The following is a 72,089-nucleotide window of genomic DNA, read 5'->3' as shown; positions in this document are numbered from 1 at the left end:
GGTAACCACACCATGAAAAGGCTGGCAGAGGCGAGGTGCTGGGTGCCCTGTGGGGGGGGGAGGCCTGCACTCACCATCCACTCAGCAGGGGCAGTGCAGGCCCCCCCAGCCATCCCCATCACAATGCTCACTGCCTGCTTTGCAGACAGTGAGCATTACGACTGGTGCTGGTGCACCCTAGGCACTGCAGCATTGCCACCAGCTCTATTATGAGCCGGAGACAATGCTGTGGCCCGTTTCCTGCTGGGCCAGAAGGAAACTCGTAATGGCCCCGGCAGGGAGGCTGCCACACTGGTGGCAACCTACCCGTCTGAACCTCAGCAGATGGGCTTTTCAGTCCACCAAAGTCATAATGAGGGCCTTAATCTTAAATCCTTAGAGCCAAAGACTTTAAAACATTTCTGTTACAAACTTCACCCCTTAGAACTGTATTTTATAAAAGGCATCCCCGCACTGCATGTGAACCCTGTACCCACCGGATTTCAGATGCATTTGAGGTAACCTTTGTATAGCATCCGTCACACGCAAGAAGGTGTTTTGTCCATTCCATAGAAAATCTATACAGGTATGCATAGAGCATTTCTGTAAATGTAGTAAATATGTCGTTCTTCATGGCTTGTAGACTACAATGGACTAAATACCAAAAGACTGATCTCAGGAGAAGTCAGAAGATGCCCAAGTTGTGCACAACTGCTACTAGATTGTCGAATTCTCTGCATCCAGGCATTCCTCTGCATCCTTGGAATCAACCAATCAAACATCAGGGATGCTTTCGTTGATGTAAATTGTAATGACACCGGTGTGTGTTGATCGAAAAATGAACAATATAGCAAATGTTTGATGAATGTCTGATGAACTGAACCATCCTTCGGATGGACGAAGGGAGATTCACTCCAATTCATTGTTAACTGAAAACATGTGATCTTGGGCAAATATTTATGTGAGAATTTTAGTATAAATGAAAGTAGAGATAGAGCCTAATGATGCTGCCAGCATCGTGGTTATCTAAACTTTAAATACTTAGAAGTTGAAGGTCATGCACACTTGGGGTTTTGTAGACGTCACAGCTACATTGCCCAACAGGGCACCGTGCTGGGGGGTGCACTTGTTAGTTCTGGTGAGGATTACAGATTTCCTACAGTAGGAAGCTTTGTCCCATAGGAAATGTGATTTTCAAACCTCTAGTAACGTTAAAACCATTTGACGAAAGTATATGAAACTTTTCAAAAGTTTGATTTAGCCCAATCAACTCATTTACACATGCATGTCAGTTTTGTGACATAGTACACACTTGATTTTCATTGTTACAATCAGTCGGCAAGGGTACTTAAAATAGTTTGCTACAGAGAGAGAGCAGCTTAATATTTAATCTTCAGATGCTTATCCCACAACAGAAAGACAAGTGGCAATGAGGTTGATTCACTGGTCTTCCTGAAGCCACAAAGAGAGGGTGTTGGTTGAGTTTTGTAATCAAACCTCCAGCGGAATCACTTGTGGCGCCAACAACCTCTGGATACAAACAGGCAGGATGGACACATGTGGCTAGCATGTCTTTAGACCACAGTGCCCCTGCTCAGAAGCATTTAAGGAGCCTTAACAGGGTGGCAAAGGCATGGACTAGGCAATGATTTGATTTTAGATGTTAAATAACAATTAGGGATGACCTCATGCCCCTTCTGGTCAAAATACTGTGCTTAGAGCACTTCAAAAACTTTTTTACACATCAGATGTGTGTTGTACAGTGTAGCACACATGCAATCAAAACATTTCTCCTACTTTGTGCCTGACTCAAGGTGGCTTTATTTTTGTGGCACAAGGCCCTGTTTGCCTTTCTTAGTAAATAGTGGTTGCATAAAAAACATTGATGGTAAGCACCTATGTACCACCAGGGAATGTCCCCCTGAGACAAAGTAGTGCAAACCTCTATCTAGTTGTGTTACTTTAAGGCTACTTTCGAGTGCAAATAAAGTTTTGCACCAGAAACTAAGACCCAGATTTAAGAAGCTCTAGCGCCACATTAGTGTCATTTTTTTTTACGCTAATGTGGCGTTATGCTTCAAAAATCGCAGCACCATATTTACAAAGTGGCGCAATGCATGTATTGCACCACTTGTCGCGCTGCTGCGCGCGGCACGAGCCGTGCATCCGGCTCGGGCCACGGAACGCGGTTTAAAGACGCGCTGCGTCCCCAGCCTGCTCTGCACCTAACGAGGCCCCAAATTGGGCATGAGGCCTCGTTCTTTTTTTGCCCACCGCACTCCCAGGCAGGTCTGACCTCCCTCACTCACCTGTTCTTCTTTTTCTTCTTTTTCCTGTTTTCTTATTGTGCCTTCCTTTATGTTTTCTCCTTTTCCCATATTACCCCTCTCTTCCCAGCATTCCTTGTTTCCCTACTCTCTATGGCTCCTAGTCCATTCTGTTCTATGTGTTTTTCCCTATCTAATATGGTGTCCTTGTACTTCCTGTTGGTCACTTCCTGTTTGTTGGTATTTAAGGGCTGTGATTCATTCTCTCCTTGAGCTGCAACACTTTCTGTTTGGATGGTGTCTTCGCTCCTGCTTTCTTGTATCCTGTGCTGGTTCTCGTCTGTTCCAGTGTTTTTTCCTGTATTTTGCTCCTGTTATTACCTATTCATTTTGTTCCTGTTGCAGGAACCTATCTTTTTGGAGGTTTTTCCCCCTTTCAGGAGTTTTTTCCCTCTGGCACTACTTCTGAGGGACACGGCCTGCTCTTGGCGTTCCCATTGCCTGCAGCACCGTGGCTACCAGAAAGAGTCGCCCCTACCTGGGCCAAGGCCGAACATTCAGGAACAAGATCCTCGCCACTCGTTCTGCGGACTCCAGATTAAAGCAGCACGTAAGTCGTGACACCACTTTGTAATCCCTTATGCCACATCACCTTGCACCAGGCATAATGTATGCAAGGTGGGGTGTTCCCCCATTAGGTGGGCCAAAAAAAATGGTGCAAAGAAATCTAAAAGATTTCTTTGCGCCATTTTTTCTGGCATTTTTAAAGCCTGCTCAAAGCAGGCGTTAAAGGGGAGCACACCATTGGTTACAATTGGTCCCTATGTACTGTTCAGGGTTAGCGGCAAACTTTTGTCTCTAACCCTGAACACTGCATCAATAGAGTCCAAAATGTTGACGCTATTGCCCCCTTCCCTGCGCCATGGTGTGTTATATTTTAAATACGGCGCACACGTTGTGGCTTCAAACTTGGAGTGGTAATCGGGGAAGGGACATTTCAACTGTGGAAAAGTTTTTGCTTTTGAAGAAAAAACAAGTGAAAATGTACTATCAGTAAGCAATTACTCACTGATACAAAATTACAATTATGCATGGGTAACTTCTTACAGCTGTGGGTACTCCTGGGAAGGTGCAACTGTTTCCGCTTCCCATTTGTACTCCTGAAATTCTTTGAGAATCTCAAAATGTTGTTACTCTATTTTCTCCGTATTTGGATCCCATTATGTCCTATGGGACTTGTAATACGGTGGACGGGATATCTCTCACGTTTGTGTCAGAGTAACACGTTGGCTAAACACTAATTCAGGCCCTAAGTGATTTGCCTGGATTCACAGTATGTTTTTTTTTTTTTTAAATATATTTTATTAACCTTTTGTTGCTTTACATTTATACGTTTGCTCGAGTTAACAACTTGCATTTGTTGTATGTGAGCATTAAACAGTCTGCATTTGTGACACACATTATACAATTTTAGTTACTTATTACTTTGGTATTGTTAACATTTTCTATGCATTCGTTGGTACTTGGTGTTGATATACCCAACCCTATGACGAGCCGTACTATACACTTCGCAATTTTATACTATCAATTTAACTCATATATGTGATCAGTCAACTTAAACCCGTTCTACTCTGTACTTTAAATAGGAGAATGAGAGCGAAGCAAACTGAGAAAAAGAAAAAAGAGAGAAAAAGAAAAATACAAAAATGGATAGAGAAAAAAAAAAGAAGAGGGGGGGAAATAAGCAAGATAGGAGAACAACTTTACGGCGTTATGTGGGTGGGATTTGTAGCTAACGGTGTTTGAGGAGTTAAAGCATGTAAGCATGTAGGGGGAGGCCAGGCGCACCATCGCGAGAGGGGGGACAACAGGCCGTTCGCTTCATCCCCGTATCCAATGGTGATATAGTATTTGGTGGCTCGTTGGTTTCTGTTTCGCGTTCCTCAGTGTGGGCTCTACGAGTGTTCAGTTACCCCATGGAATTCCCTGGGGGTCCCAACCCATAGGTCAATCCACCAAGATGTGCTAAGTATCTCCCACCATTCCCATTGGGGCTGCTGCTCTCTTGCATAGTCCATCCCAGTTCGCCACTAAGTCTTCCCAGGCCGGGGCAATAGAAACCTAACGGATGCCCTTGGCCTCCTCCGCCTTCAGGACCTGTAGTTCAGCCCTGGACCATTTCATAACATCCTTTTTCCAATCAGCCAGTGAGGGGTGGTCTGAGGATTTCCAGCCCTTTGAGATCAATCTTTTGTAAAGGGCCAGGGTTAGGTCCAGGAAACGCCCTCTTACTTTCCCGTTTAATGCTGCCGGCCTGAGACCCAGTAAGCACAGTTCTGGGGTAGGGAGTAACTCCGTACCGAATAGCTGGGACAGAATAGACAATATCTCCTTCCAACCAACCTGAAGCACTGGGCACCCCCACACCATATGGTCAAAGTCTGCCTCACCCCCCCGACATCTTGGACACGCCCTGGGGGGCCCCCCGTATATACGGAATAGTCGGTGCGGTGTTAGGTACGTTCTGTGCAGGTAATTATATTGGATGTATTTTAACCGCGCATTCCGTGTGATCGTCTGGGGGTATGCCAACGTTTTGTTCCACTCAGGGTCAGACAAGTACCGCCCAATCGTGCCTTCCCATCGCTCCCTCAATGACTGCAAGGGATCTAATATGGATTATAACTGGGTTCGGTATATTTTGGTTATCAAGTGGGGCTCCTCCCCCGACGTCAGTAGGAGGTGCAATACTCCGTGAGGAGTGGGTTCAGCGTTTATCGTGCACCAGTGGTCCTTCAGTGCGTGCACTAACTTCCCGAAGAGCAGGAACTGACCCCGGGGAACACCCACACCCGTTAGATCAGCAAAGCCCCTCAGTACCCCCCCCTCGAATAGTCCACCCACTGTCTCAATCCCTGCACCCGTCCAAGGACCGAGTCCCAGGCTTTTCGGTCCTTTCCCCCCAGACTCCATAATCAGTGCCGAGAGCGGTAAGGCCGGGGAGTATGGTGGGCCCACTCCTATTCTCTTCGCGCATCTCTTCCAGCATGCCATTGCGACTTTTAACATCATGTTGTTTCCAGGCAGGACTATTTTCTTGCCTGTCATGAGTGTCGCAATCCGTGACGTGTCCATTACCCCCTGGGTTGTCCACAGGTCCAGGTGTCCCTTGCCCACCAGCCAGCCGGCTACCCACTGTAGTTGGGATGCCAAGTAATAAGCCTCAAAGTCGGGGGCACCCAGTCCTCCCATGCGGGTCGGCCTACAAGTGGTCGTGAGTGCAGTGTGTCTACGTCCATTGTCCCAAATTAGCTCTCTGAGCAGTACGTTCAAGCCCCGGAACCATACCGGAGGGATCAACAATGGTAAATTGACAAAGTAGTAGAGGAGTCTTGGAAGCATGATCATTTTAGATAGTGCCACTCTGGCCATTATTGATAACTTCAGGGAGTGCCAAAACCCTACCGAGGACCTCAAGGATCGAGTCGCTTTGCCAAGGTTACCCTCCCTGAGATCTTCCAATTCGTGGAATATTTGAATACCCAAGTACCTGAAGGACCGAGGGGCCCAGTTCACGTCTGTCGGGCATGTTGGTGGGCGCTCGCAACCCGCAGTCAAAGGGAACACGTATGTTTTGCCACAGTTTAGGTGCAGTCCCGAAACCACCCCGAAGTCCTCCAGTGCCCCAAGTGCCCAAGGGATACCACTGGGACCGTCCCTAAGATAAATTAATATATCGTCAGCGTAAAGGGAGACAATGTGTTCAGTTGGCCCCCACTCGACCCCCCTACCCACACCCCCCTCCCTCAGCCGAGTCGCCAGGGGCTCGATAGCCAGGTCAAACAGTAGTGGGGAAAGGGGGCACCCCGTCTAGTGCCACGGAACACCGGGTACGCCCTGGAGATTGTTCTACCCGTCCTCACCCTTGCTAGCGGGGACGAGTACAACAGGTCCACCCATCTAACCCAGTTTTCTCCCAGACCCATTTTTAACATCACCGACCTCAGGTAGTCCCACCGAATTGAGTCAAATGCCTTCTCGAAATCCACCGCCAACAGGGTCCCCGCCAGCGGCCTCAGTTCTTCGGGCATGTGTAATACAGAGAAGAGTCGCCTAAGGTTTAAAGAGGTGCTGCGACCGGGAATGAAGCCATTTTGGTCAGCATGTATCAGTGTGGACATGTGGGGAAGCAGTCGGCCGGCTAAGATCCTGCTGAGGATCTTGAAGTCACTATTTAGCATGGATAGCGGGCGGAAGTCGGACACTGAAGCCTCCCTGTTGGCTGTCTTGGGGAGTGGGACTACCAGCGCCTCACGTAGTGTACATGGTAGCTCCCCCTTTTGTATTGCCTCCGCATACATCTCCGCCAAGCAGGGAGTCAGTAAGGATTTATATTTCTTGTAAAAATCCATAGGAAGGCCGTCTGTACCAGGGGTCTTCCCAGGGGCCAGTTGCGTTATGGCATCATTTATCTCTTCCATGGTCACTGGCCCTCCTAGCCTATCCCTATCCTCGAGATCCAGCACCGGTAGGGGGATCCGTAACAGGTAGTTGTCAAATGTCGCCGTCTCCAAGTCGTTAGGTCTTCTATACAGGTGTGCGTAATAATCCCTGAATGCGTCATTGATGGGGCCTGGGCATAGCCTACGGTTTCCCCTTCTATCCAGCACGCTTGTGATGGGTTCACTATCTCCGTTTGGGCGCACCAACCATGCCAACAGTTTACCCGACCTCCCCTCCTCAGATTGTATGGATGCTAGATATTTTTGCATGTCATGGCATCTTAGTCTTTCTTCAGCCTGTGAGTGTTCTCTGCGTGCTTGATTATATTTTTCATCCTCTTGCGCTGCAGGGCCCTGTCTTAGCTCCCCCTCGTGTATGACCTCCTCCAGGGCGGTTAGCTCCCTCTCTAGTGTGCGCCTCACTCCCGCCGACTGCCCGAGACAGAAACCCCTCGTCACCACTTTGAGTGTCTCCCACTCCACTGCCCTGGAGGGGGTGGATCCCTTGTTTGTTTCAATGTGTTCTGTTAGGTGGTTGCGCAGTGCCTCTCTATATGCCTGATCTTCGAGTGTCGCAGGGGCCAGTCTCCATGACGGGATGGGCGGCCTGTCCCGTGATACCCTCATCGTTAGTAGTAGAGGGTTATGATCCGATATTGTGCGAGCAAGGTATTCAGACTGGGTCATATCGCGAGCCAGTCCCGAGGTGCAGACCACCCTATCAATTCTAGTGTGCACTCGGTGGAGGCCCGAGTAAAATGAATAGTCCCTGGCGGTTGGGTGCTGCACCCGCCAGACGTCCACTAACCCCCAAGTACTCAACCACTCAGTTAGATTTTGTGCTGTTTTAATTGATGTTGCCCCTTGGAGCGGTGGGGTAGACCTATCCATGTTTATATCTAGTACTGCGTTGAAGTCCCCTCCTGTTAGTACTTCCCCTGTGCTCTGGCGGGTGAGGTGACTTGATAAGCCGATCATGAATGGGATCTGATCTTGGTTGGGGGCATAAATGCAACTCAGAACTAACGGGATCCCCTGTAGTTTCCCCTCCAGTATCACAAACCTTCCCTCTTTGTCAATGCTGGAAGACTCAACCGTCAGTGGGACCCCCGCTCTAATCCAAATCAGTGCGCCTCTTGCATAAGCTGAATACTCCGTGGCAAACACCCGCCCCCTCCACCTCCGTCTTAGTTTCTCTCCCACGCCCATTGCCAAGTGGGTCTCCTGCAACATTGCTATCTGCACCCCCCTTCTCTTGAGGAATGATATAACTCTATGTCTTTTAGCCGGAGTGCCCATCCCCCTGACATTCCAGGTTATAAGGTTGTAGTCTGCCATCCAGTGCTTGGGACCTGCTCGTGGCAGGTCTGGCGCGCCCTTGATCTCAATAGCCTCCCCCACATGCCCACCCCTCTACTGTAGTCAGATTTCTCCACCCATTTAGCCGATTTAACTTGTAAATGTAAACCCCAACTCCCAAACCCCAGGGCGCCTCCGGAACTGTAGGTTGCCCAATAAACTGTGCTATAATGCAACTTTTCCAAACACATAACTGCAGTACTCGCCAGCCAAGTCGGACAGGCAAGAGTCGAGTCAGGGGGGGGAGCCAGGTCCAGAGGGGCCACTCGCTCAAGCAGTGTGCTATGTCTCTGGGCGCCGATTCACGTCGGGGCTATACGAGCTCGTCGGCTGTCTGTGGGGTCACACTCGGTGCTGGCGATAGGCCCTCCGAGTCCTCGGCAGAGGACACTATTGTATCATCGGACTCTTCTTCGGTCCCTCCTCGGGGGGGGGGGCACCTCACCACCCACCCGAGCCGCCGCCTCTAGGGCCGCCCTCCTGTCCGTTTCTCTCTGCGTTTGCGTTGGTGCCAACCGAGGGCGGTCACTTGATCTCTTCCCCTTCGGGGCTCGGCTGGCTCTTCTCGCTCCAGGGCTTTCACTTGCAGGTCGCACTTTTTGGGATCCACGCCTCTCAAGCCATTCCCATGCTTCCTCCGGCGATTGGAAGAATGTGGTCTTGCCCTCCACCATCACTCTTAGCCTGGCCGGGTATAATAGCGAATACTGGATCCCTTCGTCTCGCAGGGCTCTTTTGACCATTAGGAATGAGTTTCGCCTGTTCTGGACCTCCAGCGTGAAATCCGGGAACAGTGTAACTTCCCCGTTCCCTACTTTGAACGGGCCCGTCTCTCTGGCTTTCTGTAGGAGGATGTCCCTGTCTCTGTAGTGCAGAAGTTTAGCGATTATAGCACGGGGGTCTGCCAGGAGCTAGAGGTCTCGATGGTACACGATAGGCACATTCCAGGGTGTAGAAGGGGGTCAGGCATCCCGGCGCAACCACCTCGCTCAACCATTTCTCCAGAAAGCCCACCAAGTTTGACCCTTCGGTCCCCTCAGGGAGGCCTACCACTCGCACATTGCTCCTCCTGTTTCTTCCCTCCGCGTCTTCGGCACGTTGTTCAAGTCTCGCCACTCTGTCGGTCAATGAAGTTACCTCCGCCGCTATGTCTTTCTGCCTTGGTACGATGTCCGCTAATATGGTTTCCGCTTCTTTGACCCTGTCAACCAACTTGTGATGGTCAGCTCTCAGGAGCCCCACCTCAATCGCAACCTGGTTGATGTCACGTTGCAATGTTGATTTGGTATCCTCTATGGCCCCCAGTATCTTGTCTAGGGTGTCCTGAACTTTAATTTGGGATTGGTTTAGTGAGTCCGCTTCGCTCACCCCAGGAGGCAACTCGTGGTCCATGGTTCTATTCTTGTGACGGCCCTTGGGGGGCATCGGTCCGGCAAGCAGGCGCGCCTCGGGGGCCCCGGCAGACGGCTCGCGCGCGTTCGTGTGAACCACAACTAGGATTGTCCCTTCTTTTCGGACTTTGGAGCTCTAACTTCTACTCTCTGACCTTTTTGGCCGAACTCCAAGAGCTCCGCTGGTTGTGTCTAAATTGCGGCTCCCAGGATGGGGGGCACTCATGCAGTAGGTCGCTGCTAATTACTCCCTATTTCAGTCCCGGTGCCTTTGTTCGGATTTCCAGTCAGGCCCTGCCCCGGCAGCCAGATCCAGGCGCCCGCCACAGCCAAGGCCCAGTCATCCAACCAATGGGGCACTCACCCACTTTCCAGTCCTCTTTCCGTGCTCAAGGGTGTCCACCTGATCGTGTTCGTAATCTTCTCTCCGGAGTCAGTTGTGCCCCAAGACGTCCGGTGGCTCCGCGGTCCCCTCACGCCAGACAGTTGACCCGGGGCCGTCCGTTATGCGCACCTCTCTCAAGGCGCAACACATGGGGATCCGTGTTCAACTACTGAACCTCCACAGATGACACACTCCGTAAGGCAGCCCATCCCGTTGCCTTTTCCGTGCCCAGGTACTCCAATTGGGCCAAGTACAATGCCCTCAGGTCGGCTCTGGCAAAGGTGGGGCCGTTACGCCCGCTCCGTCGCTTCCATTGAGGGCTTACACCAGGGAGGGCCCCCAGTTCTCTCCAACTGCATCAGGGGCCCCAGGGTCCACGATCTGGACTCGCGCCGCAGTTGCGAGCGCAGCCGCACCTGGTCCGCCCGCCTTGTTCCTGCTGCTGTCGGCCGCTCACCACCGGGCCGCGGCTTTCAGCGAGGGGAGGGGCCGCTAGCCTCCCCTCGCAACGGTAAATTCAGCCTCCGACGCGAGCGCCGATGGACTCTGGCCGCCCGTCTCGCTCCCGCCGCGGCCGACCGCACAACGTCAGGCCGTGGCTTCCAGCAGGGGAGGGGCCGCACGCCTCTCCCCGTAACGGAGCAAACTGCACCGCCCGCCTCTCGCCCCAGGACTGCGTTGGGGGCCCAATCGCGCCTCCCGGCGGTCCGCCGCAGGGAGCCCACACTCCGTGAGCAGGCGGCCCGGACCAGCGCGCTGAGAAGGATTAATCCGGCAGGCCCCTCCGGAGCTAGATAATCAGGCGTCCGCCATGTTCCGGACCCTGGCCACGCCCCTCTGGATTCACAGTATGTTGAGCCGACGCCAAGACTTGAACCTGGTTCCCCAACTCCAAAGTTGGCAGACCCTGTGTTACGCCACATCCTCGCCCTAATGTTGGAGTACAAAGCAGGAGATAGGGTACACCAGGAAGGAACAGGCACAAACAAGATAAGGGAACAGGAGCAAGACGGGGAAAACAAGGCAGCTGTAATGCTACAAGGTTACAGAAACAGTAACTGGACAAACACACTGGGTTACCATCAGAGCTGTACACAGATGAGACAAAGAGCTTGGGAAATTTAACATCTCTTTGGTGAATGCTCTTAAGCATAGCCACTCTGCAAACCCCACCGAAAGGGGGCAGGGAGCAACAAAAGTAATTCTTCTATGGACCATCGGGCACCAATAAGGATAGTACTTGCATATATAAGTCAAGCTCCCATGTGTCCAGCTGGAATCACAGTGGAAATTCCTGCAGAAAACAGCAATTTTTCCCTTTCATACTTAAGGCACTTAAGGTTACATGTAACACATCAGAAAAGAAAGGACAGAGATTGTCTCCTGGAATCTGGGATCCAACCCCTGTACAAAAAAAAAATCTTTGCAAGAATAGAAAAAGCGAGCAGCAGTGAGAAAAAAAATCTCCAGGGAAACAAGCACACAAAAGGCAGAAGACATTGGAATGCATTCATGAGATGAACAAGACTAAAGAACAAAACTAGAGACCGAATGGAGCAAGGGAAGCACACGGAACTAAGGACTGAAGCAAATATACAAGAGAAACTGGAGAATAAAGTGGAGAATGAACTAGGCAGGACGTGTGTACAGCAGAAGAATAGAATCTGTAACAAGCAAGAGACAGGAACTGTAAATTAAACTAGAGACTGAAAGAAGGAAAAAAGAAGCAACTCATAGATAAAACAAGAAGCAAAAACAAGGAGACTGGACAGCTTCATGTGCAAAGGGCAGGGTCACAAGAAATAAGCAAAGTAAAACAGGACAAAAAACAAGATAGAGAACAGGAAGCAAGGAAAAAAGTGACGCGAACTGAAGGAATAAATAAAAAGGAAGATAGAGGGGGAGCAGCTCTGGGGCTGCATACCAGAAAACAGAGACAAGCAACGAGCAAAGTAATGCTTGGACAAACGTGTAGGATGGTGCACTGGAACTGGACACTGAGGCCCTCATAATGAGTGTGGTGGTCTCAAGACCGCGACACTCACGATGGCGGTCGGACCACCGCAGGGTGGTCCGACTGCCCTATTAGGACCGTGGTGGAACCGCCACGGTCTGACCGTGACACCACAAGGCTGTCGCCTGCCTGCAGCCTGGCGGTCCTGGCGCTGCCCTGGGGGATTACGGGTCCCTATACTGCCAGACTTTCCATGGCGGTTACACCGCCATGGAAAGGCTGGCGGAATGGGGGTGCCCGGGGGGCCCCTGGTGGCCCCTGCACTGCCCTTGCACTTGGCATGGGCAGTGCAGGGATCCCTATGCACAGCCTTGTGGCGCATTCCACTGCTGGAATTATGGGCAGTGGAATGCGCGATGGGTGGCGCTGCAACCGCCGCAGCGCTACATTGGCATTGGCTGCATTAGGAGCCGGTGTCAATGTTAAGGCCCTGTTCAGTACACTGTTTTCGCCCGTGGCCCTGCAGTGAACTCTTATTAGGACTGGCGGTGTTCAGGCCGCACACGCCAAATTCGTAATGAGGCCCTGAGTCTGGAAGTAGTAAGTCAGGAACTTGTAAACAAACAGACAAAACAGTGGCAGGTTTGTAGAGGTTCATCGAACAATGCCTGGACAAGGAGTTTCAGGCAGAGGCAGCTTATAAGCAGTTCCAGGCAGCAGCAGCCAAAGGTCAGAGTCACATGACTGGGCTGCACAAGGCTAGTGCCAGGTGCATTCTGCCACAAGTCCTGGAATCCAGCACTGAGGAATATCACGACTGGCAATATTAAAGGCAAAGCAAAGCTGCTGTTGGTATTTCTTGAATACTTGCCAATGCATTAAATCAAATGAGGGTTTTAAATTGTGCTCAAAATAGGACAGCGGTAGAAGTGTTACATGGTGACAACTTGCAGGCTACAGGGGGTCCATGCACAGCAGCTCACAGAGGCAGAGACATGGAATGATAGCTAGGGGTGGGTGAAGTGTTCCGTTCCGCCTGCAGAATTGTTTGAATTTTGGCCACTCTGCATTACTCTTTAATGCAGAGTCTCACCAAATTCCATGTGGTGGAATTTTTCTCCCTTGAAGCTCCAGAATATGCAAGCCGGCGAGCAAGATTTGGCATCCCCTTAGCTCAGTTTTCTAACAAAGGCGGTTGCCAGCGTTTGTTAGTGGTCATGGTCAGAGGGCTGCCATTCGAGTAGATTTGCCACTCCTTGAGTAGATTTTCTACTCGAGCGGTGGCAGAATCAACTTGAATGGCTACGCCTTCTTGTGCAGTGCATGGTGCCATTTGAACTAAATTGCAGTGTGAGCAGGCAAAGCTGCATATTTGTTGCCTCTGGGCAAAATAAATTGTATAACTCCAAGGAGTTCAGTGGAGTGAAAGTGGGTGAGTTCCGCCCACCCCTAAATGTAGCTCTGGGTCCTTCAGGATATTCATATGAGATACAAACATTGGGTGATTGCTTAACATTGCCATGTGTGGCAGGTTATACATAACAACCAAAAGTGGGTCGTGCGGGCATGGGTGGACTAAAATGGATGTTTAAAGAGCCTGCCAGACAGCATTGTACATATTAGGCTCCTCCAAATGTTCCTGAGGTCCTTGCTTACGGGCTGGGTTGTAAGGTGTGGAGGACAGCAAGTCCCTTTGTAAAGCAGAGACTGACCAAGCCGCCTGTCTGCTCCATTCTTGCCCGATTGGTGTTATCCCCAACAAATTGAGTGATAGTTGAGTGGGGAAGCTTCTCCCTCATTTGTGCCTTTGTTTAGGTTTCCTAACCAGGAGCTTTAATCCCAGCCCTCCTTCCTGCAAGACTGTGGATAAACAAATCTGGGACTGATATGCAAAAAACAGGATCTGTCTGAAACTGAACCCAGAGGTACATCGCCCACTTCTCTTTCTGGCTGCAAATATTGACAGTTCTGTAGATGTTTAGATCACATGGAAGGCGGTAAGAGGTTGTTTCCTGCCGGCATGTGTGATGGGTCGTTTGGCCGTACAGGAGTGAGATTGCCCATTGTGCATCTCTTGTGCGGACATACCCAAGCGTGAACCTGCTACCCATCCTTCGCTGGCTGATCCATCAAGCCCCAAAACAATTACAGGTATCTGTGTCATTACAGAGGAAGCCCTAAAGAAATTGCTTAGTTAACATCAGTTGTTTGTGACAACCCACCTGCTTCAATCAATTACACTCACTTCATTTAGACACACTCTAATCATTTTCATTCACCTTAGCTGACGTCTAACCCTTCACTTCACATACCAGACCTAGCCCTGGCAACAGAGTCTGTAGCATTCTAGCCAACACTACCACTGAGTTACTTAGATTGGTAACTTATAGTAATTTACACCTACTTTTCATTTAATTGACCTTAAATAAATTGTTATCATAATGCTAACTGTAGTCCAAACTTACACCCCATCCTAAGTAAATGTAAACTGCACACTGTACCTCCTTTACAACAAATCTAGGCCCGGATTCTGAAAGGTGTCTGGCAACTCAGCGCAGCAGCCAAAAATGCTGTGCTGCGTGACAGGGAGAGAGCAGGACAGCACCACATTCACATAGAAATGGCTCTCTCCTCCCCTCTACCTAGCGCTGGTGCTGATTTCGGCTGCCGTGTGCCACGCACATATCTTAGCACCATAGTGCTAGGATGCGTGCGTGAATCTAGCATAGGTTTTGTACAGGAAGGTATCCTTCCAATACAATATACTATGCCTAGACAAGTGAAAAAGTTTTTCCTACTTTGTAGTGTGCTGTACAGTGCAGCACACACACAAAGTTGGAAAAGCATGGAGAAGTGAAAACGTTTATCTGTTTAACGCCTGTTTTTCAGCTACGTTAATTTTGGGCGCCAAACCCTGGCTACTGATGTTAGAGAATAGGGTTTAGCGTCAGAAAGCATGGGTGGTAGCACGGGAACACTCATGTACCACCCATGTAATGTTGCCTTAACGATAAGTAATGCATGCTTTGCATTACTTCCCCATGCAAACCAACGCAAATGCCTATTTGCATTAGATTGGGAATCCCTAAAAATGTTTAGCGTCGGTCTAGCTTTAAAAAAGTAATGCTAAACAAATGCTAAAGCTTTGAGAATCTGGGCCCAAATGTTCTAAAAAAGATTCTTGTAATATCCTAGCTGAGCTGTTTCTTGTAATGACGTCTCATGTAGAGGGTGTCCAATAACGGTTTTCCCTGTTTTGCGATTATTAATACGACACAATCGGTTGTTACTCAACTGTAACTGTGGCCACTGCTGTGAAAGTTTGCAGTAGTTATTTTACGCAGTGCCAGAGAGCTTTGAAGCCCCACCCTGAGGGCCATATTATGGCCAAGCCGCGCTGGCAGCACAGCAAGTCACCTTGCTGGTGGCATTTTGGCTACCTAGCAGCAAAGCAGGTAGCCTGCATTGTAAGGAGGATTGTTTTGTGCAGGAAGGTGCGCCTTCCTGCACAAAAACATTCCCCTGAGGCAATTTCCTCTTTCTATGTGTGCTGCATTCTGAGGAATGCAATACAGAGATTTACGCAGCGTTGCTTTACTCCAGATTTATGAAGACACTCAGGGACATGCACGGTTGCCGTGCATGGCTTCATTAATCACATTTTGGGCTTTCCTCGTGTGTGCACCACATTGCGTGCTGCAAGAGCAACGCAACCCCGTCTTAAATATGCCCCCGACATCTTAGAAACCCCATCATAGATGCTGGGAGAGGTAGGCAAGAGTCTGGAGGATATCAACTCCCCTGGACATTTCCACAGGATGAAAATTTCTGCCCAGGCAATTATCCGCCTCCATTCCCAGGTACTCTCCGTTTCTGCTCTGCCTGTGTTTTATTGCGAGGCCTGCTCGCCTCCGGGGACATCACTCAAATGTAGACACATATTCATTTTTCTATTTATTTACTCTTCTCTGCCACAATGGTTCAGTAAAGTGGTTGCTTTCTGAGGGCGATGGGGAGGTCAGAGACGCAGAGAAGCTTCTATTTATACAGATGGCACCAGCTGCCAGCAGCCGGCACTGAATTACTGATCCACTCCTCACAAAGGCAGCCACAGACCTCAAAGATGAGGTCTGGACCTGTGTGGGGAGGGTCGCGAGCAGAGGCGGCTTCGCCTGTGAGGGGGCGGGGTAGAAGCCGAGGGGCGGGACCTCAGCCTCTTTTAGAGTTGGTGGTAATGGAAACTCATCTGATGTCTGGAGGAAATGTCACACCCAGAGCAGACCTCACTGGTGGAATTTCCAGCAATGTATACTACCTGTGGTGGAGAACATCCCATCATTGGGATCTCCTCTGGATTCAGAACTTCCTCCAGAACAGGCCATGAATCTAGACCCCCTTGGAGGGGGAGGAAAGAGGTAGGGAGGGAGAGAGAGACAGTTATAGAGATAGATATTGATAGATATTGGGCAAATAAACAAGCTTATTCCTTTCTCTTACAGACCAGCCAATTCAGAGGCACCACTGGGCTACCCTTCAATATTAGACACCTCAAAATGTACCTCTTTCAGAAGGCCCACGTTCTCTGGATCAGAAATAGTGTCAAACCTCAAAGTCATGAGGGAAATGTGTCCCTGCATTAAGTCACCTCTTAAAATCATCAAAATCAAGAAAACTACAAATTGTTAAGTAAACAGCACTGCTCAATGGCTGAGTTCTAGATCGAATAAAAGTTAAAGGGTTTTAGTACAAATTCAAATATAGGTGTCACTGAATCAATGCCATGAATGCTGTCAATTTAAAGCTATACAGAGAAAATACAAGATCAGAAATTATTCTAAGTCCTACATGGGCTGCAAATTCAAGAGCGTGATGGGCAACACCACCAGTACAGCAGGGCAGTGCTCTCCGCCTCACCCCCAAAATTAAGGTTTTTTTACATTATTTTTGCATTTGAAATGACTAGATCTGCAGACTCACTGTGATGTGAGCAAATTGATAATTTCTTCAGCAAATCAGAGCACACGAAACATAAACGTGTATTGTCTGAACACCTAAGCCCTATCCCACTACGTGAAAAATTATTAGCCACCCTTTATGCTAATGACATCTGGAGATGATAGAACAAAACTAGACGTACCAACAATAAATTGATATGAATGAACAGGCAGTTTGACCCAACTAAAGAACCCTGAAAATGTTGCGGTGGTAACCATGATGGAAATAGTTCATCTAGAGCTGAATGACAATAGCAGTGGAAATAAACCAGTACATCTCAGTACATCTCAGCTTGTCTGTGCACTGCACAGTTTGCAAGAAGAGAAGTAAGCAAGAGGGGAAGATGAGTGACAGAGATGGTTTTCATCTTAGAAAAGATGTGGACTAGTTAAAATATATCAGGAAATCACACTTTTACTCATTAAAGGAAATTTGTTTTAAAAGCAACAGCACTATATTGGCACTCATCTCATTCGGTATATATATATATATATATATATATATATATATATATATATATATATATATATATATATATATATATATATTCATATATGTAATCAAATGTGAAAATGTGTTTCTTTTACATTGTTAATGATGCACAGAAATATGAATGCATAAAGATCTTCTCTATGGGCATCCTGCAACCCATCTTCTAAGTTGAGAAACATCCTTTATTAAAACAATATTTAGACATTCTCATTGTGAGCTTACAAGTTACAAATCTGAATTCTAATACCAATATCAGCAAGTTAAGAAAAATAGTGATTGTAGACAAACAAAGGTACTCACTATCTCGCAAATTAAAAAATATGTGTAATGTAGAAACTAAGGCCCATATTTATACTTTTTTAGCGACGCTAAAACGGCGCAAACTTGCAAAATACAATTGTATTTTGTAAGTTTGTGCCATTTTTGCATCAAAAAGCGGCACAAATGCGATGCTAAAAAAGTATAAATATGGGCCTAAATGCCAAGTGTACTGTCTAGCAATGTCCCACTTAGGTTTCTAACATCCATTCTCTCATTACATTCTGGTTTCTGTAATCTGGTTTCAACCAAATGCCACACACAACACCCTCCTAAGTAGAGCACTTAATTCTGAGGGCTGCTGTTGATTTAAAAGTGCTGTTTATAAAGCTCTCTGCAGTTCCCTTCAGTAAGGTTAACAGTACCTGAGATACTGCACATAATGCACTGAGTATTTATAGAGTATTAACCTGCTGTACAAACACTCAGGTTTGGCTGAGGATGCAAGATTATGTCCATCAAGCGTACATTTACATGTTTAAATGCCACTTCACTTATTTATAATTAAATTAATTGATTAGCAGAGGATCACATAATTGTTCGCTCAGTGCTGAGGCTGTGATTAAAACCCAGAAGCAAATGACACTTAGGGCCTGATTTAGATTTTGGTAGATGGATTACTCTGTTGCAAAGGTGACGGATTTCCAGTTTGCCAAAATATAGAGCCCATAGGAAATATTGGGATTAATATTTCGGCAGACGGGATATCCTCCACTGTTGTGACGGAGTAACCCGTCCAACAAAATCATACAGTGGAGTAAAGTAGGGAGGAGGGGAATAGAGTGGGAAGGGCGTAGCGTGGCATAGGGTAGAGTGGAGCAAAGTGTCTTAGAGTGGAGTAAAGTGCGGTAGAGTGGGGTAGTGTAGAGTGGAGTCCTGTGGGTGGCGTGGAGTGAAGAAAGTGTCATAGAGTGGAGATGCCTAGCGTGGAGTGTAGTAGAGTGGAATGGCATAGCTTGGCATAGAGGTAGTAGAGAGGCATAGAGAGTCGAGTGTTGCAGAGAGAAGTAGAGGGGCCTAGAGCGAAGTTGCAAAGAGTGCCGTAGAGTGGCATGGCATAGAGTGGGGAGGGGTAAAGTGCCATTGAGTGTAGTAGGTATACTGTAGTAGAGTGGAGTGGCATAGAGGTAGTAGAGAGGCATAGAGAGTGGAGTGTTGCAGAAAGGAGTAGAGTTGCCTACAGTGAAGTTGTAAAGAGTGCCATAGAGTGGCATGGCATAGAGTGGTGATGAGTAGAGTGCCACTGAGTGTAGTAGGTATACTGTAGTAGAGTGGAGTGGCATAGAGGTAGTAGAGAGGCATAGAGAGTGGAGTGTTGCAGAGAGGAGTAGAGTTGCCTAGAGTGAAGTTGTAAAGAGTGCCGTAGAGTGGTATGGCATAGAGTGATGAGGAGTAGAGTGCTACTGAGTGTAGTATGTAGACTGTATTAGAGTGGAGTGGCATAGAGGTAGTAGAGAGGCATAGAGAATGGAGTGTCGCAGAGAGGAGTAGAGTTACCTAGAGTGAAGTTGTAAAGAGTGCCGTAGAGTGGCATGGCATAGAGTGGCGAGGAGTAAAGTGCCAATGAGTGTAGTGGGTAGACTGTAGTAGAGTGGAGTGGCATAGAGGTGGTAGAGAGGCACAGAGAGTGGAGTGTTGCAGAGAGGAGCAGAATGGCCTAGAGTGAAGTTGCAAAGAGTGCCGTAGAGTGGCATGGCATAGAGTGGCAAGGAGTAGAGTGCAATTGAGTGTAGTAGGTAGACTGTAGTAGAGTGGAGTGGCATAGACGTAGCAGAGAGGCATAGAGAGGGGAGTATTGCAGAGAGGAGCAGAATGGCCTAGAGTGAAGTTGCAAAGAGTGCCGTAGAGTGGCATGGCATAGAGTGGCGATGAGTAGAGTGCCATTGGGTGTAGTGGGTAGACTGTAGTAGAGTGTAGTAGAGCGCAGTGGGCTAGAGTGGAGTTTCATAGAGTGGAGTACCATATCGTGGAGTAGAAAGACCTAGAGTGGCATAGAGTGTTGTGCAGTGTGTGGAGTTGAGTAGAGTGGAGTAGCATAAAGTGGAGTGGACTGGAGTGAAAAGATCTAAAGTGGAGTACAGTGACGTAGAGTGGAGGAGTGTAGAGTGGCGCGCAGTGGCATAGAGTGAAGTAGAGTGTCATAGAGTGGAGTTGTGTAGAGTGGAGTATGCATGGTGTGTTAGCGCAGTGCTGTTACAGACAACACATTTTTAATTGAAATGTCCATTACATTTCCACAGACATACAGTTTTACTGCTAAAACTATACAACGCAGAAATGATAATGTGTGATGATGTGTGCATCACCTAGTGGATTGATTTGCTGTGCTCACATTCAGCTATTTGCTTCTAGCACAATTCAAAATCACAACAAAAATGTGCTTCATTTGTGTATTCTGAAATGTTTCCACAGTTCATTTACAGACATTTAAATTTTCCTATGTGCTAGAAAAATGCCCGCAGTAAGTAAGTAAAATAAATTTGAAGAGCGAATACTACACAGATGTGTCACGTCGCTAGCAAAACCCAAAAGCTGCGACAGAGCCAGGGACAACAATTGAAACAGATGACAACACCGTACACAAAATCAAAGGGAAAAAGCCAACCCATTTCACACCAGGTTGTCAAATAAAGGCTCTCACTTTGAAGTCAGAGAAAAAAAAAGTAAACACCAAGCTCCATCAGAAGATAGAACCTGAAGTTTGACACCGTCTTTGAATGTGCAGCAAGTGTGACAGGATAAGAACAACATTTAAACACCTGTTTAAGTGGGCAGTGTGGAAGAATACACTAAACAGGTTATGCTCCATGGGATGGACTAACTCAAGCTGGACAGCCTAAAACCAATAAAGCCTGCAAATAGAAAGCAAGCAAATGTGAGCTACAATCCACAGAGCCAAGGGTAAACATTAGGCAGAATTAATGCTAGGTCAGCTTTCTGAATGTCCTCAAGATGTCATAACAAACCAACAGCTGTGCTGTCTGGTAGGCTTTCATCTAAAAAGCAGTGCCCCAGATTACTGAACAATGGAAAATGGGAAGCCCTTTGCAAAGGGTAACTTGTAACCTTTCTATTGCGTCATGCTGTATTTGGGTATCAAACTGGTTCTAATGAGGTGAAATCCCTGTCCCTCTTGTGTTATCATGTATGAATATGACAAAACAAAGAGCTAATACGGTCACAGAATGTGCCACGCATGCCGCATTTTTTCCTTTTGTTGCCGCATAATTTAGTCGACCCTATTGCATAATTTGCTCCTCTCCTGTCGCACAATTCCAGTTGCCTGAATATATCTCCTTACTAAAAGAAAAACATATAGCCCTTGAGGTTGCACATATTCCATCTGTTCTCACTGTCACTCACCAACCCCCCAGCCCCCCTCTTTCCCTGGGCCTGATTCAGAAAGGAAAACTTACACTTTTTTGTAATTCACAAAGACTCTATACATAAAAAAGATAGGCAGTGGTAAAGATATCATTGGTGAAATGGGTTTGTGAATTAAAAACGTTGTAAACTTACACAAAAATGTAAGTTTACCTATGTGAAGCGGGCCCTATATGCCTCCATGTCTCTCTCTCATGTTCCCTGTCTCTTTATGTCTTTCTCTCTCTCTGCCTCTCTCCCTTGTTATCGCCCCTACTCTCTCGCTCAATTGTGAGTTTGCATTACAACAAACATGATTTGCATCATCGGTCTCAATATTTTGCACCAATAGCAAACTTTCAGAGCTGGCTGTGACGTCACTGTTTTGTGCTAGTGTGTGCACTTCTATAGCTGGGGACAATCTACTTCACTCCATTGTCTTCTGGGAGTTGTGGACTTGGTGTTCTGTCACTGAATTAATCTCAGTTACACACTTTATAGCAGGGATTTGTGGATTAAAAACCCAGGCTCAGAAGAAAACAGGGTCAGTGCAGCCAGGTGGCACCCTAACAGCGGATTGGTCAATCAGGAATTAAATGCCCCATGCAGCTGAACGCTTTACACAGTGGACTTGATGGTCAGTTTTGCGGTATCACTCCTTTTCCCACCTGCTTGTGTCCTACTGGAGCCTTGTGTGTGTGATCTTGCTCCAGCAATCACCCCACATTGTGAGCTCCCTCTCAGCAGCTCCCAGTTCAAGTGTGTGGATTCCCAGCAGTGCCCAGTGAGTGACGTCTCCCTCCCAGCACTTGCTGTGAGGGAACACTCTGCCCTGTCCTTAAGTGTGAGCTCTTTCTCAGCAGTGCCTTGTGAGTGATATCTCCCTTCCAGCAGTGTCTGTGTGTGCATCCACTCAGCAATGCCCTGAAGTGTGACCTCTCTTGCAGCAGTGCCCAGTGAGTGAGATCTCTCTTCCAGCAGTGTATGTGACTGTGAGCATCCATTAGGCAGTGCCCTGAAGTGTGACCTCTCTCTCCCAGCAGTGTCCAGTGAATGAGATCTCTCTTCCAGCAGTGTCTGTGAGCATCATCATCCACCTAGCAGTGTCCTAAAGTGTGATGCCTCTCCCAGCAGTGCCCAGTGAGTGAGATCTCTCTTCCAGCAGTGTCTGTGAGTATCACCATCCACTTAGCAGTGCCCTAAAGGGTGATCTCTCTCCCAGCAGTGCCCAGTGAGTGAGATCTCTCTTCCAGCAGTGTATGAGTGTGTGCATCCACTCAGCAGTGCCCGTAGGTGTAATCTCTGTCTCCCAGCAGTGCCCAGTGAGTGAGATCTCTCTTCCAGCAGTGTCTGTGAGAATCATCATCCACTCAGCAGTGCCATAAAGTGTGACCTCTCTCCCAGCAGTGCCCTGTGAGTGATATCTCCCTTCCAGCAGTGTATGAATGTGTGCATCCACTCAGCAGTGCCCTGAAATGTGACCTATCTCCCCGCAGTGCCCAGTGTAGGAGGCTGGACTGGCTTGTAGTGAGTACCAAGGGGTACTTACACCTTGCACCAGGCCCAGGTATCCCTTATTAGTGTATAGGGTGTCTAGCAGCTTAGGCTGATAGATAATGGTAGCTTAGCAGAGCAGCTTAGGCTGAACTAGGAGACGAGTGAAGCTCCTACAGTACCACTAGTGTCATATGCACAATATCATAAGAAAACACAATACACAGATATACTAAAAATAAAGGTACTTTATTTTTATGACAATATGCCAAAAGTATCTCAGTGAGTACCCTCAGTATGAGGATAGCAAATATACACAAGATATATGTACACAGTACCAAAAATATGCAGTATAGTATTAGAAAACAGTGCAAACAATGTATAGTTACAATAGGATGCAATGGGGACACATAGGGATAGGGGCAACACAAACCATATACTCCAAAAGTGGAATGCGAACCACGAATGGACCCCAAACCTATGTGACCTTGTAGAGGGTCGCTGGGACTGTAAGAAAACAGTGAGGGTTAGAAAAATAGCCCACCCCAAGACCCTGAAAAGTGAGTGCAAAGTGCACTAAAGTTCCCCAAAGAGCACAGAAGTCGTGATACGGGAATTCTGCAGGAAAGACCAAAACCAGCAATGCAACAACAATGGATTTCCAGATGAGGGTACCTGTGGAACAAGGGGACCAAGTCCAAAAGTCACGACCAATTCGAGAGTGGGCAGATGCCCAAGAAATGCCAGCTGTGGGTGCAAAGAAGCTGCTACTAGGCAGTAGAAGCTGAGGATTCTGCAGGAACGACAAGGGCTAGAAACTTCCCCTTTGGAGGATAGATGTCCCACGCTGTGGAGAGTTGTGCAAAAGTGTTTTCCTGAAGAAAGACCGCAAACAAGCCTTGCTAGCTGCAAGTCATGCTGTTAGGGTTTTTGGATGCTGCTGTGGCCCAGGAGAGACCAAGATGTCGTCAATTACGTCAGGGGACAGAGGGGGCGCCCAGCAAGACAAGGAGCCCTCTCAGAAGCAGGCAGCACCCGTAGAAGTGCTAGAACAGGCACTACAAAGTGGAGTGAAACAGTGCTCACCCGAAGTTGCACAAAGGAGTCCCACGCCGCCAGAGGACAACTCAGGAGGTCGTGCAATGCAGGTTTGAGTGCCGTGGACCCAGGCTTGGCTGTGCACAAAGGATTCCCTCGGAAAGTGCACAGGAGCCGGAGTAGCTGCAAAAGACAATGTTCCCAGCAATGCAGTCTGGCGTGGGGAGGCAAGGACTTACCTCCACCAAACTTGGACTGAAGAGTCACTGGACTGTGGGAGTCACTTGGACAGAGTTGCTGGATTCAAGGGACTTCGCTCGTTGTGCTGAGAGGAGACCCAGGGGACCGGTGATGCAGTTCTTTGGTGCCTGCGGTTGCAGGGGGGCGATTCAGTCGACCCAGAGGAGATTTCTTCGGAGCTTCTAGTGCAGAGAGGAGGCAGACTACCCCCACAGCATGCACCACCAGGAAAGCAGTCGAGAAGGCAGCAGGATCAGCGTTACAGAGTTGCAGTAGTCGTCTTCGCTACTTTGTTGCAGTTTTGCAGGCTTCCAGCGCGGTCAGCGGTCGATTCCTTGGCAGAAGGTGAAGAGAGAGATGCAGAGGAACTCTGATGAGCTCTTGCATTCGTTATCTAAGGAAATCCCCAAAGCAGAGACCCTAAATAGCCAGAAAAGAGGGTTTGGCTACTTAGGAGAGAAGATAGGCTAGCAACACCTGAAGGAGCCTATCAGAAGGAGTCTCTGACGTCACCTGCTGGCCCTGGCCACTCAGAGCAGTCCAGTGTGCCAGCAGCACCTCTGTTTCCAAGATGGCAGAGGTCTGGAGCACACTGGAGGAGCTCTGGGCACCTCCCAGGGGAGGTGCAGGTCAGGGGAGTGGTCACTCCCCTTTCCTTTGTCCAGTTTCATGCCAGAGCAGGGCTGAGGGGTCCCTGAACCGGTGTAGACTGGCTTATGCAGAAATGGGCACCATGTGTGCCCATGAAAGCATTTTAGAGGCTGGGGGAGGCTACTCCTCCCCTGCCTTAACACCATTTTCCAAAGGGAGAGGGTGTAACACCCTCTCTCTGAGGAAGTCCTTTGTTCTGCCTTCCTGGGCCAAGCCTGGCTGGACCCCAGGAGGGCAGAAACCTGTCTGAGGGGTTGGCAGCAGCAGCAGCTGCAGTGAAACCCCTGAAAAGGCAGTTTGGCAGTACCCAGGTCTGTGCTAGAGACCCGTGGGATCATGGGATTGTGCCAACAATGCCAGGATGGCATAGAGGGGGCAATTCCATGATCTTAGACATGTTACATGGCCATATTCGGAGTTACCATTGTGAAGCTACACATAGGTAGTGACCTATATGTAGTGCATGCGTGTAATGGTGTCCCCGCACTCACAAAGTCCGGGGAATTGGCCCTGAACCATGTGGGGGCACCTTGGCTAGTGCCAGGGTGCCCACACACTAAGTAACTTAGCACCCAACCTTTACCAGGTAAAGGTTAGACATATAGGTGACTTATAAGTTACTTAAGTGCAGTGGTAAATGGCTGTGAAATAACATGGACGTTATTTCACTCAGGCTGCAGTGGCAGGCCTGTGTAAGAATTGTCAGAGCTCCCTATGGGTGGCAAAAGAAATGCTGCAGCCCATAGGGATCTCCTGGAACCCCAATACCCTGGGTACCTCAGTACCATATACTAGGGAATTATAAGGGTGTTCCAGTATGCCAATGTAAATTGGTGAAATTGGTCACTAGCCTGTTAGTGACAATTTGTAAAGAGAGAGCCTAACCACTGAGGTTCTGGTTAGTTGAGCCTCGGTGAGACAGTTAGGCATCACACAGGGAACACATACCTATAGGTCACAAACTTATGAGCACTGGGGTCCTGACTAGCAGGGTCCCAGTGACACATAACAAACATACTGAAAACATAGGGTTTTCGCTATGAGCGCTGGGCCCTGGCTAGCAGGATCCCAGTGAGACAGTGAAAACACCCTGACATACACTCACAAACAGGCCAAAAGTGGGGGTAACAAGGCTAGAAAGAGGCTACTTTCTCACACCCAGTGAGGGAGATCTCCCTTCCAGCAGTGTATGAGTGTGTGCATCCACTCAGCAGTGCCCTGAAGTGTGACATCTCTCACAGCAGTGCCCAGTGGGTGAAATCTCTCTTCCAGCAGTGTCTGTATCAGCTTCCACTCAGCAGTGCCCTAATGTGTGATCACTCTCCCTGCAGTCCCCACTGAGTGACACCACCCTCTAAGCAGTACCTGTGATCATCCACTCAGCAGTCCCCTTAAGCGTGGTCTCACACCCAGCACTGCTCAGTGAGTGAGATCTCTCTTCCAGCAGTGTATGTGAGCATCCATTAGGCAGTGCCCTGAAGTGTGACCTCTCTCCCAGCAGTGCCCAGTGAGTGAGATCTCTCTTCCAGCAGTGTCTGTCAGTATCATCATTCACTCAGCAGTGCCCAAAAGTGTGATATCCCTCTCCCAGCAGTACCCAGTGAGTGTGATCTCTCTTCCAGCAATGTCTGTGAGTGTGTGCATCCACTCAGCAGTGCTCTAAGGTGTGATCTCTCTCTCCCAGCAGTGCCCAGTAAGTGAGATCTCTCTTCCAGCAGTGTCTGTGTGTGCATCTACTCAGCAGTGCCCTGAAGTGTGGCCTCTCTTCCAGCAGTGCCCAGTGAGTGACACCACCCTCTCAGCACTACCTGTGATCATCCACTTAGCAGTGCCCTGAAGTGTGAGTGCTCTCCCAGCAGTGCCCAGTGAGTGAGATCTCTCTTCCAGCAGTGTCTGTGTGTGCATCCACTGAGCAGTGCCCTGAAGTGTGACCTCTCTTCCAGCAGTGCCCAGGGAGTGAGATCTCTCGTCCAGCAGTGTCTGTCAGTATCATCATCCACTCAGCAGTGCCCAAAAGTGTGATATCACTCTCCCAGCAGTACCCAGTGAGTGAGATCTCTCTTCCAGAAGTGTCTGTGAGTACCATCCCCTCAGCAGTGCCCTAAAGTGTGATCTCTCTCTCCCAGCAGTGCCCAGTGAGTGAGATCTCTCTTCCAGCAGTGTATGAGTGTGTGCATCCACTCAGCAACGCCCCGAAGTGTGACCTCTCTCCCAGCAGTGCCTAGTGAGTGAGATTTCTCTTCCAGCAGTGTCTGTGTGTGCATCCACTCAGCAGTGTCCTAAAGTGTGAGCTCTCTCCCAGCAGTGCCCAGTGAGTGAGATCTCTCTTCCAGCAGTGTCTGTGTGAGCATCCATTAGGCAGTGCCCTGAAGTGTGACCTCTCTCTCCCAGCAGTGCCCAGTGAGTGAGATCTCTCTTCCAGCAGTGTCTGTCAGTATCATCATCCACTCAGCAGTGCCCAAAAGTGTGATATCACTCTCCCAGCAGTACCCGGTGAGTGAGATCTCTCTTCCAGCAGTGTCTGTGAGTACCATCCCCTCAGCAGTGCCCTAAAGTGTGATCTCTCTCTCCCAGCAGTGCCCAGTGAGTGAGATCTCTCTTCCAGCAGTGTATGAGTGTGTGCATCCACTCAGCAACGCCCCGAAGTGTGACCTCTCTCCCAGCAGTGCCTAGTGAGTGAGATTTCTCTTCCAGCAGTGTCTGTGTGTGCATCCACTCAGCAGTGTCCTAAAGTGTGAGCTCTCTCCCAGCAGTGCCCAGTGAGTGAGATCTCTCTTCCAGCAGTGTCTGTGTGAGCATCCATTAGGCAGTGCCCTGAAGTGTGACCTCTCTCTCCCAGCAGTGCCCAGTGAGTGAGATCTCTCTTCCAGCAGTGTCTGTCAGTATCATCATCCACTCAGCAGTGCCCAAAAGTGTGATATCACTCTCCCAGCAGTACCCGGTGAGTGAGATCTCTCTTCCAGCAGTGTCTGTGAGTACCATCCCCTCAGCAGTGCCCTAAAGTGTGATCTCTCTCTCCCAGCAGTGCCCAGTGAGTGAGATCTCTCTTCCAGCAGTGTATGAGTGTGTGCATCCACTCAGCAACGCCCCGAAGTGTGACCTCTCTCCCAGCAGTGCCTAGTGAGTGAGATTTCTCTTCCAGCAGTGTCTGTGTGTGCATCCACTCAGCAGTGTCCTAAAGTGTGAGCTCTCTCCCAGCAGTGCCCAGTGAGTGAGATCTCTCTTCCAGCAGTGTCTGTGTGTGCATCCACTCAGCAGTGCCCTGAAGTGTGACCTCTCTCCCAGCAGTGCCTAGTGAGTGAGATCTCTCTTCCAGCAGTGTCTGTGAGTGTGTGCATCCACTCAGCAGTGCCATAAAGTGTGATCTCTCTCTCCCAGCAGTGCCCAGTGAGTGAGATCTCTCTTCCAGCAGTGTCTGTGTGTGCATCCCTTCAGCAGTGCCCTGAAGTGTGACCTCTCTCGCCGCAGTGCCCAGTGGGTGAGATCTCTCTTTCAGCAGTGTCTGTGTGTGCATCTACTCAGCAGTGCCCTGAAGTGTGACCTCTCTCCCAGCAGTGCCCAGTGAGTGAGATCTCTCTTCCAGCAGTGTATGAGTGTGTGCATCCACTCAGTAGTGCCCTGAAGTTTGACCTCTCTCCCCGCAGTGCCCAGTGAGTGAGATCTCTCTTCCAGCAGTGTATGAGTGTGGGCACTCAGCAGTGCCCTGAAGTGTGACATCTCTCACAGCAGTGCCCAGTGGGTGAAATCTCTCTTCCAGCAGTGTCTGTATCAGCTTCCACCCAGCAGTGCCCTAACCTGTGATCACTTTCTCAGCAGTCCCCACTGAGTGACACCACCCTCTCAGTAGTACCTATGATCATCCACTCAGCAGTCCCCTTAAGCGTGGTCTCTCACCCAGCACTGATCAGTGAGTGAGATCTCTCTTCCAACAGTGTCTGTGAGCATCCATTAGGCAGTGCCCTGAAGTGTGACCTCTCTCCCAGCAGTGCCCAGTAAGTGAGATCTCTCTTCCAGCAGTGTCTGTGAACATCCATTAAGCCGTGCCCTGAAGTGTGGCCTCTCTTCCAGCAGTGCCCAGCGAGTGAGATCTCTCTTCCAGCAGTGTCTGTGTGTGCATCCACTCAGCAGTGCCCTAAGGTCTGATCACTCTCCCAGCAGTCCCCAGTGAGTGACACCACCCTCTCAGCACTACCTGTGATCATCCACTTAGCAGTGCCCTGAAGTGTGAGTTCTCTCTCAGCAGTGCCCAGTGAGTGAGATCTCTCTTACAGCAGTGTCTGTGAGTGTGAGCGTCCATTAGGCAGTGCCCTAAAGTGTGACCTCTCTCTCCCAGCAGTGCCCAGAGAGTGAGATCTCTCTTCCAGCAGTGTCTGTGAGCAGCATCCCCTCAGCAGTGCCCTAAAGTGTGATCTCTCTCTCTCACAGCAGTGCCCAGTGAGTGAGATCTCTCTTCCAGCAGTGTATGAGTGTGTGCATCCACTCAGCAACGCCCCGAAGTGTGACCTCTCTCCCAGCAGTGCCTAGTGAGTGAGATTTCTCTTCCAGCAGTGTCTGTGTGTGCATCCACTCAGCAGTGTCCTAAAGTGTGAGCTCTCTCCCAGCAGTGCCCAGTGAGTGAGATCTCTCTTCCAGCAGTGTCTGTGTGTGCATCCACTCAGCAGTGCCCTGAAGTGTGACCTCTCTCCCAGCAGTGCCTAGTGAGTGAGATCTCTCTTCCAGCAGTGTCTGTGAGTGTGTGCATCCACTCAGCAGTGCCATAAAGTGTGATCTCTCTCTCCCAGCAGTGCCCAGTGAGTGAGATCTCTCTTCCAGCAGTGTCTGTGTGTGCATCCCTTCAGCAGTGCCCTGAAGTGTGACCTCTCTCGCCGCAGTGCCCAGTGGGTGAGATCTCTCTTTCAGCAGTGTCTGTGTGTGCATCTACTCAGCAGTGCCCTGAAGTGTGACCTCTCTCCCAGCAGTGCCCAGTGAGTGAGATCTCTCTTCCAGCAGTGTATGAGTGTGTGCATCCACTCAGTAGTGCCCTGAAGTTTGACCTCTCTCCCCGCAGTGCCCAGTGAGTGAGATCTCTCTTCCAGCAGTGTATGAGTGTGGGCACTCAGCAGTGCCCTGAAGTGTGACATCTCTCACAGCAGTGCCCAGTGGGTGAAATCTCTCTTCCAGCAGTGTCTGTATCAGCTTCCACCCAGCAGTGCCCTAACCTGTGATCACTTTCTCAGCAGTCCCCACTGAGTGACACCACCCTCTCAGTAGTACCTATGATCATCCACTCAGCAGTCCCCTTAAGCGTGGTCTCTCACCCAGCACTGATCAGTGAGTGAGATCTCTCTTCCAACAGTGTCTGTGAGCATCCATTAGGCAGTGCCCTGAAGTGTGACCTCTCTCCCAGCAGTGCCCAGTAAGTGAGATCTCTCTTCCAGCAGTGTCTGTGAACATCCATTAAGCCGTGCCCTGAAGTGTGGCCTCTCTTCCAGCAGTGCCCAGCGAGTGAGATCTCTCTTCCAGCAGTGTCTGTGTGTGCATCCACTCAGCAGTGCCCTAAGGTCTGATCACTCTCCCAGCAGTCCCCAGTGAGTGACACCACCCTCTCAGCACTACCTGTGATCATCCACTTAGCAGTGCCCTGAAGTGTGAGTTCTCTCTCAGCAGTGCCCAGTGAGTGAGATCTCTCTTACAGCAGTGTCTGTGAGTGTGAGCGTCCATTAGGCAGTGCCCTAAAGTGTGACCTCTCTCTCCCAGCAGTGCCCAGAGAGTGAGATCTCTCTTCCAGCAGTGTCTGTGAGCAGCATCCCCTCAGCAGTGCCCTAAAGTGTGATCTCTCTCTCTCACAGCAGTGCCCAGTGAGTGAGATCTCTCTTCCAGCAGTGTATGAGTGTTTGCATCCACTCAGCAATGCCCTGAAGTGTGACCTCTCTCCCAGCAGTGCCTAATAAGTGAGATTTCTCTTCCAGCAGTGTCTGTGTGTGCATCCACTCAGCAGTGTCCTAAAGTGTGAGCTCTCTCCCAGCAGTGCCCAGTGAGTAAGATCTCTCTTCCAGCAGTGTCTGTGTGTGCATCCACTCAGCAACGCCCTGAAGTGTAACCTCTCTCCCAACAGTGCCTAGTGAGTGAGATCTCTGTTCCAGCAGTGTCTGTGAGTGTGTGCATCTACTAAGCAGTGCCCTGAAGTGTGACCTTTCTCAAGGCAGTGCCCAGTGGGTGAGATCTCTCTTATAACAGTGTCTGTGAGTGTGTGCATCCACTCAGGAGTGCCTTAAGTGTGACTTCTCTCCCAGCAGTGCCCAGTCTCTTCCAGCAGTGTCTGTGAGTGCCTGCATCCACTCAGCAGTGTCCTAAAGTGTGACCTCTCTCCCAGCAGTACCCAGTGAGTGAAATCACTCTTGCAGCAGTGTCTGCGAGTGTGAGTATCCACTCAGCAGTGCCCTGAAGTGTGAGCTCTCTCCCAGCAGTGCCCAGTGATTGAGATCTCTCTCCCAGCTGTACCTGAATGTGAGAATCCCACTGACAATGTTGATATCACTCTACCAGCAGTAGTGTCCCAGCAGAGCTGCATTCTGCAGCACACATAGAAAGAGCAACAATTGAGGATAAATAAAGATATTTCTCCTTGTTGCGCCACTTTTACGTCACTCATGGAGGGGGGGTAGGAATCTGATGCATTCCCAGGTTTACAAAATCTTATAAATTTGGTAATGCGTCAGATTCCATGGGTGTTGCTTGGTAACACCCACATCAATACCCAGGTAACGTCCTGTTCACGCAGAGTTATGCATGAAAGGGGTCCATATTAACAAAGCCATGAAAAGCCATGCAAGGTGGCTTTACGTGGCCTTGTAAATATGTGCGGGCACACTGCGCAACCGAAGCTTCACAGAAGTGATGCTCCAATGGCGTTACTGTGCCGTAGGGGCCTTGTAAATATGCCCCCTAGAGTGTATGCTGGTTACCTGACCCTCGACTCTATTCTTAACCCCATCACTAACTACACAACGAACCATCACCCTTAATATAACCCTAAAGCTAATCCTAACTCGGACCCTGAAACTAACCTTTATTGTGTCCTCTCTGTGGCCTCACTACTTTCCTATCCCATCCTCTGACCTCACACATAGCCTTGCTTTAAAAAGTAAGCATTAAACCTAACCCTCCCCACCAAGATCTTCAGTGTTGAACATTGCCCTCAACACTAACCCTAATGGTACCCAGACTGCGTCTCAATCAATCAGTCAAGATGTGTAAAGCGCGGCCAATCGCCAGGCAGGCTATCCAGGTGCTTGCAGGCCCCAGAGAAAGCAGTGAAAATGGGGGAGAGGCAAGAAGAGGGCACACAAAAAAGGGGGAAAAGCAAGGACAAAACAGTGAAAACGAGGGAAATGCAAGGAGAAGCCACACAAAACGGGGGAAACAGCAAGGAGAAAGCATTGAAAATGAGGGAAAAGCAGGAAGAAGGCACACAAAAAACAGGGAAAAGATCAAAGAGAAAGAAGGGAGAATGAGGGAAAAGCAGGAAGAAGGCACCCAAAAAAGGGGGATGAGCAAGGAGAAGGCAGAGTAAACAAGCATTTGACAGACTACGTGTCTCGCATTTGCTCGAGTTAGAGCTATTAGCGTTGTAAACTCCTAACCGGACTTTTCTTGCCACACAAATTACAAGAAAAAAAAGACAGCGCGATCGTGCTATGTACAATGCAGCGCGATCGCGCTGAAATTGAAAACGGAAAAAACAAGCACGATTGCGCTATGTAAACCCCAGCGCGATCGCGCTGTGTGGAAAATAAACAAATAAAGTAGTGCGGAAACCATGCTGAAAACATCGACCCTCATATGTTTTCAGCAGTTTAATGGTGTTGTGTAGGTGGGCCAAACACTGGAAAGGCATGACGTATGCATGCCTTTCACAAATGAAGGCAAGCGGATTTTAAAAGGCAAACCCACGGACCAATGAAAGTGACTAAGGTGGCATGGGCGTGGTTGGAAGCCCAAAGAGAGATTACAGCATGGGATGGAGTGCCTCCCCCATAAAATGGGGGTAAAGCAAGGAGAAAGCAGTGAAAACGAGGGAAAGGCAAGGAGACGGCATGAGGATCTGGAGCAAAGCCAGGCCATAAATCACATTTGTTGATCTGGCATTGTGCCAAACCCAAGTAGTGTTTGCTCTGTTCAGCTCCTTCGCATGATTTCAGAGGAGTTGGCCTTTCCCAGAACAAAGCGCTGAGTGAGAGACAACTTTGGCGCTTAACACTTTAGCGCCACACAGCAGATGAATGCTGCCATGCGCTGCGAAGCTCCACTTTGCTTCACACAAGCTGTCTGCAAGTCATTAGTTGTTGTGTCACAGACTGAGAGAGACAGCGCTGTCACGTGTGAGACTCACATCAACGTGTGATTGGTCTCCAGAGTGTGAGACGCACAGCGAGTGTGTAAAGGGTTCTCCCAGGTAAAGCATACTGAGGGAGACAGCGCTGTCACGTGTGAGACTCACATCAACGTGTGATTGGTCTCCAGAGTGTGAGATGTTCTCCCAGGTAAAGCATACTGAGGGAGACAGCGCTGTCACGTGTTAGACTCACATCAACGAGTCAGATTGGTCTCCTGTGTGTGACATGCTCAGCCAGCGAGTCGAGGGTTCTCCCAGGTGAGGCATACTGAGGGAGAAGGCGCTGTCACGTGTGAGACTCACATCAACGAGTCAGATTGGTCTCCTGTGTGTGACATGCTCAGCCAGCGAGTCGAGGGTTCTCCCAGGTGAGACATACTGAGGGAGACAGCGCTGTCACGTGTGAGACTCACATCAACGAGTCAGATTGGTCTCCTGTGTGTGACATGCTCAGCCAGCGAGTCGAGGGTTCTCCCAGGTGAGACATACTGAGTGAGACGGCACTCCTGAGGTGTGAGACTCGCATCAACGAGTGAGATTGGTCTCCAGCGTGTGAGACGCACAGCGAGTGTGTAAAGGGTTCTCCCAGGTGAGACATACTGAGTGAGACGGCACACCTAAGGTTTGAATCTCACATCGAGTGAGATTGGTCTCCAGCGTGGGAAATGCTCAACCAGTGAGTCGAGGGTTCTCCCAGGTGAGTGAGACATACTGAGCGAGACAGCACCCCTGAGGTTTGAGACTCACGTCACCGTGTGAGATTGGTCTCCTATGTGTGAGATGCACAGCCAGCGAGTCGAGGGTTCTCCCAGGTGAGACATACTGAGTGAGACGGCACTCCTGAGGTGTGAGACTCGCATCAACGAGTGAGATTGGTCTCCAGCGTGTGAGACGACCAGCGAGTGTGTAAAGGGTTCTCCCAGGTGAGTGAGACATACTGAGCGAGACAGCACCCCTGAGGTTTGAGACTCACGTCACCGTGTGAGATTGGTCTCCTGTGTGTGAGATGCACAGCCAGTGAGCCGAGGGTTCTCCCAGGTGAGACATACTGAGTGAGACGGCACTCCTGAGGTGTGAGACTCGCATCAACGAGTGAGATTGGTCTCCAGCGTGTGAGACGACCAGCGAGTGTGTAAAGGGTTCTCCCAGGTGAGTGAGACATACTGAGCGAGACAGCACCCCTGAGGTTTGAGACTCACGTCACCGTGTGAGATTGGTCTCCTGTGTGTGAGATGCACAGCCAGTGAGCCGAGGGTTCTCCCAGGTGAGACATACTGAGTGAGACGGCACTCCTGAGGTGTGAGACTCGCATCAACGAGTGAGATTGGTCTCCAGCGTGTGAGACGACCAGCGAGTGTGTAAAGGGTTCTCCCAGGTGAGTGAGACATACTGAGCGAGACAGCACCCCTGAGGTTTGAGACTCACGTCACCGTGTGAGATTGGTCTCCTGTGTGTGAGATGCACAGCCAGTGAGCCGAGGGTTCTCCCAGGTGAGACATACTGAGTGAGACAGCACCCCTGAGGTTTGAAACTCACATCAACGAGTGATTGGTCTCCAGAGTGTGAGATGCACAGCGAGTGTCAAGGGTTCTCCCAGGTAAAGCATACTGAGGGAGACAGCGCTGTCAGGTGTGAGACTCACATTAACGAGTCAGATTGGTCTCCTGTGTGTCAGATCCACAGCCAGTGAGTCGAGGGTTCTCCCAGGTGAGACACACTGAGTGAGACGGCACTCTTGAGGTGTGAGACTCGCATCAACGAGTGAGATTGGTCTCCGGCGTGTGAGACGCACAGCGAGTGTGTAAAGGGTTCTCCCAGGTGAGTGAGACATACTGAGCGAGACAGCACCCCTGAGGTTTGAGACTCACGTCACCGTGTGAGATTGGTCTCCTGTGTGTGAGATGCACAGCCAGTGAGTCGAGGGTTCTCCCAGGTGAGACATACTGAGTGAGACGGCACCCCTAAGGTTTGAATCTCACATCGAGTGAGATTGGTCTCCAGCGTGGGAAATGCTCAACCAGTGAGTCGAGGGTTCTCCCAGGTGAGTGAGACATACTGAGCGAGACAGCACCCCTGAGGTTTGAGACTCACGTCACCGTGTGAGATTGGTCTCCTATGTGTGAGATGCACAGCCAGCGAGTCGAGGGTTCTCCCAGGTGAGACATACTGAGTGAGACGGCACTCCTGAGGTGTGAGACTCGCATCAACGAGTGAGATTGGTCTCCAGCGTGTGAGACGACCAGCGAGTGTGTAAAGGGTTCTCCCAGGTGAGTGAGACATACTGAGCGAGACAGCACCCCTGAGGTTTGAGACTCACGTCACCGTGTGAGATTGGTCTCCTGTGTGTGAGATGCACAGCCAGTGAGCCGAGGGTTCTCCCAGGTGAGACATACTGAGTGAGACGGCACTCCTGAGGTGTGAGACTCGCATCAACGAGTGAGATTGGTCTCCAGCGTGTGAGACGACCAGCGAGTGTGTAAAGGGTTCTCCCAGGTGAGTGAGACATACTGAGCGAGACAGCACCCCTGAGGTTTGAGACTCACGTCACCGTGTGAGATTGGTCTCCTGTGTGTGAGATGCACAGCCAGTGAGCCGAGGGTTCTCCCAGGTGAGACATACTGAGTGAGACGGCACTCCTGAGGTGTGAGACTCGCATCAACGAGTGAGATTGGTCTCCAGCGTGTGAGACGACCAGCGAGTGTGTAAAGGGTTCTCCCAGGTGAGTGAGACATACTGAGCGAGACAGCACCCCTGAGGTTTGAGACTCACGTCACCGTGTGAGATTGGTCTCCTGTGTGTGAGATGCACAGCCAGTGAGCCGAGGGTTCTCCCAGGTGAGACATACTGAGTGAGACAGCACCCCTGAGGTTTGAAACTCACATCAACGAGTGATTGGTCTCCAGAGTGTGAGATGCACAGCGAGTGTCAAGGGTTCTCCCAGGTAAAGCATACTGAGGGAGACAGCGCTGTCAGGTGTGAGACTCACATTAACGAGTCAGATTGGTCTCCTGTGTGTCAGATCCACAGCCAGTGAGTCGAGGGTTCTCCCAGGTGAGACACACTGAGTGAGACGGCACTCTTGAGGTGTGAGACTCGCATCAACGAGTGAGATTGGTCTCCGGCGTGTGAGACGCACAGCGAGTGTGTAAAGGGTTCTCCCAGGTGAGTGAGACATACTGAGCGAGACAGCACCCCTGAGGTTTGAGACTCACGTCACCGTGTGAGATTGGTCTCCTGTGTGTGAGATGCACAGCCAGTGAGTCGAGGGTTCTCCCAGGTGAGACATACTGAGTGAGACGGCACCCCTAAGGTTTGAATCTCACATCGAGTGAGATTGGTCTCCAGCGTGGGAAATGCTCAACCAGTGAGTCGAGGGTTCTCCCAGGTGAGTGAGACATACTGAGCGAGACAGCACCCCTGAGGTTTGAGACTCACGTCACCGTGTGAGATTGGTCTCCTATGTGTGAGATGCACAGCCAGCGAGTCGAGGGTTCTCCCAGGTGAGACATACTGAGTGAGACGGCACTCCTGAGGTGTGAGACTCGCATCAACGAGTGAGATTGGTCTCCAGCGTGTGAGACGACCAGCGAGTGTGTAAAGGGTTCTCCCAGGTGAGTGAGACATACTGAGCGAGACAGCACCCCTGAGGTTTGAGACTCACGTCACCGTGTGAGATTGGTCTCCTGTGTGTGAGATGCACAGCCAGTGAGCCGAGGGTTCTCCCAGGTGAGACATACTGAGTGAGACGGCACTCCTGAGGTGTGAGACTCGCATCAACGAGTGAGATTGGTCTCCAGCGTGTGAGACGACCAGCGAGTGTGTAAAGGGTTCTCCCAGGTGAGTGAGACATACTGAGCGAGACAGCACCCCTGAGGTTTGAGACTCACGTCACCGTGTGAGATTGGTCTCCTGTGTGTGAGATGCACAGCCAGTGAGCCGAGGGTTCTCCCAGGTGAGACATACTGAGTGAGACGGCACTCCTGAGGTGTGAGACTCGCATCAACGAGTGAGATTGGTCTCCAGCGTGTGAGACGACCAGCGAGTGTGTAAAGGGTTCTCCCAGGTGAGTGAGACATACTGAGCGAGACAGCACCCCTGAGGTTTGAGACTCACGTCAACGAGTGAGATTGGTCTCCGGCGTGTGAGACGCACAGCGAGTGTGTAAAGGGTTCTCCCAGGTGAGGCATACGGAGTGAGACAGCGCTGTCAGGTGTGAGACTCACATCAACGAGTGATTGCTCTCCAGCGTGTGAAATGCTCATCCAGTGAGTCCGGGTTTCTACCAGGTGAGTGAGACATACTGAGCGATTGAGACAGCACTGCCAGGTGTGAGAATCACATTATTGATTGGGATTGATGTCCCGCGTGTGAGACGCGCAGTCAGTGAGAAGAGGGGCTCTGCAAGCGAGGCATGCCGAGTGACATATCACTGAATTGTGAAACTCACTTCAACTAGTGAGTTTGGCCTTGAATGTGCAATACGCACAATCGATGAGTAACAGTGTGACTGAGTGAGACAGCGCTCTCTGGTGTGAGACTCATATCAACGTGTCAGACAGGTCTTCCGCGTGTGAGACCCACACTCAGTGAGTGAAAGTGCTCTTCCGCGTGTGAGACCCACACTCAGTGAGTGAAAGTGCTCTCCAAAGTGCGACACTGAGTGTGACAGTACGTGCAAGAAGTGACGTGGCTTCCCAAGCACTTTATTTTTAAATTGCAATTCTATATTGTATTTATATAGTGCTTACTACCCTCTGAGGAGGCGCTGAAGTGCTTTGTGGTGAGTAGCACGCTGCTCTGGAACCCAGGGTTGGAGTTAAGTAGCTAGTGGATTAGAGGGATATGTGCTTCTCTTTTTGTTGTAGATTTAGGTGCCGAGATCCGTGCTGGTGGTCAATAAACGACCACCAGTGCAACTCCCCCCCCCCCCCCCCCCGGCCCAGTGGGGAAAAGGGCCGTAACATTGACAGCGGCTCCAACGCGGCCAATGTTGGTGTGCAGCGAGTGAAGCTGCACCCGTCGCGCAGATCACTGCCGTAAACCGGGCAGTGACCTGCGCGATGGGGCACTGCACCGGGGCCCCTGCACTGCCCATGCCTTCTGAAAAGCTGGTGGCAGAAGGGATCATTATCCTAGGGGCAGCGCTGCCGTGTCGGAAAATGATTCCCTCCACCGTCAGGCTGCCTGTCGGAGGCACCATAGGCGGCCCTCAATGTGTTCATTATAAGGCGCTTCAGACCGCCATGCCGGTGGTGGGCTTTGCACCCGCCACTGGCATGGCGGTCTGAACCGCCGGGGTTCATAATGACCCCCCTAAGTTGTGTTAGGTTCATTCTCTTGAGATCTCATGCAGTTACTCTATAGAGATAGTTCAGGGGTGGCTCCTCCGCTATGTCAGATGAGTGTCACCCCTCCCCCCTTTCTCCATCAGCAGCTGCAAACCTTTAAAAATAAAACGATAATGTCTATTATTGTTTTATTTTTAAAGGGGCGGGGCAACGGGGGTCACGAGCACTGAGGGGTGTGCATGTATGTTTGTCTGGCCGTCTTGGGCCGGCCAAACACACATGCGCACAGGGCTCTCTCCGCCCAGCACTGTGTTGTCGGATTGGAAAGAGAAGGCACAGGCTCCCAGTTTGCCTCGGAGCGCCCAGCCAGTGCACTCCAGCCAATCCTAAGGCTGCTCTGAGCAGCGTCAGGATTGGTTCTAGGGCAGGCTGGGAGCCTGAAGTGAAGTGGAGAGCAGAGGTGCGGTCAAAGTACGTTTAAAAAAATATTTTTATTAATGTTTTGTCCCCCTCCACCCCACCCGTGCCCCATCACTTTGCCCGGTCGCCAGCTGCAACTGGATAGATTCATTGAAAAGGATTGGTAAAGGCAAGATGTGAGTTGTTTTTGGGTGTGGTGGACATGTGTGCCAGTCACTTGTGACTGCCGAGTGTGTTCACACACTAGTGATGGCCACTGGGTGGTAGGCAGTGGAATCCACCTTTTGTAGCCTGATGCTAGCACGATCAGTTTGGAGCACTGCATTCAATATTTGTGGTAGCATTACTGTTACATTGACAATATTTTCTGAACGTGTCCTTGGTGATTGGTGTTGTCTTTTTCAGCCAATAAGGGTATTGATTTTTTAATCTTCTGAAGACTTGTATGTTGGATATTTGAGGTAGGAACAGGTAAGCACTTTTGTGTACACACTTTGCACCTTGCCTCTTTACCACGCAGTATCCACTCATCTTTTGGGGGGTTTGTCTTCTGAGACATTTCTTAAACTTGATTTTGGTGGTGACATCTCTGCTGTGTCACATTAGGTGGTACTATGTACATGAGTTTGGATAGTATTAAGATGTTGGTGAACTGTATACATAGATTTTTCTCATTTTTACATTATTCAGTTCCTCTCTTTTGATACTTTGCTTCTTTCATTGTTCTTCACTGAGGTGCTACTGGTGGCGGTCCTCATGTATGATATTATTTTGTGGTTTCTTTTATTTATTTATTCTTGCCCTGAGGAAGTCGACTGGAAGTCCGAAAAGCGCCGAAACGTGTTGGCTAGAGTTGTGATGAATTTGAGTCTCAAACACCTAGGCCCATATTTATACTTTTTTAGCGCCGCATTTGCGTCGTTTTTTGACGCAAAATCGGCGCAAACTTACAAAATACAATTGAATTTTGTAAGTTTGCGCCGATTTTGCGTAAAAAAACGGCGCAAATGCGACGCTAAAAAAGTATAAATATGGGCCCTAATCCAGTAAATGCTGTCAAGAAAGTGCAAGAAGATTTAATATAACTCCAAACTTTTGATTTTCTTGGCGTGCTCGAGGGCCTTTGTGCTACCTGAGGAGCTTGTAGCGTCATTAAGCACCGTCCCTGCTGAATCCCATGAGTCATTGGTCACCAGTTTGGTTAACTCATAAGTACTTCATTTGTGGGCACCGCAAATCTATCCAGTTCCCAATACACTGCGCGCCTGCCAGCTGGATGAATTTGCACAAAGCAGGAAATACTTTGGAAGAATGGCTGAGGGTAAAATGTGCCATATAACGCATTTTCTGATAACTTATGGGTACAATAGGTTGAAAGATAATGTATGGAAAGACTGTGTGTGGAGAGCCGGGTGTCCTTCCTCTCGGTGTATGTGTGAAGGCTGCAGAAAAGTGACGGTGGTGGTGGCGTTGTTGGTCAGGCGCCAGGCGCATTGAAGACTGATCCAGGCCCCTGGGGGCACTCCCAGCTGACAGTTGTGTGCAGACACAGGGGCGAGAGTGGGGCCGGAACCAAATCCTGCTTAAACCCGTATTATTTATCTAGATTATTCAGTTTAAAGGCACAGCTAACATGCCCGCGTGACAGGACGCACCGAACGAGCTTCATAAAACCCACCTCAGGCGCCGGGGGCTCTCGAGCCCCAAACTGCCGGGTGTGGGAACTGTCGGCAGCGCGGGCCCGGCCCTCGCCTCTAGGCACACCGCCGAGCCTGTCAACATTTTCAGGAGTGGGAAAGAAAACATGACACTGCTGGGGCCTGTGTCCAAGGAGAGGGCCAGAGTCCAGGCCTGCTTAGAAATGTCATGTCTGGGAAGGGGGTGGTATGTAGCTGGAGGTGCGCTTTGGAGCACTGGTGAGGTAGCGCACTGAAGCTTGCAGACAGCACACTTGCATGTGAAATGGCTACTAAATTTGCATAGACATGCAGTTTTACTGGTAAAACTATATAGCGCAAAAACAACCATGTGTGGAAATCGGGTTTCAGTGGGTATGTATCATCATTTACGCATCACCACATAAAGTGTTTTGATCCTACTAAAATCTTTGTTTCCATTACACTTCAGAGTTACAAAAAAGCCCTTCATGTGTGCATTCCCAATTGCTGATAAAATCTGAAATATGTGTATAGTTCATTTACTGATATTTAACTGTGTGTTAGGAAAAAACCTGCAGTCTTTCCGTTGCCAGGGGCGTAACCCCTGCGGTGTGGAATGCCCCCAGACTTTTTTGTTTTGCAGGGGGTCCCCTCACCTTGTGAGCCTTGTCACTGCATGCCTTGCAGAATGGGTGCAGTGGCATGGAATAAGAAATAGACACTGGGGAAAGCCACTCTGCATTACCGAGCAGGCCCTGCGTTGTGAGAAGGGCCCAACCGTTCGGGCCCCCATTAAGCCCATTCTGCAGGGGCCCCCATTATTTTGTGTTACACCACTGCCTGTACCCCAGCAGGACTGTCACCTAGATCACTTTTACCAAATCCACTCACTTTGCAGTCAGTGAAATAAAAGTACACCCAAGTTTCTGAATAATTAGGAATTTGTCAGAAGACATGTCCTGACATTTGTCTTTGAACAAGCAGGACATGTGAGAAAATTAAGGCAAATGTTAAAGGCATCTTTATTACTTATTACCTTCTGAACTCCAGCATGATTATTTCTGGGGGTGCTGCAGCACCCCCAGCACCTCTACGTCCAGCACATATGGTTTTGAGTGGTGGTGTCTTGCAAATGTGCTGACATTTTAGGCTTCTCCATTCTATCTGAGGGAAGCTTACAGAGCTGCTTCCCATAACATACATGATCTGCATATGTTCTGTGTGAGGGAAGCTTGCATAGCTGCTGTCTGTGATCTGTAAATGTTCTGTGTGAGGGAAGCTTGCATAGCTGCTGTCTGTGACCGACCTGTACATGTTCTGTGTGAGGGAAGCTTGCATAGCTGCTGTCTGTGATCTGCATATGTTCCATGCGAGGGAAGCTTATAAGCTGTAGGTCCTGATATACATGATCCACACATGTTCTGTGTGAGGGAAGCTTTATAGTTGCTGCCTGTGATCTGCATGTGGTCTGTGTGAGGGAAGCTTGCATAGCTGCTGTCTATGATCTGAATATGTTCTATGTGAGGGAAGCTTACAAGCTGCAGGTCATAATATACATGATCCACACATGTTCTGTGTGAGGGAAGCTTACATAGCTGCTGTATGTGATCTGTACATGTTCTGTGTGAGGGAAGCTTGCATAGCTGCTGGCCACAATGTATATGATCTGCAGTAGGGGTGGGCGCAACTCGCAGAGTTTCACTCCGTGGAATTCCGCAGAGTTATATAAAAACTGCGAGATTCTGTGGAGTTCCATGAACGGGCGGAAATCAGCACCTCGTGCTGCTCGTGCTGATTTTTAGCACTGGGAGCTTGTTCCATGCTGAGAATCAGCACAAATGGCACCATGTGTTCCGCCAGAGGGTGCTGCTTCTCGAGTTTGTTTTGCTGCAGCAAGAGTAGATTTTCTACTCGAGTGGCAGCTTTCACACTGCAAACTGTTGTGACTGCCCACATTGAGAAAATCTCACTGGGTGCCCTCAGAGCACCCAAAAATCCCACTAGGGAACGCCAGTTTTCACTCACGCTTGCCAACTTACTGTTGATGAGCCGCATAGAAGAAAAACTCCGCCATCCAGCTGTTGGCAGAGTTTGACAAGCTTAATGCAGAGTGGGCTAAACTCCACAAGCTCTGCCGGCAGAGCGGAATTTATTGTCCAGGCCTACTCTGCACATGTTCTGTGTGAGGGAAGCTTGCACAGTCAAAGGTGCAACACAGGCCCCTGAAGCCCCTGCGGTGCGGGGGGGAGGGTTAGCACTTTTAGGGGGTCCCATTCAACCAAAGGTCAATGAACATCTTTGAAATGTGGGCGACTCGGGGACCTCATCATTTTACATTAAATCCCTGTGCACGTGTGCGGCGGACACATCTGTCCAGCCCACGTGGTTCCAGACTATAAACAACATCCAATCACCCTCCAGTGCAGCATTTATCTGATCCCTCTTTTCATCCCTTCTCATATCATTATTTCACAATAGTGAAAGAGAGGCGAAGATACCATCACATGTTCAAATACACACTAATCACAAAATAAGTAAATATTTTGAATTGTTAAATTAGGTACAGGGAGGAGAGCATCACTGAAAACTCATTCTAAATGATGGTATGGTCTGAGTTAAATGTCCTGACCATGTCTACTTTGCCACTATGAAGTTTTGTTTATAATTTCACAATGAAACCTGTACAGAAGTCTCAAGTGAAAGCGTCGACTATAATCACTGGGCTGACAACAGCATTGCAAGTGCTGCTAAGAGCCACACGTGCTGCTGCAGACCAGAAAGGAGGCATTCAGCTCTGTGGACTGCACTTGGCACACTGAGGATCAGAGACATGGATGCCTCTCAGCTGGCTTCCTGAATGTGAATTGATTCAGCTGTTTGCTGGATATTACCCAGCAAGATGCTCCACAGTTTAGTGAGCCCCCAAATGAGAAAGCTTGGCCGCCTATGTGAGAATGCTTTAGCCTAGGAATAGCCAGAAGATGCTTAGAGTCAGACTGAAAGAGCAGGCAGGATTGTAGAGGATCCATTTATCCTTCACCAACAGAAGACTGACACATCATGGGTACCACTAGGACAGGTATAGACTCTAGAATTCTATGCCATGTGAAACTGGCAGCCTTTAAAGTAGAGTGCAAGCTACCGGGACCAAAACAAGTCAAATCTTAGCTGTGAGATTCTGAATTCTTTGGAGTTTATCCACCCGGGTGGTTAGGAGTCGTAAGTATTTTGCATTGTCCTTAAGCTAATCCTGTGGAGAAAGGAAGTTAGTAGACAGAATATCGAAACGTGCTGGAGGAAAAATAGAAAAATGTACGGTTTAATATTTTCTATCCATCTGCCCATGTGCACAGATCCCAAAAGTCCCAGATCATGTATCACATCTTCAGTCAGTTTTACTCTGACAGCCAGCTGAACTTTGCATTCTTGGTCTTGTAGTTCTGCTTTATTCTTACGGGTAAAGGCTTAGAATCCCACCATACAAAATGATTTTGGTTAATCCAGGGATGGATGAAGTTAGCTCACTTGTTAGCCATCTACATGTTCAGTGAGGTCCTTGTTGCCTCCTGATGACTGAATGTGGTCCTTTTCACCAAGATCTTGGATGTGCTTGTCTCATCATTTCTGTTGGATAAGGTCCTTTTCTCTTGAGCTGTTGAATGTGGTCCTATCCTCCTTCTCTTTGATGAGGTCCTTTCCTCCTGGCTGCTGTATGATGTCCACTTTTCATACTTGCTGGGTGAGGGAATCCCCTCCTATCTATTGGGTGAGACACACAGCTCCTTGTTCTTGAATGAAACCACCTCTTCCTAGGTTTTGAATCATGTCCACTCTTCCAAGTTGTGGAATGGGGTCCACTCCTCTTAGCTAACGGAAGAGGCCCTCTCATTGTAGTTGTTGCATGAGGTCTTGTCCTCTTAGCTGTTGGATGAAATCTTCTCCTCACAGCTGCTCAATGAGGTCCTCTCCGACGACCTCTTGAACAATGCCCACTCGTTCCACCCGTTGGATGGGGTTCTCTTTTCATGGCTGTTGAGTGAGGCTTTCTGCTCTGAGCTGTTGGTGAGCATCTTGCTTTCTAGCTTTTGGATGAGACAAACTCCTCCTTGCTCTTGAGTAAGCCATCTGCTTCCTAGCTATTAGAGGCGGTCCTCTCAGTGAAACTGTGGCATGAGGTCAACTTTTCTTAGCTGTTGGAAGAGGTCCACTCCTCTTAGCTGTTGTATGAGGTCCACTCTTCGTAATTGCTGGATGAGGTCCTCTCATCGTAGTTGCTGGATGAGGTCCTCTGTTCTTAGTTATTGAATGAGGTCCACCTTTCTTATTTGTTGGATCAGGTTCCGCTTTCTTAATTGTTGGATGAGGTGCACTCTTCATAGTTGTTGGATAAGGTGCACTCTTCATAGTTGTTGGATGAGGTGCAATCTTCATAGTTGTTGGAAGTGGTCTTCTCCTCTTAGCTGTTGGGCGAGGTCCACTCTTCTTAATTGTTGGATGAGGTCCAATCTTCTTAGTTGTTAGATGAGGTCCACTCTTCTTAGTTGCTGGATGAAATCCACTCTACTTAGTTGTTGAACAAGGTTCACTCCTCTTGGTTGTTGGATGAGGCCCACGATTCTTAGTTGTTGGATGAGGTCCATCCTTCTTATTTGTTGGATCAGGTTAAGCCTTCTTAGTTGTTGGATGAGGTGCACTCTTCATAATTGTTGGATGAGGTGCACTCTTCTTAGTAGTTGGATGAGGTCTTCTCCTCTTAGCTGTTGTATGGTGTTCACTTTTCTTAGCTGTTGGATGAGGTCAACTTCTCTTGGCTGCTGGATGAGTTCCACTTTTCTTAGTTGTTGGATAAATTCCACTTCTCTTACTTGTTGGATGAGGTCCACTCTTCGTAGTTGTTGGATGAGGTCCACTCCTCTTAGGTGTTGGATGAAGTCTACTCTTCTTAGTTGTTGGAGGGGGTTCACTCTTCTTAATTGTAGGATAGGGTCCACTCTTCTTAGTTGCTGGATGAGGTCCACCCTTCTTATTTGTTTGATAAGATCCACTCTTCTTAGTTACTGGATGACGTGCACTCTTCATAGTTGATGGATGAGGTCTTCTCCTTTTAGCTGTTGTACAAAGTCCACTCTTCTTAGCTGTTGGATGAGGACCACACCTCTTAGCTTCTGGTTGAGATCCACTCTTCTTAGTTGTTGGATGAGGTCCACTCGTGTTAGGTGTTGGAAGAGGTCCACTCTTCTCAGCTGTTGGATGAGGACTACACCTCTTAGCTGCTGGTTGAGATCCACTCTTCTTAGTTGTTGGATGAGGTCCACTCGTGTTAGGTGTTGGAAGAGGTCCACTCTTCTTAGCTGTTGGATAAGGTACACTCTTCTTACTTGCTTGGTGAGGCGTTCTCCTCTTAAATGTTGGATGAGGTCCACTCTTCTTAGTTGTTGGTTGAGGTCTTCTCTGACCAGTTGTTGAATGAGGCCCGTTCCTCCTACGTATAAAGTTTTGTTCTCTTATCTATCGGATGAGTTCCTTGACAGGATCAGGAGTGACATGAAACACAGGAACAACAGGAATACGAGAAAAACACAGCAGGGAAAGATGCAAGAATTGGGATAAGCTCCTCTCTCCTTCAAAATTCTGAATGAGGTTCTCACCTTCTATCTGTTGGAGGAGGTTCCCTCTAAGATGTTGAAAGAGATCCACTACTCAATGCTGTTAAATGAGGTTGTCTCCTATTAAATGTTGAATGGCCCACTCCTATTGCCTGTTGAACGAGGATCTCTCTTCCTAACTGGTGGATAAGGACCTCTTCCCCCACCTCTTGGGTAAGGATCTCTCGTCCTAATTGTTGAATCAGACCCTCACTTCCCAGCTGCTGAACAACCCCCCTATTCCAAATTCTGGGATCATGTCCTCTTCCCCTAGATGTTGGATGTGATCTTCTTCTCCTAGCTGTTTGAGGTCTTTTCTTCCTAGTTGTTGGACTAGGTTTTTTTCACCTAGCTGTCGGATATCTTCTACCCAGTGCTTAATTTGAGTCAGTGGTTTCCGGTGCGGGGCACCAGCACTTATTTTTGAGGGCCGGCACTTATTTTTCTGCATCAGGCATTTACTATGATCAAAAGAGACATATGGGAAGGACGGAGGAAGAGTAACACGGAAAAGTGACACAAAGAGAGAAAGCTGCAAGAGTGAACTAAAGGGGCAGGGAGTGGCTGTAAATGGATTAAAGAGGCCGAGACAGCTTCAGGATTATGCTGCCTCAGTATTCTGTGCTCACCCAATCTGCGAATTAAGTATTCTCCTCCTAGCTATTAGATCAGAGGTCTTCAATCTATGGGTGCGACTCCCAGGGGGATCGTGGAGTCATGGGAAGGGGGGTCGCGCATTCCCCATCCATACTGTCAGCACAAAAAGGATTTATGAAAAACTGTTCTCCTACTTTTCAACTGTCACAGAGATGGTTAATTCTGATATTGTTAATGCTTTAGCTGAAGTGTCATTCATAGAGTGTCCTGCGCTGTGAAACCAAAGCTGGGCAGACAGATAAACCATTTCCAGCCAGGGTGCCTGATGCCTGAAAGAAATGCAAATATGCGCTGCAAATTTAGAGGATGCTTGGGAGCCAGTACCGGCTTTAATTGATAAATCTTTGTGATATCAATGATTTATTATTTTTGAGTGATAGTGCAGTTAACAACTGAGCAGTGATGTGAGTGCTTTTAATTGTAATTGTATTTACATAGCGCTTACTACCCCAAGAAGGTGTTGAAGGGGCAGTTATGTAAAGAAAAACTGAAATTGCATTACACAGTCTAGGTATTGCTAAAATCGGTATTTTCAAAGCACCATTTTGTCATAAAACTTTTAATGCATTTTGTAGCAATATATTTTAAAATGAGTGTAATGCAAGTTTAAAATAATTACTGACATACTCATGTGCTTTCTGTCACAAGTAGTGACCTCGTAGCACTAAAATTACACAAGTCACTATTTTCCACACCCCACCCAAGATTTAATTGTGTGACTCTCTGGTTACACACAGACTACTGCAGACCATTAACTAATAGAGGTTTCATAAGGTACTATTGTGCATTTCCCAATGAGTAACAACTTTGTGTATTTAATTTTCTTTTAAGCTGTGTGTTATTTTATATGTAGCTACCCTACAGCGAGAGACCTAAAAAACTTACAGAATATTCTGTTTTTAGCCACACCTTTGACCCCGCCCCCACTTCTATTGCATGCAGGATCTCAGTCCCCGTTTCTTTTATTGCATTTCGACAGCTGGTTGGCCTCGCTATCCGTTTCCTTGCGGATGGTGGGAGGTTGACAAGAATTGGAGCCCTGTTCTGCACACAGCACTGACGCATCAGTGAGTACAGTTCACTCATCACAATATAGCTGGCACGGGTTGCGCTGGCCTACGGGCTCAGCTGCGCTGTCTGCAGCAGTCTGACCACAGCTGAGACTCACTCAGGCCGGACGGCAACTGGCACTTATGTTTCTTTTTCACGCTGCTGCCTGTGCCTCCAGCTTGGTGCATGCCTCATTCAATCAATCAATCAATCAATCAATCAGGGTTCTTACATAGCGCAACTACTCATCTGTGAGGGTCTCAAGGCTCAACCACTGACTTAATTTTGGGCTAAATTTAACCCTGTATATATTTTTAAGGAATGTGAGGGGCACCTCACCTTTAAGTCTTGCAGGCATGCACTGTCCTACAGAACTGTGCCAGCTGCTCTCCAGCCCAGATAGTGCCTGTCTCAGCATATGGCTGCACCCCTGCACCTAGGCCAGCTCTCACTCCCAGGCAGCATCAGAAAAAGAAAGCAGCGTGTCGCAGGTGCACACATTAATTAAGTCCTGTGGTGCATCGGGGCAGAGGATGTTATACCACCGGGTCAGGAAGCACCATCACATGATTCTCCGTGCTCAGACTCTCAAGGCCCTCCAGCCTCCCCTTGCCCCCACAAACATGACTGACCCCAACAACAGCAGCAAACTAACATAACTAGGAGTCACCCAGAAACCTTTGGTTTGCTAAACACTGTTTAATATTATTTCTCTACCGTAAAAATGATTTTCTGTGGGAATTGGGGACATTTATGGTTGTCGATGATGAGGAGTACCAGGTTCTAGAAATTTGTGTCAGGAGGGGGTCCTTACGGCTAAACATTTTTGACAGGGGGCCTTGGCATCAAAAAGTTTAAAGACCTCTGTATTAGATAAAGTCTTGTTCTCCTCCCTGTTGAATAATGCCCAGGCATCCTACCTATTGGATGAGTCTATCTCCTCCTAGGTATTGAATGATGCCCTCTACTCTTAGCTGTTATATAAGGCCCACTCTTTGAAGCTGTTGGATGTGGTCTGCTCCCTTTCGTTGATGAATAAGCTCTTCCCGTCCTCGTTGTTGTAAGAGATCCAATTCACAAAGCGGTGGGGCATGCTCCTCTTCTACCTGTTGAATGAGGTTCTCTCTTTCTAACTGTTAAATGATGCCCTCCCCTCCTAGCTGTTGAATGAGATTCCCCCCTCATGCCTTGTGTTACACAGCATTGGGAAGGTGTTTTGTGGGTGGAATGTGCGTGTTCACATGCATCCATCCATAGGTTTTGGTGTATTGCAAGGTTTATTAAGGGTAGTAAACCCGGGAATGTGTCAAAATGCTACACCATCCCAACAGAAGTGTAACAAGGAGAAATATCCTTGTTATTTTCTCTTTCTACATGTGCTGCATTCTGCAGCATACTTAGGAAGAGGAAAATGTCTCTAAGGATTATTTTTGGAAGGTCTCCCTTCCAGCACATAAACAATGCTGCCGCAACAGGCCCCTTACACCATGCACAGAGAGATGGAGCAGGAATCTGCCATTTCTTAGTAGATATTGCACATTCTTGCTCTCTCCCTTGTCTTGCTGCGTTGCATGACTTTTTAGTACATCTGGGCTCCAGTCTGTGGCAGACAATTGCTCTACGTGCCCTGCCACATCGGAAGCTCTGATCTGCCAATCACGGCTTGAGTAGGCGAGCCATCGCAACAAGTCATCCAGTAATAATGCCTTCAGGCACCTCTTACCTGTGGAACCTCATTTGTAAATACCTTGTGACATGAGAGAGGCAGATCTGTGAGCAGCAGCTGCCCCCTTGCACAACCTGATACAGCCCCTCAACCTTCACGGAGCCAGAGTAACCCGGCATGACAGGCTTATCCCTGTCTGCCAATCCTAACAGTGCATAGCATGGCAGGTGTGTTTTGGAGGACTGCCTCCTCCCCTGAACAAAAGCATTCTGCTGGTGAATTGTCTCCTGACAAGCTAAAGGGACACAGAAATGTTGACAGTTGTGCCTCTGGGTAGATTACTTTTATAATTAATTACTTCTATAAGCTAAAACTTTAAATCTGCCCTTAAATATGGTTAGGTGTTTACATATTATTTTGAATGTTAAAGCATATTTCTGTTTTCATTACAGAATGTTTTGTATCATATTTTATATAACTATTGTAGGAAGTTGGCTCTGTATGTACTATTTCAAAGTAAGAAATAGCATGCACAGAGTCCAAGGGTTCCCCTTAGAGGTAAGATAGTGGCAAAAAGAGATAATTCTAATGCTCTATTTTGTGGTAGTGTGGTCGAGCAGTAGGCTTATCAGAGGGTAGTGTTAAGAATTTGTTGTACACACACAGGCAATAAAGGAGGAACACACACTCAAAGACAATTCCAGGCCAATAGGTTTTTATATAGAAAAATATATTTTCTTAGTTTATTTTAAGAACCACAGGTTCAAGATTTGCAATCAATACTTCAAATGAAAGGTACTTCACTTAGGTATCATAGGAACTTTGAATCAGCAAAATAGCATGTACAGTTTTGGCAAAAATGGCAATAAGCTATTTTAAAACTAGACACAGCTCAAATTTCAACAGTTCCTGGGGGAGGTAAGTATTTGTTAGTTTTGCAGGTAAGTAAACCACCCACAGGGTTCAAAGTTGGGTCCAAAGTAGCCCACCGTTGGGGGTTCAGGGCAACCCCAAAGTTACCACACCAGCAGCTCAGGGCCGGTCAGGTGCAGAGGTCAAAGTGGTGCCCAAAACGCATTGGCTTCAATGGAGAAGGGGGTGCCCCGGTTCCAGTCTGCCAACAGGTAAGTACCCGCGACTTTGGAGTGCAGACCAGGGGGGTTTTGTAGGGCACCTGGGGGGACACAAGTCAGCACAAAAAGTACACCCTCAGCGGCACGAGGGCGGCCGGGTGCAGAGTGCAAACAGGCGTCGGGTTTGCAATAGGTTTCAATGGGAGACCCAGGGGTCTATTCAGCGATGCAGGCAGGCAAGGGGGGGGGCTCCTCGGGGTAGCCACCACCTGGGCAAGGGAGAGGGTCACCTGGGGGTCGCTTCTGCACTGGAGGTCGGATCCTTCAGGTCCTGGGGGCTGCGGGTGCAGTGTCTTTACCAGGCGTCGGGTTCTTGGAAGCAGGCAGTCGCGGTCAGGGGGAGCCTCTGGATTCCCTCTGCAGGCATCGCTGTGGGAGTTCAGGGGGGGCAACTCTGGCTACTCATGGGCTCGCAGTCGCCGGGGAGTCCTCCCTGTAGTTTTGTTTCTCCGCAGGTCGAGCCGGGGGCGTCGGGTGCAGAGTGGAAAGGCTCACGCTTCCGGTGGGAAACGTGCAGTCCTTTAAAAGTTGTTTCTTTGTTGCAAGTTGTAGTTTCTTTGGAACAGAGCTGCTGTCCTCTGGAGTTCTTGGTCCTTTTTAGATGCAGGGTAGTCCTCTGAGGCTTCAGAGGTCGCTGGACCATGGGGAGCGCGTCGCTGTTGCAGTTTCTCTCAAAGTGGGGAGACAGGCCGGTAGGGCTGGGCCAAAGCAGTTGGTGTCTCCGTCTTCTCTGCAGGGCTTCAGGTCAGCAGTCCTTCTTCGTCTTAGGTTGCAGGAATCTATCTTCCTCGGTTCTGGGAGCCCCTAAATACTCAATTTAGGGGTGTGTTTAGGTCTAGTGGGTTAGTAGCCAATGGCTACTAGCCCTGAGGGTGGCTACACCCTCTTTGTGCCTCCTCCCTGAGGGGAGGGGGGCACATCCCTAATCCTATTGGGGGATTCCTCCATCAACAAGATGGAGGATTTCTAAAAGTCAGAGTCACCTCAGCTCAGGACACCTTAGGGGTTGTCCTGACTGGACAGTGACTCCTCCTTTTCTCATTATCTCCTCCGGCTTTGCCGCCAAAAGTGGGGCCATGACCGGAGGGGGCGGGCATCTCCACTAGCTGGGATGCCCTGTGGCGTTGTAACAAAGGGGGTGAACCTTTGAGGCTCACCGCCACGTGTTACAGTTCCTGCAGGGGGAGGTGAGAAGCACCTCCACCCAGTACAGGCTTTGTTCCTGGCCCCAGAGTGACAAAGGCACTCTTCCGATGTGGCCAGCAACATGTCTGGTGTGTGGCAGGCTGGTAAAACTAGTCAGCCCACACTGGAAGTCGGGTATGTCTTCAGGGGGCATCTCTAAGATGCCCTCTGGCTGTATTTCACAATAAAATGTGCACTGGCATCAGTGTGCATTTATTGTGCTGAGAAGTCTGATACCAAACTTCCCAGTTTTCAGTGTAGCCATTATGGTGCTGTGGAGTTCGTGTTTGACTCTTATGGCTACCCTGCACTTACAATGCCTAAGGTTTTGCTTAGACACTGTAGGGGCATAGTGCTCATGCACCTATGCCCTCACCTGTGGTATAGTGCACCCTGCCTTAGGGCTGTAAGGCCTGCTAGAGGGGTGATTTATCTATGCCATAGGCAGTGTGAGGTTGGCATGGCACCCTGAGGGGAGTGCCATGTCGACTTAGTCATTTTCTCCCCACCAGCACACACAAGCTGGCAAGCAGTGTGTCTGTGCTGAGTGAGGGGTCCCAGGGTGGCATAAGACATGCTGCAGCCCTTAGAGACATTCCCTGGCATCAGGGCCCTTGGTACCAGGGGTACCAGTTACAAGGGACTTACCTAGATGCCAGGGTGTGCCAATTGTGGAGACAAAGGTACAGTTTTAGGGAAAGAACACTGGTGCTGGGGCCTGGTTAGCAGGCCTCAGCACACTTCCAAATCATGACTTGGCATCAGCAAAGGCAAAAGGTTAGGGGGTAACCATGCCAAGGAGGCATTTCCTTACAACTATGATCAATTAAGTCATTCTAATACTTAAAAATATAATCAGTTGATTGAACAGAGACCATAAAATGTTAGACTGGGGTGCACCAGTTCTGGGCGCTGGCACCATCCATGCTCAATGTTCATATAAAGGGGTTTGGGTGTAACATGTGGTGATGTCACCTTTGACGCACCACATGATACGCCTAGGACAGTCCATTATTGCTGTAGGTGGACAGTACCTTGCTGATGGCCAGGTTTCCAAACAGCCTACAGGGATCAATTGATACTTTTGGGTTTTGGGGTGACTGACCATCAAAGCCATGTGACTTGGTCCTGAACAATGCATGCAGTTGGAGAGTGCTGTATCATTCAAGTCCTAAGAAGTTGATGTTGATGACACCCTCTGGTGGAGCTGACAGGGGATGCAAGTGCTGATCTGGTACATTCGAATGCAGGATACACGGGTCATGCGACTGTTACAAAGATGGCGTCATATGAAGGGAACGCATTGATTGCGACTCTTTGTAAAAGGCGGGCCTGTATTGTTTTTGCACACTGATCTTCTTAAAACATTGGTAAATGTGGAAATTCAGTTAACTTTATGACTGAGTATGCCATAATATTCTGTGTCTTAAAACTAGAGACCCATGGAAGTTTAAATAATTCCATAGTTATAGTTTTGAGCCTAAAGGATTTCCTTGGCCAGTTTGAAATTTCAGCCCATAACTAGTGCTAAGGTTCTAATACCATCTATTTTTTCCAGTTTGAGGTGATTATGGCTAGCGGCCAATAGGTTCTGCACCCATTACATCCCACTTAAAGCACTGTGGGCTGCAACAGGCTTTTGCTTGCAGACATCCAAAAGCTGTCTCACTGGTGAGAACTACAACTTGTTACATGTAAAACTGCGGAGACAATCAATCAAACAGGATTTATAGAGCATTGCTAATCACCCACGGGGGTATCCAGGCACAGAGAACATAGTAGCTATGGGGTTGAGATGAACATCCAGGTCTTGAGTCCATTCCTGAATTCCAGAAGAGAGAATGAGGTCTGTAGGTGAAGGGTGGGTTGTTTCAGAATTTCGCGGCAAGGTAGGATAAGGCGCATCCTTCACTGTTGCTTCAGCGGACACAGGGGTTGTGTGCGAAGGAAGCCGAGTGCAGGTGTTTGGAGGGTTGGTAGAAGGTCAGGCTGGTGGTTGATGTATTGCTGGTCCTTGATTGAGAAGGGACTTGTAGGCGGGGATCAGCATCAGAAATTGACATCTCTTCTGAATGGGGAGCCAATGAGGTGGGGTGGTGTGGGTCCACTTGGGGAGGTCGAGGATGAGTCTGGCAGCTGAATTCTGTATGGTCTGTAGTCTCTTCAGGATGCGCATGGTGATTCCTACGTAGAGTGTGTTGCCGTAGTCCAGCCGGCTGGTGAGTAGGGCTTAAGTGACGGTATGCCTAGTGTTGATGGGTGGCTATTTGAAGATCCTACGGAGCATGCGAAGAGCGCGGAAGCATGCAGAGGTAACTGCATTGATCTGGTTTTCATGGTGAGCTTGCTGTCCATGATGATGCCAAGGTTGCGAGCGTGGTCTGTCGGAGTGGGTGCTTGTCCTAGTTCGGAAGAGTCGTTCCACGGGAAAGTGTTGTTCCCGTAGATCAGCACTTCTGTTTTGTCTGTGTTGAGTTTTAGGCAGTTGTTATTCATCCAGTCAGAGATGCCTGTCTTGCACCTGCGGACGTTGCCCTTTGTGGCGGAGGGGTCTTCTGATAGTGAGAGGATGAGCTGGGTGTCGTCTGCATGGGATATGATGTTCATTTTGTGGATTCTGACGATGCCGGACAAGGGTTCATGTAGATGTTCAACAGTGTAGGGTAAGGGACGTCACAGATGATGTTTTTGGGTTCCAAGGTGAAAGGTGATAGGCGGATTCTCTGGGTTCTTCTGGTGAGGAAGGATGCGATCCATTTGAGGGCATCTCCTTGGATGCTGATGTGATGAAGCCTCCTAATAAGTGTGTGGTGAATACGGTGTCAAATGCTGCTGAGAGGTTGAGGAGGATCAGGACCGTTGGTTCTCCCTGGTCGAGGATGATTCTGATGTTGTCAGTGGCAGAGATCAGGGTGGTTTCGGTGATGTGGTTGGTGCGTAATCCAGATTGGTAGGGCTCCAGAAGATTGTTGATCTCCAGGTGTTCTGTGAGATGGTGGTTGATGGCCTTTTTGAGGTCTTTGGCGGGAAAGGGGAGCAGAGAGGTGGGACAGTGGTTCTTGAATACGCTGGGGTTGGTGGAAGGTTTCTTGAGAAGTGGTTTGACTTCTGCATGTTTCCATTCTCCGGGGAAAGATGCCCGTGGCCATGGATGAGTTGAAGATGACGGTGAGCTCGCTGCTGAGCATTTTCCTCCTAAAGTTGAAAATGCGGTGGAGACAAGGGTCCGTGGGTGCGCCTGAGTGGACGGAGCTCATGATGGCTGTGGAGTTTTGTGTGGTGAACTGGTCCCAGATGGTGAGCAGGTGGTCCTTGTAATCAAATCTAAAACTTGTAGAGCAGAAACAATGAGCGATTGCAAAGCCCGTCTGTGACGCTCTCTCTAAAGTGTCTCTGAGGGGTCAGAAGCACAGCTGGTGTTATGTATCGGGGGAGTTATGCATGTCAGTGAAAGAAAGGTGAAGGAATTACCCCCTCCGCTGTGACACCCCATGCCATGATTGTGGGTCCTGGGGCTCTTGGTGTCACTGCGCCCCCTTAGAAGTGGAGCTGCAGTATTTGTTTCCTGGTGAAGTTGATTCAAAAATCGTGTGGGTCATTTACTCCCTGGAGAAGCAGATATAAATTTCATCAATTTCTTTGGTAGTCAAGTGCAAAGGGAGAATCACAGCGAGAGACAGCAACGTGCAGCGTATCAGGAAGGAAGCAATATGGACAGCGGTGGTGCAGAATCATACGGAATGGTATGAGGGTAGCAACAGGAGAGTGGGGAAAGCAACACAGAGGATGGAGTGAAAAAAACAGAGGGATCAGGTTGAAGGAAGCAACATGGAAAGCACGGGGTGGGAAGCAAACTAACAGGGAGAGACAGCAATGTGGAGCTTGGAGAAGAAAAGTAAACAGGTAAGAGAGCAGCAGGAGCGGATGAGGAGAAGAACATAGAAAGAGAGAGTGAGAGCAACACAGAGCGGAGAGGATAGAAGAGGAGCAAACAAGGGAGGCAGGTGGAAAACACATGCACTCTTGTAAAGTACTTAAACAAAAAGAAAAATGTAGCGCCTGAAAAATGAGTAGGACAGAAGTAATGAGTCCATGCTCCACGGCAGAGACAAACACAATAAGAGGAACGAAAACCCACACAAGCTAAAAAATAAGAAGCAATCAAAGGAGAGTAACAATGAAGCCAACAAATAGTGATCAAGGGGCGACTGTAAGCTAACAATATGTCCCGCAACAGCCAGTGCATGCGCTGTCTAGTAGGTGGACCTGAGTGTGATCATCTGAAAAATACAAGGCATTCACTCAAAAGGACTGCAAAGAAACTATGCTCTAGGAGAGGGATAAGGGACAAACATAAGAAAAAGAAGGAACGCCATTGAATAAGAAGAAAGCAAATCAGATTGACAAGAAAGCCAATCGAAGGTAATCAATAGGCCGAGCCAAAGCCCTCTTTAAGTATTGGCATTGCCCACAATAGGTCTCCGCAACAGATAGTTAAAAGCCATCAGTTAGGCGAGACCCACAAATCAGCATATTTATTACATAGTAATGATTGTAAAATGTAAACAGTGAACTAAAGTTGAAAAAACAGAAGAACTGAAAAATGACTAAAATAAAATAATAAATTAAAAAAAAGACAATGAAAGACAAATCACCCCGGAAGGTTCAAAGAAGTTTGTTAAAGAATACGAGACTCAAAGTATTGTCTGAAAGAAATCTTGTTCGATAAATATTTACAAAAACGTGACCCCACTGGAGTTAAGAACAGAACATCTGCACTGAATGGGATAATACTTTTATAGATTATATTTAGAACACAATACTTCAGTCACAGTATTCTGACGTCCGACCATTTCAAGAAGAGCTCTAGCGGTTTAAAAACAAGAAAAGCCAGGCTGCCCCCCACCACCTCTCCTGGGCTCCTACATTTTGTTGCCAGCGTGAGGTGTAAATAACACTGGAGAGAGCTTTGTGAGGGGACATTTTGACTCCTGTGATGTGGTGACCTTTGACATCAATGATATCGTCAATTATAGAACATGACATGGGGTCAGATGTCTGGAGCCCCCTCAAGTTGTGCATTTGAGACTTGGTGTACTTTTTAAGTAGCTGGAGATGCCCTTTAAACCTGGGGCGTTCCTCTTGAGTAGTTTGAGTGGGGTGGGGGCCACTGGGCAGGGTGTGTGACACAAAACCTTTGAAATGTTATATTTCATCTGATTTGGAGACAGTAGACTTCAAACATAAGATTATAATCATCACTGCAAGATGAAGCTGTGGGTCGGGAAATGCATTAAGAGAGCATGAAAGGAACCACAGAATGGAGGGATGGATAGACGGGTGGGTGGAGGGATGCATGGATGGGTGGAGGGATGCAGGAATGGATGGGTGGAGGGATGGATAGACAGAAGGAGGGATGGATAAACGGGTGGGTGGAGGGATGCAGGAATGGATGGGTGGAGGGATGGATAGACAGAAGGAGGGATGGATAGACGGGTGGGTGGAGGGATGCAGCCATGGATGGGTGGAGGGATGGATAGACAGAAGGAGAGATGGATAAACGGGTGGGTGGAGGGATGCAGGAATGGATGGGTGGAGGGATGGCTAGACAAAAGGAGGGATGGCTAGACGGGTGGGTGGAGGGATGCAGGAATGGATGGGTGGAGGGATGGATAGACAGAAGGAGGGATGGACAGACGTGTGGGTGGAGGGATGCAGCCATGGATGGGTGGAGGGATGGATAGACAGAAGGAGAGATGGATAAACGGGTGGGTGGAAGGATGCAGGAATGGATGGGTGGAGGGATGGATAGACAGAAGGAGGGATGGCTAGACGGGTGGGTGGAGGGATGCAGGAATGGATGGGTGGAGAGATGGATAGACAGAATGAGGGATGGAAAGACGGGTGGGTGGAGGGATGCAGGAATGGATGGGTGGAGGGATGGATAGACAGAATGAGGGATTGAAAGACGGGTGAGTGGAGGGATGCAGGAATGGATGGGTGGAGGGATGGATAGACAGAAGGAGGGATGGGTAGACGGGTGGGTGGAAGGATCCAGGAATGGATGGGTGGAGTGATGGATAGACAGAAGCAGGGATGGGTAGACGGGTGGGTGGGGAGACAAAGCAATGGATGGGTGGAGGGATGGGTTTACAGAAGTAGGGATAGATAGACGGGTGGGTGGAGGGATGCAGGAATGGATAAGTGGAGGGATGGATAGACAGAAAGAGAGATGGATAAACGGGTGGCTGGAGGGATGCAGGAATGGATGGATGGCGGGATGGATAGACAGAATAAGCGATGGATAGACGGGTGGGTGGAGGGATGCAGGAATGGATGGGTGGAGGGATGGATAGACAGAAGGAGGGATGGGTAGACAGGTGGGTGGAGAGATGCAGGAATGGATGGGTGGAGGAATGGATAGACTGAATGAGGGATGGATAGACGGGTGGGTGGAGGGATGCAGGAATGGACGGATGGAGGGATGGATAGACAGAATGAGGGATGGATAGACGGGTGGGGGGAGGGATGCAGGAATGGATGGGTGGAGGGATGGATAGACTGAATGAGGGATGGATAGACGGGTGGGTAAAGGGATACAGGAATGGATGGGTGGAGGGTGGACAGAAGGAGGGATGGATAGTCGGGTGGGTGGAGGGAGGCAGGAATGGATGGGTGGAGGGATGGATAGACAGAAGGGGGATGGATAGACGGGTGGGCGGAGGGATGTACGAATGGATGGGTGGAGGAATGGATAGACAGAAGGAGGAATGATAGATGGGTGGGTGGAAGTATGCAGCAATGGATGGATGGAAGGATGGATATACAGAAGGGGGATGGATAGACAGGTGGGTGGAGGGATGCAGGAATGGATGGGTGGAGGGATGGATAGACTGAAGGAGGGATGGATAGACGGGTGGGTGGAGGGATGGAGGAATGGATGGGTGAAGGGATGGATAGACAGAAGGAGGGATGGATAGACAGGTGTTTGGAGGGGTGCAGGAATGGATGGGTGGAGGGATGGATAGACAGAAGGAGGGATGGATAGACAGATGGGTGGAGGGGTGCAGGAATGGATGGGTGGAGGGATGGACAGACACAAGGAGGGATGGATAGACAGGTGGGTGGAGGGATGCAGCAATGGATGGGTGGAGGGATGGATAGACAGAAGGAGGGATGGATGGGTGGAGGGATGGATAGACAGGTGGGTGGAGGGACGCAGGAATGGATAGGTGGAGGGATGGATATACAGAAGGAGAGATGGATAAACGGGTGGGTGGAGGGATGCAGGAATGGATAGGTGGAGGGATGGATATACAGAAGGAGGGATGGATAAACGGGTGGGTGGAGGGATGCAGGAATGGATGGATGGAGGGATGGATAGACAGAAGTAGGGATGGATAGACGGGTGGGTGGAGGGATGCAGGAATGGATGGGTGGAGGGATGGATAGACTGAAGGAGGGATGGATAGACGGGTGGAGGAATGGATGGGGTTAGATCCAGTGATTGAGAAAAAAGGTTGAATGATGGAGAGACTGGAAGGGCGGATGGTGGAGAGAAGGAAAGAGTGAGGATGGATGGATGATGGAGAGAAAGTCTGAAGGATGGAGAAAAGGATTAATGGATGGGTGGGTGATGGATGGATAGATGGATGGGTGGATGAGATGAATGATGAGGAGAAAGGCTGAATGATGGAGAGACTGGAAGGGCGGATGGTGGAGAGAAGTAAAGGGGGAGGATGGATGGATGGCTGGAATGAATGATGGAGAGAAATGCTGGATGATGGAGAGAAGGATAGAGAAAAGGATTACTGGAAGGGTGGGTGGTGGAGAGAAGTAAAGAGGATGGATGGTACAATGGGTGGGTGGTGGAGAGACGTAAAGAGGATGGATGGGTCAATGGGTGGGTGGTAGTGAGAGGTAAAGAGGATGGATGGGTCAATGGGTAGGTGATAGAGAGAAGTAAAGAGGATGGATGGATCAATGGGTGGGTGGTGGAGAGACGTAAAGAGGATGGATGGGTCAATGGGTGGGTGATGGAGAGAAGTAAAGAGGATGGATGGATCAATGGGTGGGTGGTGGAGAGACGTAAAGAGGATGGGTGGTGATAGAAGTAAAGAGGATGGATGGGTCAATAGGTGGGTGATGTAGAGTAGTAAAGAGGCTGGATGGATGAATGGGTGGGTGGTGGAGAGTAGTAAAGAGGATGGATGGGTCAGTGGTGGGTGGTGGAGAGAAGTAAAGAGGATGGATGGGTCAATGGGTGGGTGAAGACACGGAAGGATGGATGAGAAAAGGAAGGAGAGAAGGCTAGATAAATGATCTCATTCATTGACTAGGCAGGTGTAAAGGGCCCAAATTGGCCACATCGTGTTTAGTATTTCCTCGGGAAAGTAACAGAATGAGTGCAGGACTTGCCTCACTCACTCACCCAGTGCCACTCTGGGTACAGTTCAAAGTGGAGGGTGTATTCGTTTTCTGGCTACTCCCTTGATTTAAGTATGCGAGGCTCGGTGATTGGTACCACAGTGGTTTCAATCACTAAAACAAGCCTGGGGTCACTTTCTAGCAAGTTGTTTTTTCCCTGAGAAGCAACCAATCACCTCTTTCTTCCCACATCAGAATTGGCACCACCTTGGTACGCTTGTGCCCTGAGATAAACAAATTGCCCATTTGTTTCAAGCACCAGAAGTGGTTCCTCTTTGGCAGGTTTGCACCTCAGAGTGAACCAATTCCCATGTTGCTCCCTGTGTTAGAGTATTACCTCTCCCTTCGTCTTCCTCGTCCCAGTGCTTACATTGTGAGGTTCGCCTCATTATACAAACACGATTTATCGACCTTATCTTTCAAACAAACTTAAAACAATGAAGATGACCAGTTTTTCCTTTGTGCATTTATACCTTGAGATTGAACCAATCATTCCATTCTTTTTTGCTACAGGAATGTTCCCTCTTTAGGGCCTGATTTAGAACTCGGTATATGAATCCCATTATATTCTATGGGATTTAGATTTCAGTGGACAGGATATCTATCGCTATTGTCAGCCAAGTTCTAAATCAGACCCTTAGTGTGTTTGTATCCAAAGATTGAACCACCTCCTCACTTCCTGGATCAGGAGCGGTTCCATCTAGACATGTTTGCACCCTGAAACCAATTACCCCTTGGTTCCGATACCAGGAGGGGGCCCCCCTTTGTATGCTTGTGTCCTGGGGATAAACGAGTTATTAATTTGCTGGCTGCTCCAGCAGCAGTTCCTCCTTAGTGTGCTTGAACCAATCACCCGTCACTTCCTGCAAGAGGAGCGGTGCCTCAGTGGTGTGTTTGTACCCTGAGATTGAACTAATCACTCGTCACTTCCTGCATCAGGAGCAGGTACCCCTTAGTGTGTTTGTAGCCTGAGATTGGACTAATCACCCGTCACTTCCTGCATCAGGAGCAGTGCTTCAGTGGTGTGTTCGTACCCTGAGATAGAACCAATCACCCGTCACTTCCTGCATCAGGATTGGCTCCTCCTTGGCACGTTTGTACCCAAAGATTGAACCAATCCCATTTCACTTCCTGCATCAGGAGTGGCTCCTCCTTAGTGTGCTTGTAAATTGTACCCAAAGATTGAAGTAATCACCCCTCACTTCCTGCATCAGGAGCGGTCCCTCCTTAGTGTGCTTGTATCCTGAAACTGAACCAATCACATTTCACTTCCTGCATCAGGAGCCCCTAGTGTGTTTTTACCCAAAGACTGGTTCAGGAATGGTTCCTCCTTAGAGTGCCTGTGCCCTGAGATTGAATCAATCACCCCTCACTTCCTGGACCAGGAAGGTTTCTTCCTTAGTGTGCTTGTACACGGAGATTGACCCAATCACCCTTCACTTCTTGGATCAGGAGTGGTTCCTCTTTAGTGTGCTTGTACCCTGAAATTGAACGAATCACCTTTCACTTTCTGCATCAGGAGCAGTTTCTCCTGAGTGTGTTTGTACCTAAGGATTGGATCAGGAATGATACCTCCTTAGGTGCTTGTGTCCTGAGATTGAACCAATCACCCTTAATTCCTAGTTCAGGAAGGGTTCCTCCTTAGTGTGCTTGTAGTCTGAGAGTAAACCAATCACCCCACACTTTCTCGATCAGGAAGTGTTCATCCTTAGTTTGCTTGTACCCTGAGATTGAACCAATCACGCCTCACTTCCTGGATCAGGGATGGTCCCTCCTTACTGTGCTTGTACCCTGAGATTGAACCAATCACCGCTCACTTTCTGGATCAGGAAGGGTTCCCCCTTAGTGTGCTTGTACCCTGAGATTGAACCAATCACCTTTCACTTTATGTATCAGGAGCAGTTTATCCTCGGTGTGTTTGTACCCTAAGGTTTAACCAATCCCCTTTAGCTTCCTGCATTAGGGGCAGTTTCTCCTGAGTGAGTTTGTAGCCAAGGACTGGATCAGGAAGGGTTCATCCTTAGTGTGCTTGTACCCTGAGATTGAACCAATCACCTTTCACTTCCTGCATCAGGAGCAGTTTCTCCTGGGTGTGTTTGTACCCTAAGATTGAACCAATCCCCCTTAGCTTCCTACATCAGGGGCAGTTTCTCCTGAGTGAGTTTGTACCCAAGGACTGGATCAGGATTGGTTCCACCTTAGTGTTCTTGTACCCTGAGATTGAACCAATCCCCCCCTCACTTCCTTCATCAGCAGAGGCTCTTCCGCGGTGCCGAGCATCCTTTGCTGTCACACACAATAAGTCATCGTAACGTATATTTTTAGCTCTCACAAAAGGAGTATAGTATCCCTGCTCTCTTCTGTGTTTCTAATTGTCTGGGGTGACCTTGTGAACACAGCCACAGCGTGCAACAGGAAGCAGGGGAGGCCGGTGGGCGGGGCCTCCTTAACTCCAGCGTGTCATTGGGCAAGGTTTGGAGCGCGCCAGATTTAGGAAGCTGCCAAATCTGTAGGGACAGAACGATGGGGCCCTCCTGCAGAATGTGCATAGGGGCCCCGTGTCTCCCATTTCTCACAGTTATTCATTATCATTAGGAATGGGAACCCTGAAGGGTTGTGGGCAGCGATTGAAGTGCATTAAAAAAAAGTATGGGAACTGTGATGCTCCCCGCAGTGGGGTGCGGGGTCATCCAGCGTTGGGGCGGGGTTTAAGATGCGGCTAAAAAATATTCTGTACGTTTTTTGGTCTTTCACCATACGTAGCTTCATAAAACATAGCATGCAGTTTAAATAAAAAATACATTTAAAAAAAGTTGTTATAGTAGGTTATGAAACCTCTATTAGTTCATGCACTGCAGAGGTCTGTTTGTAACCAGGGAGCCACTGAACTGAGTCTTGGTTAGTGCAGTGGAGAAAAGTGACTTCTATATTTTTAGTGCTATGAGGTGACAGCATGTGACAGAAAGCACTGTGAATATGTAATGCATGATTTTAAACTTATATTACACACAGTATAAGATACAAAATGCGCAAAGTGTTTACGAAAAAATGGTGCTTCCAATAATTTAGATTTTAGTATTACCCAGAGTGTACGTAAAGCAATTTGTACGGGCGACCGCAAAGCACTCAGTCCTGTGTTGTTATCTCTCTTTGGGATTCAAACCACGCCCATGTCACGTCAGTGTCTTTCATTGGTTTGTGGGCTTGCCTTTTAAAATCTGCTTGCTTTCATTAGTGGAAGGCATGCATACATCATGCCTTTTCCGGTGGTTAGACCTCCTTGAACGCAGCAACCAAGTACTGAAATCATACGAGGCTCGCTGCTTTCCGTCTGGTTTGTGGACTACTTTTTCTCAGCGCGATCTCGCTTGGCAGAAGTCGAGCGCTTTGCATGACATCGACCCTGTTACATAGTTAATTGCACTTTTGCCGGTTACATAGATAATTGCACTTTTGCTGATAGGTTTCACTACGAGTGAACTGTTATATCCATTTTTGTGTCTGCTTTGCACTGATGGCCGCCGTCAGCTCACTTATGTGAAACTTTTACTTTTCAGTTTATATGGCAAGAAAAGTCCAGTTAGTTATGTGAAACTTTTATTTTTTCATTTTTAATTTATGTGGCAAGAAAAGTCCGGCTAGGAGTTTACAATACTAATTGCTCACGCTCAAACAAACGCGAGACCATTTGCACTGCAAATGCTTGTTTTACACTCTTGTCCCTTCAACATCACCAGGTGTAGTAAGCGTAATATAAATACAACTAAAAGCACGCACTTCATAGCCCATTTGTTAACTCCTTGCACTACCACTCAAAAAAGAATAAATCTTTGTCATCACAAAGCTTGGAGTGATTAGGTCAAATAAATTCAGGCCCAGCTCCAAAACATCCTTTACATTTGCAGATTAACTCGTAGGGGCAGATTTGCATTTCTTTCATGCAAGCAGGCACCCTGGCAGGAAGGCTTGCTTAGATGTCTGCCCCGCCCTCACCGCACAGGAGACTCACTGAATGACACTTCAGCTGAAGCATTTACACTGTCGGAAAACAGAATTAACTGTCCCTGGATTGGTAATCTTTTTGCAAAAAGTAGGGGAATGGTGTTTCGTAAATCATAAAAGTATGGGCACGTCGTGCCCCTCCGATCCTGCCCACTTCGACCACTATTTGTGGGGTAGGGCTTTCCCATACATGCCAGCCCCCACACTCCCCCCCACACATTCAGACTACTGATTTCAAGGCTAGTCTCTTGCCTCACAATTCCTGCATGTAAAAACCTGACTCTCCTGTAGGCTTCATCTGACAGGGCCTGGTCTTGTACAACTCGGAGTATGCACTGCCAGTAAATTGGCCCTGCAGGCCAGTTCACAACGCTTGCATCACACCCCCTCTGCCTGCCATAGAGCTTTCTACGTGCTCCTGACAGATAAGGGAAAAAAAACCATACATTTGCCTATCTAATATCCGATCCCGCAGCAGCAGACTTGCAAATCCCATACATAACAGTAAGCCAATTCAGGCCCCAATAGAAGTCAATTGCGGAAATACATTCTCCTGATTTTCTTCTAGAAATCTCCCACTTTTCTCTTCTAAAATGCTGGCATGTATGCCTTCCATGCTAAGGCTGCAAGGGCCTTTGATACACTCTTGGAAACAGCCAGGCACATTAACCATTTTAAAACCAACATGACATAACCAGGGATACGCAAAGGGTATTTTCAAATATTTTTGCTGACTGCCAGAGATAATATTCAATCTAAACCAGCTCAACAAAATGGGAAAACAAAGCTGTGCAGTATTCTTATCTGCAACTTTACAGACAGCTTAGGACACAAATCTTAAATAAAAGAAGTGGGGGGACTAACCAATTTAGGCAGTATGCAAGTCACATCATGGCGTATGTCATCGCACATGGCATCAAAGGATGTGACAACACAGGAAGTGACATCATAACCCATGACCTCACAGGAAGTGATGTCAAAAGAAGTGTCATCAGATATTAACACTTCACACATGTTTAGCAGGTCTACCATGAGTACATCTGAGCACATTACAGGATTTAACAGGTGAGATTTTGTGTTGGGGTTGTGCCAAAAAAGTGAGGCAACTCTGACAAACACCTGGGCCTCAACCTATACATCTATTTTGTTTTATAAAACTGTGCCGCCTACAAATTGGCAACAAGGAGGAAAGTGGCCCTAAATATGTTCTGCTTAATTGATTGCAAAGTCTGCATTTTTAAATATCGTATGGGGTTAAGGCACCTGTTGCAGAGATCTGTGTGTGCCTAGTAAATATCAGGGAATAATAATGGTACGATATCTGCAGAGGTTAACACATTTGCTGGAGAGATCTGTGTTTTGTCTTGTCCGACTTTTAAATCAAAGTAGCATAGAGGGAAATGTGTCTCTTGTGAAGGACATTATGTAGCATTCAGATGGCAGATTTTCATTTTATGTAGACAGGAGGATCAATGACAGAATATCAGAAGCAAAAATATTGTGTGGACAGAATATCGTGTCAAAAGATCAAGGACCACAATATTGAGAAGTTAGTTGCAAATAGGTAAGTATGGATTTATTATTCTTGACACCACGCCTACGTACCTTGAAAATGTTGTCAAGCTACACACCTGTGGAGTTATATATAGTAAAACTTTGATTACCTATAGAAACTTACCTTTGCAATATTTTTGTCCTAAATATTCTTGACATGATATTTTGTTCCACGATATTTTCGCTTTTGATATTTTATCTAAATACCGATAGATAAGTTGGTTACTGCTATTAACACTAAGATCCTTTTTGTTTCTTGCAGTTCATGAATTGTAATCCTTCCAATATAGAACAGTGAGCTATAGGACGTCACTCCTGTACCTGGTAACCTTCACTGTCTTATGTAACACATGCTGTACATTTACACACTTATATCATTTATTGTTAATGTATAGTATGTACATGTGATGTAAAGCGCTCTGACACCATGCATCGGGATGAGTAGCGCTATATAGAAATAAAACAAAATGCTGGTTATTTAAATTGTTATTTGAGTGAATATTAGGACAGACCGGCATCTGACATTCTTGCAGTACATGCATATCTCTTATTTACAGGGACTAAACAAAGTCAGAAGCGTGCCTCGCGTAAGTACCTGGGAAGTGATAACAAGGTGTGTGCCTTTGTTTCCCGTCCAGTGCATTTGCATCTAGGTGTGAGGTTCAGTGCTTAATTTGTGCTTGTTGTTTCCAGTGCGGAGCCCGCACTTATTTTTCTGGTTCAAGCATTCACTGTGAGCAAAAGACATATGGGAAAGACGGAGGAAGAGAAAAAGGAAAAAGTCCCACAATGGGAGAAGGCAGAAAGCTGCAAGAGTGAGCTGAAGGGGCAGGGAGTGGCTTTAGATGGATTGAAGAGGCCGAGATGGCTTCAGGATTACGCTGCCTCAGTATTCCGTGTTCGCACATTTAATTGCAGCAGCCCCGTGATTAGGAGGATTTTGGGCACCGCCACGTTTTTAGTCACAAATTAAGCACTGGTGAGGTTCCACATAGCAATGGTGTAAGGCAAGATGATGGGGCCCTCCTGCAGTATATAATGAGGTACCAATTAGTCTCCAATGTCTCGAGGTTTTCCATTGACCTTGAGGTGAATAAAGGGCTCCGGGACAGGATTGGGCCCCCCTGTGCCACAAGGGTTGCAGGAGCCTGTGTTACATCAGGGGCTGAAGGTACCAGTCATCACTTTCGACCCCTTTGCTGTGGGTTTGTTATGCTCACGGGAGGCTGCATGATCAGCAATGTTAAAGCGAAAACGTTTCATGTTTTCTTTATTTAAACTCTGTGGAAAAACGGCACCCCAAAACTTTTGATTCTGAAGATATTGCAAGTGTTGAAGGCCGGGTCCCCCTGCGCCCCCCCTGCCCCCCAGAAGATGAAGCCTGGGGGTCCCCTCTACACCGCGGGGGATGCAGGACCCTACATTATGCCCCCTGGCTCCCAGTCAGGATGCTTCAACAAAAGGAGGCCTGAAGGCCCATTAGCTTGGCCTTTGTTTTGTGCCCAGCTGGAATTTAAAATAACAAAGTCCCCTCGCTGCCAGTACGTTGCTGCTCAGAGGACAACCTGCAGCCGCAGCAGAATGTGTCCTTGCGAGGAGTTCAGCATATTTCAGTGGGAGTCCGACTTCTTGGCCGGGGGGAGGTATCTACACTGTGAAAATAGTGGTTGGGCGCCATCTGCTCTCGTGTACCCCCGACTCGTGCCCTGTGTTGGCACGGCTTTTCTGTGCCGGATGACATTGCACAAGAAAAGAGAACTTTAAGCTCTGAGTATCCCTCAGGTAAGAGAGCGCACCTGTCCCACTGGAGTCTACCGATGTTCAGGCCAGAAAGCGCTCCTGCCTCTTTGGGGTCTATTGGTAGTCAGGTGAGAGAGCTCACCTGCCCCACTGGGACTAAGCGGCGTTCAGGTCTAAGACTTCACCAGCCCTATAAGGGCCTATGGTGCATTTACATCAGAGAGTACACCTGCCCCCTTGGGGCCTATGAGGTGTTTCGGTCAGGGAGCGCACCTGTCCCATTGGGGCCTATGAGGTGTTTCGGTCAGGGAGCGCACCTGTCCCATTGGGGCCTATTGGTGTTCAGGTCGGAGAACACACCCACCCCATTGGGGCCTATGAGGTGTTTCGGTCAGGGAGCGCACCTGTCCCATTGGGGCCTATTGGTGTTCAGGTCGGAGAACACACCCGCCCCATTGGGGCCTATGAGGTGTTTCGGTCAGGGAGCGCACCTGTCCCATTGGGGCCTATTGGTGTTCAGGTCGGAGAACACACCCACCCCATTGGGGCCTATGAGGTGTTTCGGTCAGGGAGCGCACCTGTCCCATTGGGGCCTATTGGTGTTCAGGTCGGAGAACACACCCACCCCATTGGGGCCTATGAGGTGTTTCGGTCAGGGAGCGCACCTGCCCCATTGGGTTCTACTGGTGTTCAGGTCGGAGAACACACCCACCCCATTGGGGCCTATGAGGTGTTTCGGTCAGGGAGCGCACCTGTCCTATTGGGGCCTATTGGTGTTCAGGTCGGAGAACACACCCACCCCATTGGGGCCTATGAGGTGTTTCGGTCAGGGAGCGCACCTGCCCCACTGGTGCTATGCGGTGTTCAGGTCTGACAGTGCACCTGCCCCATTGGGTTCTACTGGTGTTCAGGTCGGAGAACAACCCACCCCATTGGGGCCTATGAGGTGTTTCGGTCAGGGAGCGCACCTGTCCCATTGGGGCCTATTGGTGTTCAGGTCGGAGAACACACCCACCCCCTTGGGGCCTATGAGGTGTTTCGGTCAGGGAGCGCACCTGTCCCATTGGGGCCTATTGGTGTTCAGGTCGGAGAACACACCCACCCCATTGGGGCCTATGAGGTGTTTCGGTCAGGGAGCGCACCTGTCCCATTGGGGCCTATTGGTGTTCAGGTCGGAGAACACACCCACCCCATTGGGGCCTATGAGGTGTTTCGGTCAGGGAGCGCACCTGCCCCATTGGGTTCTACTGGTGTTCAGGTCGGAGAACACACCCACCCCATTGGGGCCTATGAGGTGTTTCGGTCAGGGAGCGCACCTGTCCCATTGGGGCCTATTGGTGTTCAGGTCGGAGAACACACCCACCCCATTGGGGCCTATGAGGTGTTTCGGTCAGGGAGCGCACCTGCCCCACTGGTGCTATGCGGTGTTCAGGTCTGACAGTGCACCTGCCCCATTGGGTTCTACTGGTGTTCAGGTCGGAGAACAACCCACCCCATTGGGGCCTATGAGGTGTTTCGGTCAGGGAGCGCACCTGTCCCATTGGGGCCTATTGGTGTTCAGGTCGGAGAACACACCCACCCCATTGGGGCCTATGAGGTGTTTCGGTCAGGGAGCGCACCTGTCCCATTGGGGCCTATTGGTGTTCAGGTCGGAGAACACACCCACCCCATTGGGGCCTATGAGGTGTTTCGGTCAGGGAGCGCACCTGCCCCATTGGGTTCTACTGGTGTTCAGGTCGGAGAACACACCCACCCCATTGGGGCCTATGAGGTGTTTCGGTCAGGGAGCGCACCTGTCCCATTGGGGCCTATTGGTGTTCAGGTCGGAGAACACACCCACCCCATTGGGGCCTATGAGGTGTTTCGGTCAGGGAGCGCACCTGTCCCATTGGGGCCTATTGGTGTTCAGGTCGGAGAACACACCCACCCCATTGGGGCCTATGAGGTGTTTCGGTCAGAGAGCGCACCTGCCCCACTGGTGCTATGCGGTGTTCAGGTCTGACAGTGCACCTGCCCCATTGGCGTCTATTGGTGTTCAGGTCGGAGAACACACCCGCCCCATTGGGGGCTAAGGGGTGTTCTGGCCAGGGAGTGCACCTGCCCCGTTGGGGTCTATGGGATACTAGCATAGACCTCGCTGCACTCAGCATTTGAAAGGAGCTTCACAACCTGTGCACAGTGAAAGGTTCAGTCACAACTGAAGTCCCACCTGTGAGCAGTGACAGTGGTTTACCATGCTTTTAGTGATTTATGACTGTATGCGAACGATGTATGGTTCCTATCAGTGATTCCTGGCTACGACTGAATTGATAAACTGCCACCTGTTACTTCCAGCTGAAGTGGGAGGTCACTTGGCCACTTGGCGGAAGGTTGGACCAGACAGCGCGATTGGGCAGGCTGGATAATCTGCGCGTATGGGCAGAGAACTGGATCGCCATCTGATTGGCCAGATTGTCTGAGCAGGTTGCGTGTCATGAGAGGGCAAGCAATGTTCCAGAGGACGTTTATCAGAGCACAGATAGAAGGGGCTGCCTGTGAGCATGGTTGTGCCAAGAAAGTTCCAGACTAGGGCCCCTTCAGAGAGGCGTCTGACGTCAGTCTGGCCAGGAGTGAGTCATACCAAAAGAGAGCAGATGTTCACATCATAAAACCGCAGCAAGCTTCGTGATGACGTCACTGGAGTTCAACCTCACATCCTTTATCCCAATAATGACTTCAGGGTAAATCTCATTACATGCTTCAGATCAGTGTTTTTTTTACTTCTGTGGACCCCCACGTTATAATTACTGGAACCTGGAGACCCCCCCACTGAATCATTATTGGAATCAAGGGACCACCCACTGAGTCAGTACTGGACGCGGGAGACCCCGGCCTAAACATTGTCGATGATTTGAACTGCAAAACAATACTCAAAAAATGCAGAAACAAGCATTGATCAAACACACAAATGATAACACAATGTATTTAATTTACAAACTAATATAAATAAACAAAATACACATTTTAATAGGAAGGTTGTAACTTTTCTAAATTCAACTGAAACAACACATCGTCCACACTATCTTCAGTGTGGTGCACCCGCACTGCTCCCGTGAATTATTCTGAGCATACTGTTTTGATTTTTCACCAATTTCAAATTCCTTGACATTTACAGTAAGTTTTAGAATGGTTGTTTCTATATTTAGCCACTTTATTTATATACACTTTATCATTCTGTTAATATTAGTTCATTTTCTAAGCCGCCACGGGCCTCCTGAGGAGGCTTCGCGGACCCCCAGGGGTCCCTGGACCACAGGCTGGGAACCGCTGCCATAATGTAAATTAACTAACTTTGTGCACGGTGACTGGCACGTGCCTTGACTGGTAATCACACCAGTGAGACGTGGGGATGTCAGAACACCACACAGCTTTGAGAGGCTTCCTGGACGTTGTGTTCCTGGTCTCCGAGTGTCACTCCTTAACAGATCCAATCCACAGCTTCCCTAGAAGTGAAAGGGGGACTCTGAGAGACCTGCAGGCTGTAGTGTTGGCAAAACAGTGCCAGCTTACCTCCTGCTCCATAGGTTTTGGAAATATGTAACTGTCAGACGTGATGCCTACTGGTGGAGCTTGCATACAGGTGGTTATGAAAGCCCATCCTTAGTTAAAATATCATTTAACAAGCAATGGTAGTACTAATAGGTCAGACTTATGAATGCACTGTCAAGTCAGACCTAAAAATCCATGCAGGTCAGCGACTGCCCTCCTCCCATCTGTGGTGCTGCCAGAGATAAACACCATAAACGATCTAGTTATCTGGGACACGTTAGTAGGGTTTACCATGACATGTGTGTGCCCTTTAAAGTTCACACTCAGGCAGCAAGATAAATAAACAAAATGATCACAGCTGTGTGGAGAGCAAGCACTTTTTTGTGTGGAAGCACATCATTTTTGCCCAATCAAAACATGTACTCCTGGCTCCCAACATGTGGGCGGAGCTAAAGCCCCACTGTAGTAATGCTCACATAATTGTCTGGCGACAGCCGTGGTGTCAAGCCAGACCATATCAAGGGAGACCGCAGGCATGAACGGGAGGCACCTAAGCTGGTGTGCGACAAAGACTTTATTTTATGTTAAACTAATATGATAATCCATTAAAGAGGAAGTATATTATTTGTTCAAATGGGATTTCAATTTTGCCTCCATAATTGAGATAAGATGACAGAGGCTGCATAAATTAATGGACATAGTAGAATATCTGAGCAGGATTTTATAATTTCCTTTCATCTAAAATAACATTGCCTCAATTATGTGGTGAGTGGAGTGGAAATCTTGGTGGTATTCTGCTCTATTCAGTTATAAGTGGGCAGGTGTTCCCGCACCCGGATTTCCCAGGAGTAGGAACACCTGTCCTACTCTTACCAGCCAGAAAATGCAACTAGGTAACTCACAATTGAAATGGGCTGCATGGGCACCTGCAGGCCCCTACCTGCTCCTCACTGAAGCACTAGTGGAGGGTGTGATGCTTACATATGCCAAGCAACATCCTGTCTGTCAACTCCCATCCCCACCTTGCGTCACACCGGCCGCTTGTTCAGAGGAGGTGCTGAATGTGTGCATTAAACACTATGGAACTGGGAAACCTGTGTGACATTCCACACAGTAAATCTGGGTCCACATAGTTATTACAAGTGGTTTAACTCGTAATAAGAGAGTACATGCGCGGAGACGTGAACCACGAACATAAATTGTGGCTACCCATAAACCCTCGTAACTCGTAATCAGGCTCCAAATATTTAGAGTTGATATGAAAAAAACTTTTATGCTTTCTCCTCGCCTAAAGTAATCAAAAAGCTCTGTCCATCAACTGGCCGTGATCTGCA

This window comes from Pleurodeles waltl, chromosome 11 (assembly GCF_031143425.1).
Source record: "Pleurodeles waltl isolate 20211129_DDA chromosome 11, aPleWal1.hap1.20221129, whole genome shotgun sequence".
In the NCBI taxonomy this organism is placed as follows: domain Eukaryota; kingdom Metazoa; phylum Chordata; class Amphibia; order Caudata; family Salamandridae; genus Pleurodeles; species Pleurodeles waltl.
This window is presented reverse-complemented; position numbering follows the sequence as displayed.